This window comes from Ornithorhynchus anatinus, chromosome 14 (assembly GCF_004115215.2).
Source record: "Ornithorhynchus anatinus isolate Pmale09 chromosome 14, mOrnAna1.pri.v4, whole genome shotgun sequence".
NCBI lineage: Eukaryota > Metazoa > Chordata > Mammalia > Monotremata > Ornithorhynchidae > Ornithorhynchus > Ornithorhynchus anatinus.
In genome coordinates, this window is record NC_041741.1 from 29,979,326 (window position 1) to 30,051,414 (window position 72,089).

Here is a 72,089-nt window from a genome sequence, read left to right on the forward strand (position 1 = left end):
AGCTTGAATGTGTTTTTATATGGTAATTAATACAGAGAACTGAAATCACACTTTTTTCTGATGACTTTTCTTAAATACCTGTGATAAATTGCCTTCAAAATGGCAAATGTTAAAATAGAAATTGAATATGTTGAGCAACCTCCATGGAAGTTTAATCAGGCCAATGGCAGCGTAGCACATCTTCTCAAGGGAGTAGCGAGGGTGATATAGCCCGCTCCCTCCGACCCTGCTCCCTTTCAGAGAAACAGCATGAGATAAAGCAGAACTAGCCCACTGGTTGAAGCAAAATAATTTTCCAAACTTCACAATTTCTGTTTCCTAATAGTGGAGTACAGAAAGGAGTGTATTGTGCATTAATCAGATTTAGGTAATTGCTCTGACCCTCCAGATATATTTTGAATATCCTATCAAGATCATTTCTGGAATGTAGTATTGTGGCATTCTGTGGACTTTTTGATTATTATGTTTTGTTACAACCCTCCATCTAATCTCTCCAAGTCCAGGTTGACTCTAGCTAGGAAGAATTATATTGATCCAATTTGCAAAAGTAGGACAAGGATTTTTCAGGGCATTGCACAAACTTCTAAAAATCCAGATTATTTTTTAAAATAAATGGTATGTGTTAAGGGGTGCAAAAAGAGTGGAAGGAAAGTTGGATTAAAATTTAGTTTAATAAAATTTGGTGTATTTTTCTGGTATGGTAAAGGATCACTGGGAAAAAGAAAGAACTTTAATAGAAAATCCAGTAAGGACTTTTGCTATTCCATTTGACTTTCTACCGTGATCCTTCAGGACAATCCCTGACAGCTCAGAATTTTTTTTTAAACATGTCTAAGTACCTTGGGACAAAATATCTGACATGAACATCTGGTCAATTTTTTATGAGCCAGATAAATATTTTCTATAGGTCACAGAAATAATGAGATCACTATTTTACCTGTAGCGACCTAAGTTTCAACACTCCAATGCAATCTGAAATTTGGGGTAATACACTAGTATGCAGGATGGTTACATGTTGAAGAGGTCAGAAAACTGAAGATTTTTCTGTCATTTTCCTATATGCTCTAAAGAAGTAGATCAAGTTGCTATTTCTTTAGGAAGATTGACTATTTGTTAGTGAAACATTCTACCAGCATTTAAAATCAAGTAGAGCAAGATTTGTTGTTAAAAAAGCTAGAGAGTGAAATGGCTTCCCCTTTGAGTCGTTACCTTCAGGGTCCCAAAGACTGATGTGTTGTTCAGGGATTCAGAGCTAAATTTGGTTACAATATGCACCTTCTTTTAAAAAGTTATATCACTGAAAGAAAGAGCAAGCTGAATCTTTATTCTTCATGCATACTGTATCACTACTAGTCATAGAGTGTATTTGACAGGTGGAAATGTGCCACATAAAATGAAGAGGCTATAGGCATTACCAAAGAGAAGTGGTGTATAAAATTGGGCAAGAGTATAAACAAGACACAAGAACATGCTAGTTAGGATGGTTATGAAAGTTCTTGCCTGGACATTTTAAAGAAAAGTATCACTAGCTGTCTCTCTAGGATGGTTGAAAATAGGGAATGATGAACCAGGCTCCCAGTTCTTTTCAGCTATTTGATTCATGGATTTAAAATTTAAAACTGGTGCTAAAAACAGAAAGATTCCATCACTCTGGATAAGTGTGGCTGAAAAGAGATGCACAGCAGACAAATTATTTCACATTTTATGCATGGGAAGTGTCTGCTGATGATGTGTTTGTCAATAGAAGAGCTCATTGCTTTGATGAATCAGTCTCTTGGTATTCAGATGTCTTGAAGCCTCTATTTGAGGAGGATTTTTGCAGTGATCCTTTCTCTATTGCTACAACAGTCAATATTTTTTGAGCATCCATTGGGTGCAGAGCACTATGCTGACTTCTTGGGAGAGTATAATGGAAATAGTAGATCTTATCCAGGCCCTCAAGGAGTCTGCCATCTAACCATGGCAACAGTTACAAAAATAATTGACTGCTATGGCTGCTTGCTGGCCTGCCAGAAGTCATCTTCTCCTATTGGTCTACTGCTATGACATACTGCTTAACACTGAATTTAACAATGTTTGTTTTGCTCTCCTTGCTTGCATATGCACAGTTTCACTTTGCCATATGGCAGCTGTTATATCTTCTCCTTATTTTGAACGCTCCAAAGATCTTAGGAAAATAATCTGCACATAATAGTTGCTCAGTGAGTAGTGCCCTTGACTGATAATGTAGTGTAACTTATTCAGACACCTATGTGCCTTACTCAACATCAACTGACAAGACAGAATCATACACGGGAGGTCCTTGGAAGAGGTCAGTCTTTCCGCACTGAAGGTACGTTCTTGTTAACCTGTACTAGGTGTGAGATGTGTGTAGGGAGAATGACCATCGATAGCTGCTGTTTGTTAACGATGGACAAAAAATGTGACCTAAACAACAAAGAGGGGAAGGGAGATACCTCGAAGGGTTCACTGAAGCTTAATCTCTGACAATGAGCACTCAATATTAAATGGGAGAGGGATATTGACCATCCTGGTATGTTGCTCTTAGGAAGTGGATAACTTTAATTTTGAGAGGATAGTCAGAGCAAAAATGAGAAGCAAGAAGGCCTAGTGGAAAGAGTCAGAAGACCCAGATTCTAATCTATTTTCCACCATTTGTGGGACTTGTGTCCTTGGACAAGTCACTTAACCTCTCAGTTCCTGATTCCTGTAAAATGGGAATTCAATACCTGTTTTTCCTTTTATTTATACTGTGAGTTAGGGACTGCATCTAATGTGATTATCTGGTAGGCACTTGAGCACTTCCAGCACAGAGCTTGGCACATATGATTATAATTGCTATAATTGCTATTATTATTATAATGTCATTGGTTAAGTGCTTAATTAATGAATTCTACCCCAAACCAGCACCAGGTTGTGCCAATAGCAAGCCCATAAGCACCAGAGGGGAGAGGTTTGTTTGTGCCTGGTATAAAGATTAAAAGAAATAAAGATTATGTCTTATTCATCAATCTTTTCAACTGCTCTATACACAGTGGTAAGGTTTGTAGTTAGGTCAATCTTTGAATATTTTTGTTAAGCTAAATTTCCATTCTCTATTGTGAAGTTGTTCTGTAACTCCCAATAAGTATCTTCACTTTTCTGGAGGTTGGCATCAAGCTGTGGCTAAGAAGTCATTTTATGATTCCTCGATTCATTTGTAAATGAGTATTTGGAATGTTTCAGTTCAGTTTATACTCTCAGGGTTGGGTGGAACTGAATGACCTATCTGTCTTTCAGATCTTTGAGCCATAATATGATATAGCAATTTATGCCATTATTTAGGTTTTTGGTGCATCTCTCTGTCTTTGTAAAAGTCAAAATAGGGCAAGAACACTGATGACTTAATGTTTTATCTTTATTTTTTTTGGAAAGTAAGGATAAAACTAGTATTATATTTCCCTTATTTAGATAATGACACGGTGTCATACCGATGCACAATAAAATGTTTGTTTTTATGTCACCTTTCTTTTCACCTTTAAGTTCACAAGTCAACTTGTTTCATGACTTAGTGTCATTCCAAATGCTTTTCTTATCATTGAAGCCATTTTCATTTGGGACTGAAAGTCTTTGAAGCCTCCTCAAGTTCATAAAATATCCTTTATCTTCTATCCCAAGAAACAGTCTCTTAGTGTTTCAAGAACAAAATGCCAGGGGACTTGAATAATCTTCGCATGCAATAAAAAAGTTATCTTTAGACCTTGGTAGGTTCTGGGGCCACCTTGCCAGTGTTCCTTAATAACATTTCAGATCTGTTGAAGTCCTTGTCCTAGCCGTTCCTAAACTGGAAAAGCCGAGGACTTTTCCTGCTCCCACTAGTTCAACTTACTGTGGTCTTTGGTGTTCAGCACATGACCATTAGCTATGTTCAGTCATGCTTTTTAGTTGTATTCATTATACATATTGTAAAAAACTTAATGTGTTAATTTGTAAAAGTATTTAGGTTAAGCTCTTTTGTTTACACATCTTTCATGAAAAAATATGAACCATTAGTTTATGCAGCCTGAAAATACTAAGCTAGACCTAGATCTAAGCTTAGTCCCAGGAAACAGAAAATAAGTATTTATGGTTTTAGCTAAAAATACTCAAATGATAATTTTAAAGGTTATTTTTAGTAGGCTTTACATTTTGGACTTGGGTTGCTTTTTTTGATATGGGAGGTTTAAAAAAAATAGTGAAGTAAATGACATGCTCACATTTCCTGCCCTAGCATTAGAGAGAAAAAAATATTTTTTTAAAGGGGAATGTGATATCCTTACAGAGAATATCACGGAAAACACAGAGCAGGAAATTTCCTGATTCTATTCAGTCTCGATATATAGTTTTTGGTCTAGTGCCTCAGAATCTCTGGTTGGCACTCTACTTAATCATCTAGATATTTCCATTTTCCGCTACTTTGAGTAGGCTCTACATCTCTTTGCTGCTACTGATAGGAGAATATTCAGCAACAGTAAAACAAACCTAATAAATTGAAGCTTGGTTCTATTTATCTCCCTTATGCATGGCCACACGATTCTATCACTGCCATGACTTCCCTCTCATGAGAATTCATCTGACACCCATTCCATTGTATATTTTAATTAACATCAAGACAGAATTCATCCATCTTCAAAGATGTAAGATGCTGTCATAAGGGCAAGACCTTGGTAGTTCTCCAGCAAGTTAGGATGTTAATAGCAGTATATATTAGCTGCTTCCACTTCCTCTTTTCCTTGTTTCTCAATTCTCTGTAATCTGGATTTCACTCTTTACTGAGACTCTACTCTCCTATTTGCCAAAGACCACATTCTGGCAAATTACTGGTCTCTATTCTGTAAACTTCTGTTCCACTTTCAGCACTCTTGACCTGTCCTTCTTCCTAGACACTGAGCTTCATCCATAGTAGTATTTCCCTGTGTATTTTTCAGTACTTTGACTGACTGCCTTTTCTAAGTTATTATGCTGGATTTTCTTCTGTTTCTTACCTTTCAACAAGCAGTGTGCTACAGAGTCAGTTCTGAGTTCTCTTCACTCATTTCTCAGGAAACTCAACTGCTCATATGCTTCCATTTGCCATCCCAATTCCATCTAAAGCTCTTTCTACCTTCTTTACAATTGCATTATCTCCTCCTACTTCCAAGACATCTCCGGGACAACTTTAATTGTAGTCAAAATTGCACACCTCACATTTGCTCTTAAGGGAATGCAACCCCATTCCTCATCACCAACACGGCTCTCTCCATCTTTTTCCCCACCTCCCCATCCCAAAAGCTTTCTGTAACTATATCTTGCTGGTTCTTCTGTAATATTTCATTGAGTCTCACTTTATTATCTACCACTCACATCTTATTACCCTTACTTAGGTTCAAGCCTTCATTATTTCCAAATAGAGCACTCTTGGATTTAAATATCTTTCTTTTCCAATCTATCCTAAATACAGCTGCATGTATCATCTTTTTAAATGTTCAGAGCATATTTCTCCCTCCTTAAAATCCTCAGTCACAACACATCTTTTTTCATGAAACTAAAACCCCGAACTATTCATTCACAAGATCTTTGCCTGCTGTCTCCATTTTACCTACCCATTGTCTTCTCTAATTCTCTCCAGCTCAAGCATTCCACTTATTCCAAGTTAATATTCAGCAGGAACTTGCTCATATTTACAATATTCAAATTTTCAAACTATATCCCTACTTTTGATGCCCTCCTAAAATTCATTTCTTCCATGAAAGATTTTTCCAGTAGCTGCCTTTGTTGTAATCTTTTTTATTTGTTTGGCTCCGTATAGGACAGGAACTGTGTTTCACTTAAGTCTATCCCAGAACTTGCTTGCAAGCAACAGTGCTTGCCACATAATATGCACTTAACAAGGACTATAATTGTTGTTGTGTTTATTCATTTATTGCCTACTTTCATTTCATAATTATTTGTTTTAGCTTGCTTCAACTGAAGCAGCATGGCCTAGTGGAGAGATCACAGGCCTGGTAGACAGAAGACTGAAATTCTAATCCTGACTCTTCTACTTGCCTGCTGTTTGATGCTGGGCTAGTCATTTAACTTCTCTGTCCTCCAGTTCTCTGATCTGTAAAATGGGGATTAAGATGGTGATCCCCACTGTGGATCATGGACTATGTCCAACCTGATTATTTTGCATATACTCCAGCACTTAGTAAAGTGCCTGACACTTAGTAAACACTTGAATACCATTTTTAAAAAGTAGCATGCTATTATTCTTCTACTTATCATATCTTAGGCAAATTGTGTTTTTTCATCTCCTCCATTTCACTTTATTTTAGGGGAGAGACCACAACTCTTCCTTCCATTGCACGTTCCCAAGTACCTATTACACTGTCCTCCACAGAGTAAGCACCCAATAAATTGTGTTGATATGATGATGACCATGAAGTACACTAAAATGCTAAGGTTACTTTATAGTTCTATGGACAGAGAGCTTAGACATAATGCATCTTGTAAAACATTTCTATCACTGAAAGAGTTATGCAATCTATTTTATTCATCTTTGCTTGATGATAGCAGTGTTAGAATATGCTTCCTGTCCTCTGGAAAAGTTTTTCAGTTCAACACTCTGAAAATGCCATCATAAATCCTAGGTACTGGCTTTTAAGAGCTGTTTAATACTGATTCCTAGCTACTGAATGTTCAATCATCAGGGAATATAAAAGAGATCTCGAACAACTTTGCGAATTCAACACTGGTGATCTTTGCCTTCTCTACCATGTAATCTTTCTGTGGAACTAAAGGTCTTCATCAGGTGTACAGAATAGAATGACCCCCATTAATTCTGAAGCTTTTTTTTTAACTCATTGGAAAATTATGATTGTAAAGTACAGGGATCAGGGCTACCTACTCTATCTTACTCTCCCGAGTGCTTAGTAGTGCTCTGCACACAGTAAGAACTCAAAAATACCATTGATTGACAATGATCAGTGAAGGTATCTGATTGATGGAGTGGTATCAAGAAAAGAGCATCCATCATTGGTGCAAGCAAAAATTCTATTACTAGTGACTAGTCAGATATGACATATAATATAGTTGAGAAACTTGTTGAGGTCTCACCAGTATCTTTTATGAGTCATCATTGCTTTTAATTGACTTTGCAGATAGGTAACTCTTCAGCCCAATTCTGAAAATGCCAGGAAAAAAGCTAAAAAAACATCAAAATGAACTTCTGTGGCAATTGAAGGTGGCTCATCAGAAGTGGAACAAAGGGCTATTATTAGGAATGCCTTAAGAAAATTTTAATATAGATGTTGAACTGGGAGACAATGGCCAGAGTAAGAGAATAGAACAAATGAAAATAGGATGATACTAAGCAACTTTGTTGATGACAACACTGTAGCTCATAAATTGAATAACTCAAAAAATGAAAAGGCTTTTAAATAGCTGCTGTGGCTAGTTTACACAGAGCATTAAAGGACCACAGGATATAGTGAATTCCTAAGCACCAGACTTGCACTTAGCAATGTGATGTGATGACAAATTGCTTAAATCAAAGCAACTAGGTTCAGTCAATAAGAAATGGATATGCTTGAGCCAAAATTAAAGCAAAAATGGTCAATAAGTCACAAAGGAAAAAGCAGAATTCTAGTTTACCTTTTTGTGATTTTTTTACAGGACAATTAGGCATTTGGGGATTTTAAGATGGTTGTATTTTATTTGGTTTATTAATGATGATTTGCCACTCAACACATCAACAATGACAATAAGGTGTTGGAATAAAATAAGAGCAATACAGAACAGGAAAGAGGCTGGAACAAATGTAATGTGATAACACTTAGGAAATTGTTGAAAACAGAACATGTACCAAAGCAGTGTTCCAAGGTGCCATATGGAACAACAGTTTTGTTATCCATGGAAAATAATGAAAATTTACAATACCTTAGGGCAAAACAGTTTTACTAATATCTTTGCTTTTTTGTTGTTTTTAAACTTTTACTGAAATGAATCTCAGTGTTAAACTAGTGTTATTTTCATTCTTGAGAACTATAGTTATTAGGGAATTTTAAATGTATATTCTACTTTCAAAACAAATCAGAGCATTTTTAAAAAAATCATTGCATGCCTGACTTTACTTGGAATGATATTTAGATTTTTAAGAGAGAAGGTTAGCTCCAGAATTTTATGCTGTTTGCTCTCTGCTAACCAAGACTTGGAAACCATATTGCAGCAGACACAGTTGAGTTTTTTTTTTTATATTTTAAGGTTACACTGACTGGGTTTACATCCTCCAAAATTTACCATTCTTTTTGAATATAATAGTTTCAGTTTTCTAAAAAAAGTGTACTCTTGCTCTCTAAACTTCTATGCCCATAAAAACGCATAAAAAATTACAAAATCAATTTGCCAATGCCTAGAAGAGTTGACACTAGCATGACTTAATAAAGACAGATCTGTCAAACTAATCCAATCTGCTCTAGTGATAAAGGGTTGGGTCTCCAGAGAACATACTGAATTGACATTTTTGCAATCATCCAATTAATTTGATTGATATGCCTCCAAACTCAATAATTAAGTCCCAAATCCTACCTTAGGGACTAAATTATCTCTAAATCAGTGGTTTATCTAGCCAGAAATAAATGAAATGTAGTTAAACTAAGACAACTTCAGAATAATATTTAGGGAAAAAATGAATTTTATAATAATAAAAAATGAAAATATAATAGACCATATAACATGGTAAATTATCATCATATATTTTTCCATGGTAAAAAAAATCTTAAACTGCAGTAGAATAATTTCTGACCTTGAGATTCTGCGATCTTCTCTGGAAGGATTTTCTTTCTTGTCCAAACTGTTTTCTCTGCCTTGAAAGGGAGGATCCATATTCATTTTATGATATCAACATTTTATGAATCTATTAAATTTTAGAGAATAAAGGTGAGTTTTATATCCAAACTTCTGGAAAAAAATAAACAATGCAAAGACTCAAAAGTTTGCATTGATTTTTTCCTGAGGTCACCAGGAAATATTCTGTACTTTTTTTTAATCTCACATTCTTATTTTATCATTCTTAACCACAACTAGCATAGTAGTGGCAAGTACAGAAATACTAGACACATCATCATTCACAGATAATCTCTTACCCTGCTCTGGGAAAGTTCCAGGCACATATCCCTATTGAGAATAGCTACTGAAACGAGGGGTAAACAAAATCATCTTGGTGCTGAATGTTGGCTCTAAGTGGAGAACTTATTTCTATTCGGGATATAATTCTCATAAAATTTGTACTTGATGGAGTTGAATTATTTTCTGGCCACTATAGAGAACAAAATGAGTCTCCAGAAAATAATAAAAAAAACACAAAACTCCTTGGGGGCAGGGAACCTTCCTTCCAACTCTGTCATATTGTACTTTCATAAATGCTCAGAGTCAGCTCTCAGTAAATTGAAGATGATCAGAGGATGAATCAGAGCAACCTCTCCAGAATTAAAATTGGACTGTCTCAATCATCCAAATAGGACACATGGTTGATGCACTCACTGCTGGAAGTCGGCTAGAACCAGCCAGAACTGGAATATAAGGAGAAGTCGAAGTCCCCAAATGGTTGATGGTTTCAGCCACAGCCCTACTTCTCTCATTTCACTCTATCCAAGGCTCTGGAACATGCATCTGGAGTCTTTTTCAATGGATAACTGGCCAACCACTCCACTACAGCTCCAATGAAATAATACTCTTTATTGAACCCCCTAATCTTCCCTCACCCCAATTCTGAAAGTTCACTCCTCTGCAGGGTGGAGAGGGTAGAGGAAGCTAGCGCTCTAATTAGAAAGTGTTTTTACTTTCAGCACTGGATATGCACCATATTTTTAACACTCCAGGGAACAGTTTACACTCTACACAATCAATCAGTGGATAGAATATATTAACACTCACTGTATATAGAACACTGTACAGAATATGCTTGGGAGAATAATAATAATTATAATGCTGGTATTTGTTAAACGCTTACTATGTGTGAAGCACTGTTCTAAGCTCTGGGGGGAATACAAGGTGATCAGGTTGTTGCACATGGAGCTCACAGTCTTAATCCCCATTTTACAGATGAGATAACTGAAGCATAGAAAAGTGAAGTGATTTGACCAAAGTCACACAGCAGACAAGTGGCAGAGCCAGGATTAGAACCCATCACCTCTGTTCCCAAACCCGGGCTCTTTCCACCGAGTCATGCTGCTTCTCTAGTACAATAGAGCTGGCAGTCATGATCCCTTCTCACAGGGAGCTTATACACTAGAGGGGAACTTCCCAAAAAGTGGTTAAGGAATCATTTTCTCATTTATATAATGTGTGGAGGGACATGATCAAATTCTTCTAGAGATCTCAGTGAGGAAGTGTTAAGCTCATAGAGCTAAAGTCTTTCTTGTTATTGTCAAAAAATCGTGCTGGGTCTTCCTTGTAAGATTTAAACAACTTAGAGACACATTATCACTCAAGCTTAGTTTGGTAAAATTGAACTAAGAAACACAGTGTTCAGGCTTTAGATTTTGTTTTATACTTCAGAGGGATATTTTCTTACAAAATGACATCTTTCTGTAGAGAATAATGTCCTTCAAAGATAATTTGTAAAAATTGAGTATTGGAAATTCCTGAAACAAATGCATCTCTCACAAATAAACCTATCTTGACTATTTGTAAAACCCATTTTTTGTGCATTGTCTCTGCAGAGAGTTCTAATAACAATAGTCAATTACCTCTAACCTGTTCTTTAGGACACAGTAGAAACTATTATTTAATGGCAATTCCATGCTAATCATGTTGACCAATATGCAGTATTGTCCGTGATGCTATAGAGTGTCAAAAGCTAGCACTTTTCTCATTCCTGCTAAACAGCCTGACAGTGACAATACTTGAAGGTAGAAGTTTATTTAGACTAATTTAGCTGGATTTAGTAGCATTTCTAAAGAAATAATACTTCTGTTTGCTTGTTAGATCATAAATTTCTTGAGTGCAGAACCACTAATTCTATTGGACTCATCCAAATTCTCAATACAGTGCTCTGCCTACAGTAGTACAAATAATACTATTGTTTGATTAATTATGGAAACACAGATGATACTTCAAAAGGAGAGGAAAATGGAGGTTAGGAATTTACAGAACATATAGAAAGTGACATGTATTAACTCTCGAAGCAAGTATGCATTGAGAATGAAACTTACAGTGTCATTTTAATGCTTAATGAATTCCAACTAAATGTTAAAGCTGAATTTAAAGTAGGACCCTTGAACTCTTAAAACTTTTTTTCCTTACAAGACCTAGAAAAATTGCATTCATGCCATTTATTCTACGAAAAAGTGTTTTTTTCTAGGAAAATACAATTTATTTGTATTTTTTAGGGTTTTTTTAAAATTAATAAGCATTCAGTGCAGGAAAAATGTTGTCAAAGGTGTAATAAATCTCTTTTAAAGTACCAAAACTCTTGGAAAACTTGTGTTAAATATCAAAGCCATGTAGTCAAACTTAGCATCTCTTGTTTTTACTGACTATGGATTTCAAAATTTGATAAATTTTTATAATTTCTATAGAATTTGAAATATGAAGGAATTAATTCAAAATTTATTGATATTCACCAGAGATTTCCATTGACAAAAGAAAAATATCCCATTCTGGTGAAGCTTATTATCTAAATGACTATATCATTATTATGAAACTAAATGATAAAATAACAAAATTATTTTCAACTTATTTTTGCTATCTTAATAGCAAAGGGATCAGACTTTCACACTGGCTAGAGAGATTGAATAAAAAGTTTGGGAAATGTAGGATGTCATTGCTTCTGCTTTTACAAACATCATGATTTCTTAAGAATCTTTAATACCCAAACAAGCACTTAAAATTCCTGAATGTGAAAACAGTTTAACTCCTAACATAAATCTTCAAAACACCAATGTGCTCTTCCTAACGTTTTCCTAAACTTGTAAGGAGTCAGAAGTAAAGTTAAAGGGCTTCATACCTAAAAAGAGGAAGGAATTGAATTATTTTAAAATGTAGTTTTAAAAACAAAAATTGCCCTTTCAAAGAGAGGTCATCCATATCAAAGGGCAGGAAAGGATCATCAACAGAGTGAATGGTTAGCACTGAGGCAGTGTTCATTTCCACAGAGTTTTGGTGGGTGGAGTGTAGGAAAAGATTGAATCATACAGCAGAGTTAAACAGTTTCATTGTCAGCTGAAATTGGACAGTGATAGGAGAACCAGAGAAACAGTTTTAAAATATGGTGAAGCACAAAGCTCCAATAATCAATCAATCAATTCTGCCACCCCTTTTGCCCCCAAACTGTCTCTGTCTGGAATACCCTTGTCGGCTGTGTGACTGTGGGCAAGTCACTTAACTTCTCTGTGCCTCAGTTCCCTCATCTGTAAAATGGGGATTAAGACTGTGAGCCCCACGTGGGACAACCTGATTCCCCTATGTCTACCCCAGCGCTTAGAACAGTGCTCGGCACATAGTAAGCGCTTAACAAATACCAACATTATTATTGTTATTACCCTAGAGAAGCACGAAGCACGCTACTAGAGAAGTAGCATAGCTCAATGGAAAGAGCCCGGGCCTGGGAGTCAGAGGTCATGGGTTCGAATCCCCATTCTGCCACTTGTCAGCAGTGTGACTGTGGGCAAGTCACTTCACTTCTCTGGGCCTCAGTTACCTCATCTGTAAAATGAGGATGAAGACTGTGAGCCTCATGTGGGACAACTTGATTACCCTGTATCTACCCCAGTGCTTAGAACAGTGCTCTGCACATTAACAAATACCAACACTATTATTATTATTACCCCTCTTCATTATCCAATAGACTATCACTCTCCCCTCCTTCAAAGCCTTATTAAAAGTACAATGTTCCCTCTAGATTGTTAGCTCATGTGGGCAGGGAAGACATCTACCTACTCTGTTGTACTGTATCCTCCCAGGGATCTGAGCACAATAAGCACTCAATAAATACTCCATTGATTGCTCAATCAATGGTATTTATTGAGCACTTACCTTTCCAGATTACTGTACCAAGTGTTTAGGAAAGTACCAGTATAAAAGAGTGGGTAGAATGTGATGATAGCAGACTAGAGAGAGAAAGTGGCAGTAAGCAGACCGGTCTGATTGATCTCCAAGAGGAGGCGGTTTTAGAAGATCGGGAGAAGAAGAGGCACACTTAAAGGTAGTAAAATATGCTATGAAGTGACAAATGAATCTGTGCAGAAAAGGATAATCTTTATGTTCTTTCATTTATTCATATTTTTTTTGGTTGATATTTGTTAAGCACTTACTATGTGCTGAGCACTGTTCTAAGCGCTGGGGTAGATACAGGGAAATCAGGTTGTCCCACGTGAGGCTCACAGTCTTCATCCCCATTTTGCAGATGAGGTAACTGAGGCACCAAGAAGTGAAGTGACTCGCTCAAAGTCACACAGCTGACAGGTGGTGGAGTTGGGATTTGAGGGTCAACTGTGTGCCAAGCACTATATAAAGTGCTTGGGGGAGTAAAAAGGAATGGATCAATGAGTAATAATAATAATAATAATAATAATAATTGTGATATTTGTTAGGCTCATATTATGTGCCAAGCACTATAATAAGCACTAGGGTAGATTTGTGAGCCTCATAGTCTAAGTAGGAAGGAGAATAAGTATTGAATTTCCTTTTTGCAGATAAGGGAAAAGTTTGCAGTCACAGAGAAGTTAAGTGACTTGTCCAAAGTCACACAGCAGGCACGTGGTAGAGCAAGGGCTAAAACACAGGTCCTCTAACTCCCAGGGGCCCGTGCTCTTTCCCCTAAGCATGCTGCTTCTCTAAATCTAAAAATAAATATTCAAAAAATACTACTTTATAGTAGTACTTATTGAGCACTTATTTGGTGTACATAGTACTGCAATAAACACTTCAGAGGCTTCAGTAAAGTTAGAAAACATGGGGAAATTGTACAGTGGAAATGCCAAGGACTGGGAGTCAAGCTATATGCTTTAGAATCCCAGCTCCATCTCTTGTCTGCTTTGTGACAAGTTGACAAATCTCTTATCTTCTCTGGGATGCAGTTTTCTCATCTACAAAAAAAAAGGGGGGGGAGGGGAGATAAGATATCTGTGCTCTCTCCTCCTTAAACTTTAAGCCCCAGGTGGGAAAGGGACTGTGTGCAACCCAATTTGCTTGTATCCACTCCAGTTCTGAGTACAGGGCCTGGCCCATGGTGAGTGCTTCACAAATTCTGTAATTATTATTATTATTATTTCTATCTGATTGTGTTTATCTTCCCCAACAGGTGGTACATAATAAATGCTTAACAAACAACACAGTTGTCATTATGAAGTACCACAATTTAGTGTTGGTCAAGCAGAAGAATTTCAAACCAGTCTTTACAAATCGATAGGATTTCACTGCTGATTTCATTTTCTTTGACAATACTTCACACTTTAACCGGCTGAGTTTGATCATTCTCTATGACATCCCTGTGGAGATTTTCCGTGCACAGTGCACGCCTCAATCACACTTCTGATGGTGAGTAGTGATTGTCTGCTGGGTGACGTTAGGTAAGTCACTTAACTTACTTGTGCCTCAGTTTCCTTATCTCTAAAATAGGGATTCAAAACTTTGTTTTCCCTCCTCTTTAGACAGTGGGGCCTGAGTGGGTCAGGGACTGTGTTTGACCTAATTACTCTGTAATAATAATAATGATGATGATGATGATGATATTGGTTTTTGTTAAGCATTTACTATGTGCCAGGCACTGTACTAAGTGTTGGGGTGGATACAAGCAAATTGGGTTGGACCCAATCCCTATTCCACATGAGGCTTACAGTCTCAAATGAGGCACAGTCCCTTTCCCACCTGGGGCTTAGAGTTTAAGGACAAGAGAGCACAGATATCTTATCCCTTTTTTTATTTGTCCAAGGGTACTCAGCAAATAGCGGAGGCAGGATTAGAACTCAGGTCCTTCTGACTCTCAGGCCTGGGCTCTATCCATTAGGCCATGCTGCTGCTCTTAACATGTAGTAAGTTCTTGACCCGTGGTAAGCCTTTTACAAGGTCATTATCATTATAATTATCAATAATCTTATTATTATTATGACCCCTTCTTGACTGTCAGTCCGTTGTGGGTAGGGATCGGTTCTATTGCTGAATTGTACTTTCCAAGTGCTTAATACAGTGCTCTGCACACAGTAAGTGCTCAATAAATACGACTGAATGAATGAAGCCAGGGAGGGGATGAGGAGAGAGTAGCTGGTGTGTGTGAGCTTGTCTAGGAATGCCTTTAGATTCCCTAACTCAACATTTCTTTAGACTACGATACATGCTACATGATGCATCCAAGGATACATATTCCTTCGATCTCTGGACCTAGAAATCTCAAGAGCAGAGGCTATCGGGAATACCCCAGGCTTGGCACGGTACAAGTTGGCATTGTCTCGCATGCATGCTCCTGGAATCCAATCCAATTCTTCGACTAAGTAATGCTGGGAAATTCTAAAGAAGAATTTTCTGACCCTCAATAGAGGTTTTCCAAAAAGGAGCGAAACACTCCGGTGTGCTTGTGGGACATCTAGGGTCCTCTTAAGGTTGACTGGCTTGGGAATGCCAAGCCACAACGGGGAGTCTGGCTGGGCTCTTGGGTGGCCAACAATATAATGGAGGAGCATTTGTGCTGGTACTGCTGGTATAGCAATCCTCCAGAGAGAAGAGGGAATTAATTAGATTGCTTTTCCCAGAGGATTTGAGAGTATGTGCAGGATGCACAACACTGCACAGAGCTGGTCTACTTTAAAGTCCCCCTAGAGGCTTATAGACCTCAGACTATAAAAGATACGCAAATGCTTTTACCTTCACGAACACGTCAGTCAGTCAGCCAAATGTATTCAATGGAGCTTACTGTGTGCAAAGCACTGTACTAAGCACTTAGGAGAGTATAATATAACAACAAACAGGCACATTTCCCGCCCACAACAAGCTTACAAACTAGCAGGGGAGACAGATTGACTCCTTTAAATAGTAGGTGGGTGAAAACCGACAGTATAAAATACATAGCTTTTAAAATTATCCAGATGAAGAGAAGACAAATTTAGTTAATTGGGCAAAATAAAGTTGCTTTCTTTAGCTTATAAGACATGCATTCTATTTCATGTATAATAACACCTCTTCTGTGCGCAGAAAAGCATACCACAAAGTACAGTTCAGAAACAGCTCTCAAAGATGTCAAGCACTTCCTTCGTCTCAGTTCCACTACTATGGAAACTGCAAGAGAGGTTTGCTTTACATAACAATATGAGGAAATAATCAATTATTGTTATTCACTGAGCACTTTTAGGGCACAGATGGAGTATAACAGAGTTGATAGACATGCTCTCTCTCCCCTCCAGGAGCTTACAGTCTAGTGAAACAACAAACAAAAGGCAGTTATTTAATACGTTTCCATTCACTGGTTTAAATAGAACATTACTGAAGAATTAGGCAACCTTCCTGTGATAGAGCACATCTGACTGGTACAGTGGTCATGATTTTGGATGAGAGCATTTTTGGTTGTAAAGGACAATATTTAGTGAAGAGCCAAAATCACACCACACACTATGAACCTACAGCTTAGGGCGGCATTTGCGTTTGTCTCTTTTCCTCATGATCCTTTTGAAGCTTCTTCTCATTTCTTTCTGTCATAGCTTTATTGATTTCAGGTTGCCACACTTGTCTATCACAGTTGTCTCCCATCTTTCAGCTGGGATGTCATATTGTCTACGTCAATCATTTTGCCCCATTAATTCACAGTTCAGCTGCTGCTTGCATTATGCTACTGTCAGCCATTCTCCTCAAAACTCCCACGCGGCACTGTTGTGTTGAGTTGATCGTAGCTTTGGTGCTAGGAGAGTAACTTTCCTTCAGGATATGGTTGTTAAACTCAAATAGGTATGATGGTTTTGAATGATACGATTATGATGGATTGATGGAATACTATTGAGATGAATTTTATGATAGATTTTGAGAAGTATGCATTATGTTATGCATTTCACAAACCAATTTTATTTTTGTCATCCAAAAGGTATGGTATATCAAAAACTATCTTTCTGAGAAAAATCAAAAATTCTTCCTTGAGGGATAGTTGTGCTAGGCATCAGCCACAGTCCTTGCTAATTGAATACAACAAAATAACCTAAAGGACACAGCCCACCACAAACTATTTAAAGTAGAAGCATAACTCCTTCATGAAATCAGAATTAACTATATATATCTACCATATATTGTTACAGAAATAATTCAGAAGCTCCAATTACAGAATATGCAGGAAAAAAATACACTGTACCTACCCAAAGTATGACTTACTCATAGAGAAGAGAGAGAGATGTTGAACCAGTTTTATTTCCACACATTTTTAGCATATCATTTCCAATTCTGTTTCACCATTAAAATATGTGTTTTCTAATCAAGTCACTTCTGCTTTCTCACTGTTTTAGCATCACTTCAGAAGAGCATAATTTCCAGTATTAAGTTCTGTGCTACTTAATATGATGGAATCTTAAAATTCCAGGTAGCATGACTATCCTGGGTATCATTTTGAAATTGCCACCTCTAAAGTGGTATTTGTGAAGATGGAAGTGTTGAGATAATTGAAAAATAACTAGCCATGGCACTTTCCTGAAGTCATCAATCTAAAAAGGCAATGCCTCAGTGTTTTGGTAGTGCTCTTAGCTTTACTTTTCTATATTATCACCAGTGAGTATATGACAAAATGTACTGATGAGAAATTCAATTTTAATGTTTTCAACATTACAGAAAAATTTAAATTATCTCCCAAAGAACATACAGAACAAAGTTTCACCTAACGGAGCCAACAGAATCAAGTGATTCTCTCATTTTGTGAGAGTTCATTTTGGTATAATTAATTGTCATTGTTATCGATTGAGTTCACTTAGATTTTACATGATTATCAATGTGGTATTTTGCTTTAATTCAAACAAAAACTCTTGTCATATTTCTTAGCTTGTTAATCATCTGAGTTTTGTTTTCAAAATTGGTATGTCAAGACTACTTATCCATTCCGTTAAATGAAAGTCAGAAAGTATGCTTCGTCCTTTAATTACAGTATGTTCATTTTCATATGTTTCCAATGTGAAATATCAAATGCAATATCAATTATAAAAGGCTAAGGTACCTTTAAAATCACTAATTTGATTCTAAGGCAAGATAAGACTGGTGAATAATAAGAGCATTTTCCATTTTGGTGGATTAAAAAACAACACATTCAGTTAGCACCTTACTGAAGAATACTTTTCACAGTATATGCAGTGGAAAGAATACAAATAGATAAAATGTATAGACAGCCAATTACCCCCACGCAGGCTTGTAGGTCAAAACATAGGCATTACATATTGGCCTCTGGTCTCCCCAGTGCTGAAGTTAGTCCCTGGTACTGTAGCAAATTAAGCACTTAAGAAAACTCATTACCCCTTTCAGGCCACTAAAGAACTATTTATACCTACAGCATTTATTTCCAACACACCTAAATGACACCCTAGTGCATTGAAATGGTTAATCCTCTTCCTTAAGTACCTGACTTACTGTACTAGGAAGCGACTAAGGAAAAGTGAAAATCTAGCTCATTGAGGAAATTATTTTAAGGACTTAGTTGCAAAGCATATTGTGCTAAAATAAAAAAAATCAGTGAAGACAACAGGAGTATTCATTAACATTCATATTAATGGAAAGAAAATAACTTTTTTCAACCCAGATTGAGGTCTGAAGTTTAAACTGAACTTTCATAAATGTAGTTAATTAATATCGAATACTTAAATTTGAAAAAAATGTGAAAAAATACTTTAGATCAAAATCAGCTCACACATAGATTTGTGTGAAATTTCATTTATGTCTAATTTTGTGGATAATCTCAATATATTCTATTTTCATTGGTAAAAATCTAGGAATATAATAGAATTCCATTTTTGTTGGTCTACTGAATAGTCAGAGTACAAATGTAATTTGAAATTGAAAAATAAGTCTAAGCAACTAAGCAACTTTTTATTATTATTATTATTATTATGGTATTTGTTGAGAACTTACAATGTGCCAAGCTCCGTTATAAACACTGGAGCAGATACAAGGACCTCAGGTTGCCCCACCTGGGGCTCCCAGTCTTCATCCCCATTTTACAGATGAGGTAACTGAGGCACAGAGAGGTTAAGTGGCTTGCCCATTGGAGAACCAATACTAGTACTTACACACACATTCCCAGGGAGCATTTCAAACTTTTTTAAAAAATAAATATGAAGAGGTAGATGAAACATTCTGCAAGAGGAATTTAAATAGTTGTGAGACATTGCAATGGGTTAGCAAGCCCAATTGCATAACGTTTTCCTGGAGCTCTTTAAATAAGAAAGTAATAAATAGGCCTTTTTTTGAATAGTTCTGATATTACCTAGAGGAAGAGCTTTGGCCTAAATAACACTCAACCACAGGATTATATAATTACACATGACCACATGTGATTTCAGACTTAGAATGAAAACAGAATATATTCAATTACTTTGTGAAAATATTTTGTTCAATTCAATTTTGGCATCATTTGAATTATAAAATGCCAGATTTATTTTTTTTAATGGTATTTGTTAAGTACATACTATGTGTCCGGCTGGGGTAGACACAAGATAATCAGGCTAGAGAGAGTCTATGTCCTACATGGGGCTTACCGTCTTAATACCCATTTTGACAAATGAGGTAACTGAAGCACAGAGAAATTGAGTGACTTTTCCTAGGTCATAGATCAGACAAATGGCAGAGCCAGGATTCGTACCCAGGTTCTCTGATACCCAGGCCCATAGTGTTCCTTAAAATCAGCGTTGATGGCTAATAACACATTAAAAAAATCATATGTTTTGTATGTGTGTGTGTGTATGTGCGCTTTATAACTGACTAGAAAATTATTAGCTTCCTAGATAATAATGATGTTGGTATTTGTTAAGCGCTTACTATGTGCCGAGCACTGTTCTAAGCGCTGGGGTAGACACAGGGGAATCAGGTTGTCCCACGTGGGGCTCACAGTCTTAATCCCCATTTTACAGATGAGGGAACTGAGGCACAGAGAAGTTAAGTGACTTGCCCACAGTCACACAGCCGACCAGTGGCCGAGCTGGGATTCGAACTCATGAGCCCTGACTCCAAAGCCCGTGCTCTTTCCACTGAGCCACGCTGCGTCTCATGCAAAATTACATTGAAAATCAAATCTTATTATAAACCTATTGAATTACAAACTTTACCACATTATTTAGATCTGGCAAATTGGGGTTTCAATAGCCATGAGAGCTGAAATTAAAATTTTGAGCTTACAGTCAGAGCACTTTTCCCTTCTCAAAACATTATTCTGCTAGAAAGCTTTTACTTCTGCTGAGGGTAGAGATATAAGAAAACTATGATTCTCATTTCAATTTGGCAAAGTTCACGAACTTGAAGAAAAGACTGCTTTATTTCTATTGATCTTCTGTAAATGCCTGGGTAAACAGAAATTGGCTAAAGTAGATTGGCTAGTAACTAAATTTGGCAAGACTACAGGCTTGTGAGTCAGAGAACCTGGGTTCTAATCCTGGCTCCACCACTTGTCTGCTGTGTGATCCTGGGCAAGTCACTTCACTTTTCAATGCCTCAGTAACCTCAGCTGTAAAATGGGGATTAAGACTGTGAGCCTCACGTGGGACAACCTGATTACCTTGTATCTACTCCAGTGCTCAGAACAGTGCTTGGCACATTCTAAACCCTTAACAAATGCCATCATTATTATTATTATTATCAAAAGCACTGTTAAATGCATTTAGTTAGCTATTTTGGAAATTCAAGTCTTTTGCAGTTTCATATGTTCCTCATATTAGAAGTGCATGTTAATTATTAGTACCATATTCATAATTCGACTCTAATTTTGTTCCAGTCATGCAGGAATCATTTATGCAAAGAGATATAGTAATAGTATAGTATAGTATAGTAATCAATTCTGAAGCTTCTAATTCTATTAAGAAGGAAAGCATTGGTAATACATTTGGGAAGTAAAACCAAAAGGCAAGAGCACAACATAAAAAATATTAGTTTTAGGTAAATACGTCAAAAATGGGACCATGATTTAGAGTGTGCATGTCACCATTGTATATATGGGCATGAAAGACTTGAGATGAATAAACCTAAAGTTTTAAAAAACACACAACGTAATCTTTCAACATATTCAGTAATAAGATCCACAACATCAAGGGAATTTGTAGAAAGAGCAGGTGTGTTAAAAAAAAAAGATAAAATAAGATGACCACTGGTTGGAAAACAGGAGGAGAAGGAATCAGAAGATTGAAATGAAGTAATGCTGTAAAGAGAAAAAAGGAAAGCATCCTAATCATGCTGTTTATATATTTGAAGGTTATTATACTGTAGATGGTGAAGAACAGATCTATAGAGTTAATAAAGGGAAAATGGGATTTATCTTAAATTACCAATAAGCAAAATTGTTTGATATTGGATTAAGAAATTTTATATGAGTTATTGAACCAATTTGTGGTGCTTCCCTAGAGGGTATGGAGAAAAGATATAACACTTTAACATCGCCTTTCAATTATTCTAAGATCATTCATTTTGGAATTAACAAGCATTTTCTTTGTCTTTCTCATGTCTGCTACAAAGCAAATTCATAATCACTATGCTCTAGGTAAGTAGGCAAGAGATAAATTTGGTTTCATTTTATCCTCCCTGGTAAAATACTTGGTAGGATATATTTGAAAATGATTAGATAAAATGACTTTTTGGGATTGTCTGTAAATTTCATTCATTAATGAAAACTGATGGCATTTGAACAACTTTATTTTAAAAAGTAATTTAAGCAAAGCTTAGTTAATAATTTGATTCCAATAAATTCTCATTCAGCATTTGAGTTTAATTGTCCTCAATTGTTTTTATTTCCAGGAGAATTCTAAATGATAGCATCTCTACATATTTTGAGTTCAAAATATGCATTTTCTTTGTGTGTTTAAGAATCTTGGACTATGATTCCACTGAAGTCAAATTCAAGAAGAATTTAGGACAAAGGAAGAGATGGTTCATCTATTTACAGAAGTATAAAACATACTGTAAAAGCAAGTAGGGGATCAACTGTAGCAGAATATTTATTTTTAGTAAGGGAAAAAATAAGTGTTTTTTCTTCCATTAAAAATCAATAGAAAAACAAAACTAAAATGTATTTCCACATATAGGATTTTTGCATATACACAGGCTAAAAACCATAACCTACAGTAGGACATGAGAAATGAACTTATCTGAATGGCATTGTTCATTCTAATTATTTTAATTAGAAAATAAAATAATCAAGTATCTCTTGCATTGGGTATATGATTTCCTCTCCTTGGAAATATGAATTTTGGCCTTAAAAACAAGCTCTTCTGGGATTTTTACACAGTAAGATCTCACCAGTTGAAAGCTGGTCCTGAAATAAGAAAAATCTCGCAGGATAAATTTGTAATGAAATAACGGTGCCTTCAATAAGTGGAGATACCTCCATAAGCAAAGATTTCTGCTTGAGGAATTTACTTAATGCCAAAGATTAGCTTGTCTGATGGGGTGGCTTGGCAGGGCATTCTATGGCTTCTGTGAATGTGATTAAATGTTCTAAACCCAATTATCGGGCACTGCTTAATTCCAGCGATGGTCCTATGGATGTGAATTCAGATAAAGATCACAAGTTCTTTCAGCACTTTGGGAAGGGAGATTAGCCACATTTGCAAAATGCATAGGAGAAACCCTCAATATAGACACAACATTTATCAGTAAAACTGAGCCAAAGGCAGTTCTTGGCAATGAGGCCCACTTAGGCAATACACTGACATGACAATTCCTGAAAAACAAATTAAATCCCAAGTGAAGAAAGCCAGCTTGTCTTCCAGTCAGGTAGAGGAAAAACGAATCAAGTACTAGACAAAGGCCAGTAGAGCATCAGAAGCCAGTGGTATTCAACATGCATTCGAAATGTGGGTCTTTTGCACTGATTATAATCATCATAATAATAATGATACTTGTTAAGCTGTTACTATATGCCAAGAAGTGTTCTAAGTGTTGAGGTAGATACAAGTTACTAAGGTTGGCCTGAGTCCCTGTCCCATATAGGGCTCACATTCTTATCCCCATTTTAGAGATGAGGGAACTGAGGCACTGAGAAATTGACTTGCCTAAGGTCAAATAGCACACACATGGTGGAACTAGGATTAGAACCCAGGTCCTTCTGACTCTCAGGCTTGTGCTCTATCCACTAAGCCATGCAGCTTCTACAGATACTGATGTCATTTCTGGTAACTACCCCAGGGCTTTATACAGAACTTGGCACAAGGTAAGGTCTTTAAAGCCATTATTGTTGGTATTACTATTATTACTATTATTGAACATTTTATTCTTACTCCTATAGCCCATATTTAAAATTCGACGGATAGATAAAATTATTAAATGTAACCAGTCCACTCGTTTTCAACTAGGCTAACTGCACTGCTTTTCCGGAAGAGATGTATGCAGGGATGGATTTTAGTAGGATATCTAAGTATAGGAAATGTGGCTATCAGAGAGAGGCTAGGGCTCATGGACTGAGTATGGGTTACATTGAAACACAATTTTAAATGAAGTGGTTTAGTGATAGAGTTTAGGAAACTAGAGCAGAAGAGGACTTGCAGTGATCACAGGTGAGATAGCTCTTTTGAATAAAATCTTTGCAAGCCTTGAGGGGGTATAATCTATCAGAAGTGATAGACACTTCAATTACAAATAGATGGCAATAGAGTATGTAAGACTGGGCTTACCTGCTATCTATTGCCACACAAGGACCCCATTAAAGAATAAAATTGAGTTTGAATATGAGCAAGAGGACTTATTAATATCAATATCTAATATCAATTAAGTTCACACTCAATACAGAAGTTCCCTCGTAGCTCAAGGTTGCGCTATTACAATGATGAATAAGAATGATCAATTGCAACTTAGGTTTCATTTGCCTTCTTTAGAGTCACAGGGTATGTGCCTACAGACAATAGGACCCTAGTTTTTACTCAGTCCCAACAATTACCATAAAATACTCCCATAGAGGATCGTTTCTCATATAGAGCATAATTTGCTTGACAATCCTTGGAGGGAAGCAGAGATAACGTGCTCTATTTTTGCTACAGTGCAGAGAATCCCTTCATTGTGCACTCCCCCACATGTATAACTGCTTGTTTAAATGGGGAAAGAATTGGAATTACAGTTGCTTATTAAAAAAAAAATCACAATTTAGCAATAAGTGTATCCCATTTTGATGATTAAACTTCAAAGCTGACCAAAAAAATCATATATTTTGCTTCCCATGAGTCTTGGCAAAAGCACATAATGAGAGTTGGACTTAGGTTCTCCACAAATGGAATACCCAGTTAATGAAAAGCAAATATCTTGGAAAAATTGTATAAAATAAATTATTTTAAATGACAAAAGATTTAACAAACTTTTTTCATTGCTGACTATAAAATAACATAGAAAAGAAATTCTGGAACAATAGCTTAAAAAAGATAACTTGGCATGAAGCCCTGTTATTTTTATGACCTTTTCCACACATCTGCTTTCCTTCTTTTCAAATGGGATTTAAAAAAGAAGTTCTTTCTGCCAGAGAAAGATGCATCTATTTACACTGTAAGTTCAACCAAGTAATTTTTTTCCCCCAAAATGTAATGAAAATAGATTTATTTACATAAGAAGTTAACATTTTTAATGCTACGGCTCAACTGTATTTCAGACCTCACACCTATGAATGGCTCTGGTTAGGTTTCTAAGTTACTGCAGAATTTCATATCAACTCGATAGTTGGCTCAATAGTTGAATTATTCCAACAGGTGAACCAGCTGATAATTGGATCATGTTTTTAATGAAGAAATCACAGCTGACCAAGCACTTAGTACAGTGTTCTGCACCCAGTAAGTGTTCAGTGCTTCCACTGATTGATTGTGAAGATAACAGATCTTTTGTTCAGGAAGAGATGTGAAATAGTGGAATAGTACATATTTCTCAAATATCACTCTATGAAAATTAATGAACATATGGGTATTCTTATTTCAATTTTCAAGTCATGTTAAACCACAGTATTTTCTTTACCATTTCAGTCAAATCTGATAATAAAATCACATTATTATAGCTGTCAAAAATGAAAGCAGCCTCCACTATGATATAAAAGTGAACTTTCATTTTGTTTTAAGTAATGCACAGAAATTCCAAGTCAAACTATTTCAACAGTTCATTGGCCAAAGCATAAACCATTTTTTGCAACTTTTTAAAGTATTACCATACTTTTACATTTCAAACATCATTTTGCCTCTAAAGGTCAAAGATAACCACAAAGGATAATTTGAGATCCTAGGGGGATGGATGGAAACCTGTATTTGCTATAAAATTCAAAATATACCAATCATCTAGTGTTCATATATTGCCTGGTTGAACTAGTAAAAAATAAATTGCTTTTGGTTGTTTTACAATTCCCCAGATTTCCATGTCAAGCAAAATTAAGTCATCCCGTAGGGAAAAACACCTGTTGAGGAACCAACTGATGGTTTAATTAATTTCCTCTCAGGAAGGAGGACTGACTTTAGTTGTTTCAAACTATTGATTTGGTGGCTGAGAAGTCCAAATACTAATACTTCGAATGATCAGCCATTCCTTCTGTGTTTTGGTAACAAGTATTCTCATGCAATTAATATCAAATACAACTTTGTGCTCCACTTCTGAAACTTCAAAGTTTCCATCTCTGAATTCCCCTAGTCTTAAGTAAGTTGTACACTGCTTTCCTTTCCTGGTCCCAACGACCTGCTCTCCAACATCCAGGGCGCCCTTGTGCAAGATATCATTTTGGCGATCTTCTGTTCCAGTGCTCACTTTGATTTTTGTGATCTTGATGGGCTTTTCAAACACAATCATGAAAAAATCTCCTGTTGAAGGTGCTTTACCCCAAAAATATTCATCAATGCTGCTGTAAGCCTTGCTTGCCTCATAATTTTCAAATACATTCATGCTGGTGTATAAACTTGCCGGTGGGTTATCGGGGATATCAAAAGAATCTTCTTCAAAGTCATCATCCTTTAGCTTGTTCTCTGCTCCTTTATAAGATGAGTAATATCCCATGTGTTGAAATAGAGATGGCCTAAAGCGTATGACATCTTTTTGGGCTAATAAACCACGGAAATGAATCAGCAGCCAATCGCAAGGCATTTCCTGGTAAAACATCAGCAAAAAATGTGCCAAGCGTGGGAGATCATGGGAATGGTATAATTTTCCAATGTAGCCAAGCTTGGAAAATTCCAGGGTTACCCAGTAAGATCCTTCTCGTGAGGCAATCACTTTCTTAATAGCAGTCAAGAAATTTTTCGAGCATCGGACATCATCTTCCAGCATGACGTAATAATCGGAAATGTTGGCACAAAAATTGAGCAGGAAAGCATAATCTACATTTTGCTTAGAACGGAACCGGACCCTGTCTTCTGGATCGTTGTAATTTCTTTTAAGGCCATCCAGGATTGGGTAATATTCCTCAGGAGCGTGGATCACCATTAAACGGCCAGCAATGATATGATGGGCGAATTTCTGGGAAATATCCTGCACCATGCCTTCACACCAGAAAGAGTCAAAATCTGCCAAATGCACAACTACCGAAATTTCCTTCAGTTCTTCGTAACTGGACTGCTCAAATATTGACTTGATCGTCTCCAACAAATAATTTCCTTTCTTTCTTTTCACTGAAGAGAGTCCAATTGTAAGAAATCCTAGGCAAAAGAAGATGAATTAAATTTGATCCAGGCTTTAAAAGTGCATAGCTCCTAGTAAGCCTTATGAATGATGAAGTATAAAAACATTTCATGATTAAATTATTAAGCCATATGTAAGAAAGCTATTATGTTTTATGTGTAATTTATGATGAAATTACTCTGTAAGTAATTTTCCATGGAAGATTAATTGCATCTGAAGCACCTGACGTATGAGAATTGTTGCTTTGAACAATTGCTTGTGAAATGGGAAAAGGTGCAGGGAGTTTAATGTTCCCACATGTGCCCATTTTATAAAACAGGCACATGTGCAGAGAATATTTAATCCCTAAAATCATTGAAAAATAAAAGCACACAATATTTTGGATAGCTGACAAATTATCTTTATTTGGCCCAAATGAAAGCTCAACTTTTTGCTCACCTTACTATTAAGTGATGCTGAAATAGCTCGCATTTTTTAGAGCGATTGCATTTTCATTTGCTCTAAATATTATTTTCGTACGAGTAGATTTGCATTCTAACAACGTTTTTTCCCTTGGGGCAGTCATTGAAAAATATTGTTATCTATTATTGAGCAGGTCTATTATTGCCAAAAAGTTTGGCATCTGATTCTGGGATCTATGCAATGTATTCTGAAAAATCTGTCTTTACCATTTTTCCAGCACATCAATAATTTTCATTAATATTAGTACGCTTGAAATTTGAAACTGAAATTTTTAATGAAATTAATAGGTCAGAGGACTGAAAACTAGAAATCCAATTGACATGAAACTTCCTGAAAATAGTTATTTACTAAAGGAGTAAAACTTTAGTAGGGACAAATTGATGATCCTTTACTTGATATGTTAGAGTACACTGATGCTTGTTCCCAATTATGGCTGGCTATTTGAGCCTCTCCCCCTCCCCCAGAATGGGGTCAAGACCACATGGAAGGAGGTTCCTGGGTTGGGCATTCCCATCCCAGGCCCTGACTAACCCAGATGAAAAGTTCCCCTGCTCAAGATTGAGCAGGACCAGTTCTCTGTAATGGACCCAGGACCTGTGACCCACTCACAGACAACTGCCCAGGGCACATGTGGAGAGAACCTGTCCCATTTGGAAGCTGCCATCTGAGACAGGAATTGTCTCAGGAATCAGGAATTGCCAACCGAGTGTGAGTGAGCTGACGTGTACCAATCCAGATGGCAACACGATGCCCTTCTGCGGTTTGTGCTGGCTTGAGTGGGGCAGCCTGCTCAGGTTCGGGGTAGTTGCAATGCCCACTCTCTTGCTGGCCTAGCCCCGCACGACTGCCCGGTGTGATGGGGATGCCCACCCCCCGATACCTACTGGAGCTTGAGGGATGGGGGGGAGGGCACCAGGATCTACATTCATAGGCATAAGATGCCCAACCCCTGTTCGCGACAGTAATAATGTTGGTATTTGTTAAGCGCTTATTATGTGCAGAGCACTGTTCTAAGCTCTTGGGGAGATACAGGGTAATCGGGTTGTCCCACATGAGGCTCACAGTCTTCAACTCCATTTTACAGATGAGGGAACTGAGGCCCAGAGAAGTGAAGTGACTTGCCCACAGTCACACAGCTGACAAGTGGCAGAGCCAGCATTCGAACCCTTGACCTCTGACTCCCAAGCCCGGGCTCTTTCCACTGAGCCACACTGCTTCTCTAACTAACTGCTAGCTAGCACTGGAGAGTTAAATCCTCAGAACACCTGTGTTTCAATGAATAAGCCTTCATTAAGGGATTTCCTGGCTTGTGTCTCCACCACTCTCGCTCTTAATCCATTCATTAATCATATTTATTGAATGCTTGTTGTGTGCAGAGCACTCTACTAAGCATTTGGAAAGTACAATTCAGCAACCAATAATAATGATAATAATGATGGTATTTGTTAAGCGCTTACCGTGTGCCAAGCACTATTCTAAGCGCTGGGGTATATATATGGTAATCAGGTTATCCCACATGGGGTGCAAAGTCTTAATCCCCAATTTACAGATGAGGTGACTGAAGCACAGAGAAGTGAAGTGACCTGCTCAAAGTCGCACTGCTGACAAGTACTGGAGTCAGGATTAGAACCCACAAGCTCTGACTCCCAAGCCCGTGCTCTTTCCACCAAGTCATGCTGCGTCAGACAATTCATTCATTCAGTCATATTTATTGAGCACTTACTGTGTGCAGAGCGCTCTACTCAGTGCTTGGGAAGTACAGTTTGGCAACAGATAAAGACAATCCTTCCCAGCAAGGGGCTCACAGTCTAAAATGTTCTCGGTCCTTCAGATCTTGAGCTAACCCACTAGTCCTGGCTCCACTCCATCAGAACTGTGACACCTATGATAATTTAATGTCAATCAACCAATCAATATTATTTAACTGCTTACAGTGTGAAAGACACTGTACTGAGCTCTTGGGAGAGCACAATACAATCACTGGTATTCATTGAGGGCTTGCTGTGTACAGTGCACTGTTCTAAGCACTTGAAGAGTACAATATAACAGTTGATATGATCCCTGCCCACAATGAGCTTACAGTCTAGAGGGGGAGATAGAACTTCATATAACTAAATTAAATTCAATATAACAAGTAGGCACTGAAGATAATAGAACTGAAGGTAATCAGGTTGGATTCATTCTCTGTCCCATACAGGGCGCATAGTCTTAACCCCCATTTTACACATGAGGTAACTGTGGCACAGAGAAGTGAAGTGACTTGCCCAAAGTCACGGCAGACCTGTGGCAGAGCCGAGATCGAACCCACAACTTCCGACTCCCAAGCCCATGCTCTTTACACTAGACCATGCTGCTTCAGTTTGAATAGAAGCAGTATTTGAAAATATCAGTGCGTGGCTTAGGGGAAAGAGCCTGGGCTTGGGTGTCAGAGGTCATGGGTTCTAATCCCGATTCTGCCATGTATTGCTGTGTGACCTTGGGCAAGTCACTTGACTTATCTGTGCCTCAGTTACCTCATCTGTAAAAATGGGCATTAAAACATGTGAGCCTCACGTGGGACAATCCGATTACCCTGTATCTACCCCAATGTTTAGAACAGTGCCCTGCACATAGTAAGCGCTTGACATATACTATAATTACTATTATTATTACTAAAAGCATATCTCCTCCAAGAAGACTTTTCTTCTCCTCCCACTTCCTTCTGCATCACGCTTCCACTTGGAATTTGCATCCTTTTTTTGACACCTCACTTAGCCTCACAGCACTTATGCAAAATCCATAATTTATTTATGTATGCTAAAGTCTGTCTCCCCCCTCTTTATGGTAAGCTTCTTGTGGGCAGGGAATGTTTCTCTCAATTCTGTTATATTGTACTTTCCCAAGCACGTAGTACAGTACTCTGCATATGGTGACCACTCAATAATTGTGATTGATTGATTAGGGTAAAACTAAAGATACATGACGCACTTCATTGTAGAAAATAGAAATTCCAGTTACTCACTCTTTCTTGGTAAAGGTGTGCCAGCCAAATAACGATAGGACACATTTATTGATCCCGAGAAATTGGACAAATCTTTAAAAGTATGAACATAGCGTTCTGAGTTCAATTGATGGGTGGCTGTTTCTCTGAGGAGTTGTTTGTCTCCTTCCTGTTGGGATAAAAATAAGTGAGAGAAGATGGTAAGGTTAAACAGAGATCAATATTGTCCTCTCTTGAAAAAAGCAGGAATAAGTTACGACATAATATATGAAAAAGTAGGAGAGTTGAAAATCTGTTTCCAGACATCCTTATGAAGGTTTAATATTTGGGCATAATGCAAGGTGTGCTTGATTGTTTTTTTTTTTAATTTTACCTAGTCTTCTTCATACACATACTCTCTCTTCTCTTAATCCTTAATAGATTGCAAGAAGGGCCAGAGTCAAGGGTCACCTAAATCATCTCTAAATTTATAGTTCACCTCAATATCCATGACATATTTGGCTCATTTAGCGATTGAAGCACATACAATATGGTGATGTTTTGGTAAATTCTATGCCTTTTTTATCAACTTTAAAAGAGAAACATTTTCAATGTTTGTAAAAGTAATTTAAAATGTATTTTGCAATGGCAGTCTGCAGACTTAATATTTAGGAAATGTTGTCAAAAGGATATTTGAAATGTAAATGTAGGTATTTTCACTATAGATAGTGGTGGGGATATTTGTTGGATTGCTGTCTTGTTGATTTGCCTAACAAACAGCCAAACCATATAATTAAGAAAAAAAAAATGTTCAGTTTGGGGTCCAAATTTTCCAGTTGAGCCACCTGTCAAATCAAATGGCTAATTACTAGATGACTGTTCACTGTATCTATCTCCCTAGATAATTTTTCTTGATTTTCCTAAACTCCATGTTATACATATGTGTATCTTTCTGTAAAAATAGAGTGCCTTTTGGATTTTTTTCAATTGCTGTGTTTCTTAGAGCAAAAAAGTGTTCTATATATTCAAACTGTGCTCAAAATTGAAAATCCGATGTAGCCTTCTCTACACTTCATATAAGGCTAGAATCATTCCTCTAAAATCTCAATACATTATGTCACCTGACTGATATTCTTAAATGATTTTATGTTTATATATCAGTTTCCATAAATGAAAAAAGAGATGGCTAGTCATCCAATCAATTAGATTTATGGAGCACCTACTGCTTCTTAGCCACTGGACTAAGTGACTGGGAGGACACAGCAGTTGCTAGATACACATTCCTTTCCTTGAAGCTTACAGTCTCATGGGAGACAAACAAAAAATATTGCGAGGTTGTGAAAGGTGGAAGAAAAGAAAAACCAGGAACACCAGGAACACATAGCTGAAGAAATAATTGAATGTACAGATGAATACATGAATAATATGTGAATAAATAAAATGCACATTAAATATCAGTGCTGAGGATTCAACTAAAGGAAATAAGTGCAGAGAATGGGTGTCGGGCTCACTGCAACTGAGGTGTTGTAAATTAATTGAGGAAAGTTCCTGGGGTGAGTAGGATTTTAGGAGAGTCTTGAAAATGATAAGAGCTGTGGTCTGGTGGATTCGTGGAGGAGATAGCTAAATATTTTACAACACTCTATCAAGTATGAATAAAAATTTTTAATGAAAGACAATTTTAAAATGAAAGAACCTAAAGAATGCCATTACTGGACCACACAAATGGTTACTCCAGGTCAATATCCTGTCTTCATTACTGGCCATAAAGGACACTTAGAATAACATAGGATAGCTTTTGGGATTAAAATGCACATTATTTAGGTGAGACTTGTAAATTTTTATAATTAAATATTTTGAAATGAAACACAAAAGGAGTTTTGCAATTTTACTTTCCCAGTAGAAACATATAGAGTGCTGAAATAAAATATTCTTCAAAATGTACTCCAGTAAGATGTTTGGTATATTTTTTCCAGAATAAATAAATCATCCAAGGCCTGGATACTTTCCAAGCAGCATTTCCTGCACTGTTTAGGTCTCCCTGGACAATTCTGTCCAATGACTTCAATGATATACTTGGCCATTAATATTGAAGCAAAGCTTAATCTCATGCTAGATAAGAGGGGGAGTCAGTAACCTTGCTGGAGTCTAGCGATCTTTTTCAGACATTCACCCAGTTGAGTAGATGAGCTTGCTAGGGTCACTTCTAGGTCATTTTTTTCGATATTATTTTTAAGTCGCTTTTATATGAAGTATAAAGTTTCGAGAGAGACTAAAGGGCTGATGTCATGAAGCCTGCCGCCTCATATTTTACACAGTATGCTATAAGGTTGTTTATAATGACAATAATAGGCATGTTATTGACAGAATTATTGAACCCAATCTTTCCCTCTGAAGGAAAGAAAACCTTCTTTGAATCCAAGACAATTTGAAGGCAACTGGATGTTACATCAGGTCATATCCACATGGGCATCATGAGGTAGCATACCACCATTCAAAACCACATTGTTGGGAACTGGGGAGGAAAGTTACTGGTGATTTTACACTTATGGGACCACCGCTGCTCATTTCCTTTAAACTATCATCATTAATTATCCCAGGACCTCCTGGTTTGGAATTCTTTCTTAACATATCATGTAGTAATCACTGATAATGGCTACTGGTGCAACTACTCTGTAAGTCGTATATACTAGGTCCAGGTCTCCCATTTATTAAGAAGATTTGATATTACACTTGCTATAAAGACCTATGGGATGATCTGAATCTTAATGCCATATGCTGGCACTGCATTCTACTTATCAAGCTCAATCCATTTATTGATATTTATTGAGGGCTTCCTAAAGTATAGTCTAGCTTTTGCCAGATTTCTATCTTCTTTTCTGTGTTGCATCATTACAGAATATAGTGCCTAGGCAGCAGAACTGAAAAATAAAATTTTCTGCCATGTCTCCAATAGAGAGTCTGAGTTACCAGTAGTGTTTGCCAAGTCCAAGCTGGTATAAAAGCTTAGGTTAGCTGTTGGTTTCTAGCACTTTGCTGCTTTTGCAAAATTGTTAATAATTCTGCCTGATTCCCTTCTTTTATATGCGGTTCTACAACAGCCATCAGTTGATAGGTTTTCCTTTATGTCCTACTGGCAGTGGATAATGCTCTTCCAGATCCTAAATAAAGGTCCTAGGTAAATAGGCTTACCCAGAATACTGTCTTGTCACCAGTGAGGTGTCAGTGGTGTTTGATTACAACCTAGGTGTCTGAGTAGTCCTATTTAGGAACATAATACTTATCTTGAATGGGGAGTAGACCAGAAAAAAAGCATCCTAAACATTTCCTGACTTAAAAAGCGGAAAACTCATTTACCAGACTACTGTACCTGCTGAGTATAATCTTCTGATTCTATAACAGATGGAAATGCTCTTTCTGACCATGTTCATGGGGATGGAGACTCTCACTAAGAGCGGTATCATATAAAACCGAGCCCTACTGGAGTACAGTTAATCAATTTTTGGTGAAGATATGTATGATTTCAAAGCATCCAATCCGATATTTTGTTTGGTGTTTGGCCAGGAAATTGCAGACAAGTTAAAGGGAAAATTAAATTTCCCAACAGGCGAAGGGGCTGATGGCTAAATTTTCCATGAACATTTGTAGTTACCTGGGAGAATTTCACTTCTAGTACCAGGACTGTCAGTTCCCTGTGGTCAGGGAAAATGTCTACTATCTCTGTTATTCTCTTTCAAGCTCCTAGTGCAACACTCTGCATGGTAAGTGCTTAGTAAATGTGATTTATTAACGGATTGATTGGCGCCAAGCCTCTATTAGGTGCTGCCTATCTCTTCAGCCTCTGTTCTCTGGTGGATTACTTCTGCAGTCCCTGCCCTGGACAAAGAAGGTTCTTTATCACTTAATCAGTAGTACTCAGGGAAAGTAGGCTAGATAAATTTGGACTTGTCCTTTATTTCTGGGTTGTATGATTTCAATCTTAGTTTCTTTTTTGCATCCCATCTTCATGTGAGTCCTTTTTGAATAGCATTACTTGTGGGCAATAACCACATTTGGAAATTCTCTGAGGTGGTCAATAAGAGATTTGCAGTTTTTCAAAAGACTTATTCATAATTTTCCTCTGAGCCTTAGTGAAATCCCTTAAATCCTTTGCTTTATTTTTTTTTTCTGAATGACTTTGGTCTGGAAGAAATTTTTGTACTGAACAAGGGACAATCCTGTCAAGGTCAGTGCTCGGTCACTCTTGTCCATTCTGATTTCTCGCTCTCTCCCTCTCTCTCTCTGCCTCAATATATCGAAATTACTCAATACATCCCTAGATGACTCTACATTGATATGTATAAACAGAGTCATCTTGAGATATTGGTAATCTTTTAAGACCAGCCAAATATTTTTTAGCTGTTTCTATAATCCATTTCTACCAATACATGGTATTAAATGCTTTTGAAACATCTGTGAATGCTCTGTAGTCGTTTTGACATTGTACCTAGAATTTCTCCAGCATTTGATATACAATAAAGCTCATTCCTGCTTTGTTCTGCTGTGGTCCTGAAAGCATATCATGCTTCTGATAGCTTCTGATATGCACTACCGAAGAGAAAGTATCCAGGAGAACTCTTGGTAGAATAATCAACAATGGAGAGATGCTAGATTCCCCGGTATTTTCCTTAAGGAGTTATTTCATACATCTTCTTCAAGGACCTGGGTTCTAATCCTGGCTTCAGCACGTGCCTGTTTTGTATCCTGGGGCAAATCACCTAATTGTACCTCAGTTTCCATCTGTAAAATGGGGATTAAATACCTGTTCTCCCTCCCCTAAGATTCTAGTTTCTTGTGGAAGAGTACTGCATTTGATTACCTAATACCTAATCCTAATACTTGGCATGTAGAAAATGCTTTAATAGCCACTTGATTATCATTATTAAAAATGTTAAATAATAGTAGCATCTTTGAAATTCTGTAGCCAGTCCTCAGTATTTCACTTGCTGAGGAGAAAAAAAGCAACGACCAACGATAAAGGAGACTGAGCAGAATGAAACTTCCTTATTTTTCATTCTTGGTAGGTATTCCATCAGATCTGGGAGCTTTGCCAATCTTCGTGACTAATAGTGGAAGTAACTTCATTAAATATTGGAATTAAGCCCTAAATTCACACGTTGGGAAGTTTACCATCATCAGAGGACGTCAGCTGAGTAGTAGAAGGTGAAGTACATTTACCATCTCTATTCTTTCTCCTCTGAATACTGTAGATGGCTCTGGTCTGTGCAGGTGAGTTGAAGTCTTTGATTTCACTTTTGAGGACTTATATGTTCATTCCTTCACCCTTGTTTCCCTACGTCTTGTAACATTCCTGCTTCTGCTTTATATTCTCCATTGTACACTTTGATTAATCAGCCCTTTTATCACAGTTGTGTGTGTGTTTGTATGTATGAGTATGGTTTTGATGATGCATTGCTTACTTTTTTGCAAGTAATTTTTAGGTCTCAGAGTTATACTCATTAAGCCAGTTCTGCTATTCTCTGGTGGCAGCACCCACAGTCTTAAAGTTTTCAGATTTTAAAATATGAGAAAGACTTCCCTTTAAGGGAACTCATCTATAATTATCTATAGTCATATAATCATAGAGCACATGCATCTATAATCTATAAATTACAGTCCTGAATGTTTACATTAATTTGTGCCTTTCATTCATATTGGGTACATTACAGGGTAAATAAAAAGCAGTTTAAAAGAAATCAGGACTTAATGAGTGACCCTTGTAGCTTAGTGATCTTTATAGGCTTACCTTTGTCTTGGTCTTAATAAAGACAGATTTGTATATTGAATTTTCGTTTAAGTTGTACAGATTTGCCTTGAAGATGGTCATTTGGGAATATGCATGGCATATATCAATCAATCAGCGGTATTTATTGAGTGTTCATTATGGGAAGAACACTGTATACTAAGCACTTGAGAGAGTACAGTTCAACAGAATTAGCATAAACATTCCCTTCCCTTCATGGGCTTACAGTCTAGAAGACTATACTATGTATAGCATGTATATATTTCCTTGGAGATTCAAAATTGGCATGAGTGAGAGTAATTGATATTGAGGCCACCGGCAACACCAGTATCAACAGTCAACTGGCCTCTCTTGAAGTAACATTGATACCATCCAAGCTACCACTGGTTTAGGAAGGTGCCCGTAGGATTGCGGAAAGGCCTCAAATTTCCACAATCTGACAGGTAAGTCATGTTCTAAGCATCAGAAGGACTTTGTGCATCTGGAGGGTGGATTAAGAGGGTAAACCTTGGCCAAAACCTGCTACATCTTGCCCATTCTCTCATCACCCACAATAAATTCTGGAAGATCATGGCTAAAATGGAATTTTCGGTCTCAAAATTATAGACTGAACAATCAAATTATCCAAGTGTAAATATGCTATCGTCAGTACTTAGAACAGTGCTTGGCACATAGTAAGTGCTTAGCAAATACCACGATCATTATTATTATTGAGATAAAATAATTAAGTTCATGGAAAACACTTTTCTAAGGGTAAATGAGTAACACTGTTGTATTGGTTTAATGGGTCTGGAACTAGATTACAAGACCACTTCAAACTTGATTTAAGATGATTCATCTTCAAATGTCTCTTATGTAAACCAATCTCATAATAACTTCAAAGTCAACTAATTTTTAAAAAAGGATATGTAGGAGCATATACATAAATAATGGTCATTTTCTTTTGGTTTGTTGAGGGTGATAAATAAGAAATCAAATCCCTCTTGAAAACTTCTTACCAGATACAACTGCTCATTCAAAAAGTATATTCATAAGTATGATCCCGTCTATTGCATGAATTATTTGTCTTGTAGTGTAAATGTCTTTTGTACCATTGAATATGGCTTTAGAAGAATTAGAAATCTATCATAAGATTGTTAAAGCTTTTCAAGAACAGGGACTCTGACTATATATGCAATATTTGGAAATGAATCATTGTTAAGGTCCTCCTCTTGTTAGTTAGTCTTCTTTGATTGTAGCAAGGTAAAAATGGGTGGAGCAGATGGGCATTGTCCTATGCTCTTATGTTGAACGAATTCAAAATTGAACAGACTAGAAAAAGAGAGGAAACACAGATGTCCCATAACTAGTGTCTCTGGTTTATCATAGCACAAATAAACTAATTGTCATCCAAATGTTCCTGCTGATCTCAGCTGCCACAGTTATTCCTTGGGAACAGGGGAACTTCTGTTATACACAAGAATATAATCCTAGAGAATATTCCATCCTTAGGTCGTCGAGACAGATAACTTGAAACCGGTTATAAAAAGTTAAACAGTGTTTAAAATATTGAGATAAGGAAGGAAAGCTCATTGTCTAAAATATTAAAATAAGATTATATGATTTACAGAACTTAATGTTTACAATTTGATTTTATTGATCATTTTTAATAAACCTAATGTATTTTGGAACTTAAACTCTATTTCAGAAAAAGCATATAGTTGGAATGGTGCACTTGCCAACTTTTTGTAAATTACCAATTGAAAGTGGCCTGATACCCAGTCACAGTCCTGTTTCAATGGTGATGAATGGTTTAAGAACAAAACCTGAAGCTGAAATTCAAGAGACATGAGGAGTTGAGGAGAATTCAGATGTCAGAGGATTAGAAAGGTGGATCTGCAGAAGAGGCTGTGGGATCTATGGGATCTAGGGCTGTAAGTAAGAGTTGGGTTTTTTTAGACTTCTTAAAGCACTTACTAGGTGCCAGGCACTGTACTAAGCACTGGCGAAGATAGAAACTAACCAGATTGGACATAGTCCTTGTTCCATATGAGGCTTATAGGTTCTTAGAGGTTAGAAGCTGGGGAGAATACCAGTCTTTACAGCCACAGCTGGTATTGGTAATGACTTCGTTAACTTCATCTTCAAAAATAAAAGACTGTATTATCCTGTATGTATATGTGTATACATGGTATGGTGGCTTTGTGGAACATCAGCTTTAAATGCAGATATTCATATGTTTGACTACCTAGTCATAGTGTAGTCTTTTGGGACCTTATATTCAATTTTAAAAATTGTATTGTTCCCTTGACTGAATCAGATGAGAGGCCACAGACTTATAAATGGCCTTGTAATTTTTTAAGGGCATTTGTTAAGCACTTACTACGTGCCAAGCATGTACAAAGTACTGGGATAGATGCAAGCTAATAAGGTTGGACATAGTCTATGTTCCACATCGGGCTTGCAGTCTTTATCCCATTTTGCAGATGAGGTAACTGAGGCACAGAGAAGTTAAGCCAGTTGTCCAAGGCTACACAGCAGACAAGGAGAGGAGCTGGGATGAGAATCCTGATCCTCTGACTCCCAAGTCCATAACCATTGCAATAGTACATTCCTTATTCAATACATTCCTAAGCTTGGTTTTGAGTCAAGTGCCATTTACCCGAAAGGCTTTCTAATTCGATTTCAAGAAGTATTTTAATTTACCTAGGTAACTTACCAGGACATATCCATCTTCAATGTACAAGTTCATGAAGAGCAGGCAAACAACAAGAACTCCTAAAAATGACACGGCTGATCTCTTCCGCAGGCATCTCATTGTATCCAGAATATCAAAATAAATCTCATTTGAGGAAATAAATGTACTGCCTCCTAAGAGAGAAAAACAGGCTAAATTACTTGTCATTAATTTTAATTGAAAATTTAAATATTAGTAGCTAACCAAGCAATCAAGCAATTAAAATCACTAATTGCTAATTTTTCTTTCATTTTTTTCTGGATCCCAGATCATCTGGAGGAACACAACTTTAGAATTTATCTTAATGCTAATTACAAATAATGAACATATTTTAAGGTTTTTTTGTGCAAGCACTTGCTCAGTAAAGCTTTTTTTTTCCCTTTCAGTGAAAGCACAGAAAGATGAGTTGAATATGCCAAAATCTATAGTTCTAAAGCATTTCATATTCTAAGTGAGAACCGATAACTTTCCTGACAAATAAACTACTGTGAGTGTTTTATGGAATTAATTTGACAGGAATGAAATAATAGAAAATTCTTTTTCTGGGTTAATTAGCTGCTTTCTTGCCCAGAAGCATAAAGACAGTCTAAATGACCTCATAAAATTTCTTGCAGGCCTAAAAACCTGGTACGAGCTAAAAGATTTAGTTACAAACAACACAATCAATTCAAAAATGACAATCTGTACCAATTACTGTGATTTTTATAATCCCAAAACTAGTGATTAATAACCACACAAACTATTCATTGTGATCATTGGCCACTAGCTGACAAACTCTTTGAGGGCAGGACCATGCTTATGTACTCTATTGTACTCCCTCAAATGCTTAGTATAGTGCTCTGCACAGTCAGTGCTCAGTAAATACCACCGATTGACTGATTTCATTCTAGCAATGGCTCTCCTAGCTAGTGACCGTTAGAATGTAAAGGCACGAAGTCTCAATCAATAGATTAAATCAATAGTCTTTATTGAGAACTTCCTGTATGCAGATAATTGCACTAAGCATTTGGGAGAGTACACTATAGTGTTAAAGTACACTATAACAGAGGTGATAGACACTGGAAAAATAAATTATGGATTTATAATACCCCTTAGGGCTGTGGTGGTGATGGAGGAGTGAATAAAGGGTGTTAAAAGTAAAAGGGTAACACAGAAGGGAGTGGGAGAAGAGGGAATTAGGACTTAGGGAAGGCCTCTGTTTTGTTAATGAATAAATTAATGAATATCTATTGAGTTCCCCAAGACTGAACTGAGAAAGGTGATGACACTCAGCACTCTCTGCATGTTACTTGTCACAGCAGCAGACACAGCAGCAGCAGTCAGAAGTCATGGGTTCTAATCCTAGCTCTGTGACTTGTCTGCTGTGTGACCTTGGCAAGTCACTTCACTTCTTTGTGCCTCAGTTACCTCGTCTGTAAAGCGGGGATTAAGACTGTGAGCCTCATGTGGGACAATCTGATTACCCTGTATCTATCTCAGGGCTTAGAACAGTGCTTGGCATATAGTAAGTGCTTAACAAATACTATTATTATTATTATTTGGGGGCTCCACCAGCTCCTTTTTGAGCTATAGGAGTTTCCATTGTCACTTGCCCCTTAAGAGCTCCTGGACTCCTGCATTCGCCCCAGTGTCTAAAAGCTCTTGGAGTTTTCCCTTCCTGGGGTGGGGCAATCTTAAAATGTCTACCACTTAAATCCCAAAATTTGTTCCCCAATCTCACTCAGCATGATCAAATTTTAGCATCACCAATTCCTAGGGAACTGCTGATGCTGGATTTGAGAAGCAGCATGGCCTAGTGGATAGACCACGGGCTTGGGCATCAGAACGACCTGAGAGCTAATCCCGGCTCCACACACTTGTATGCTGTATAACCTTGGGAAGTTACTAAAACTCTAGACTGTAAGCTCATTTTAGGCAAGGACTGTATCTGTTATACTGTTAAATTGTAATAATAATAATAATAATAATGTTGGTATTTGTTAAGTGCTTTCTATGTGCAGAGCACTGCTCTAACTGCTGGGGTAGATACAGGGTAATCAGGTTGTCCCACGTGAGGCTCACAGTCTTAATCTCCATTTTACAGATGAGGGAACTGAGGCACAGAGATGTTAAGTGACTTGCCTACAGTCACACAGCTGTCAAGTGACAGAGCTGGGATTTGAACCCATGACCTCTGACTCCCAAGCCCATGAGCTTCCACTGAGCCATACTGCTTCTCTTGCTTTGCACACAGTAAGCAATCAATAAATGTGACTGATTGCCTGACAACTTCTCTGTGCCTCAGTTACCTCATCTGTAAATGGAGACTAAGACTGCGAGTCCCGTGTGGGACATGGACTATGTCCAACTTGATTAGTTGGACATGAGTCATGAGTTCGTGGGACATCCTGATTCCCCTGTGTCTACCCCAGCACTTAGAACAGTGCTCGGCACATAGTAAGCACTTAACAAATACCAACATTATTATTATTATTATTAGATTTTATCTACCCCAGTGCTTAGTAAAGTGCCTGAGACATAGCAAGCACTTAACAAATATTTAAAAAAATCAAGGCTTGGCCAGTTTCCTCTCTAACTTAATATTCAATACTCTGTCCCCTTGGTAAACCTGGTTCCTTTTTCTGCTATAAACCAAAACCAAGTTTAATAGTTGTCTGGTCAGGGTATAAGGAAATGGTGCTAAACATGATCCATGCACTTTTCACATCCCACCTAACTACTGCATCAGTCTCCTTGCTGATCTCCCTATCACCTGTCTCTCCACACTCCAGTCCATACTCCAATCTGCTCCCTAGATCATGTTTCCCCATTCCTCAAAAACCTGCAGTGGTTGCCTATGCACCTCTGCAACAAACAGACACTCCTTATCATTGGAATTAAATCACTCATTCTTCTTGTCCCCTTTTATCTTACCTCACTGATTTCCTTCAACCACCCAGTAGGCTCATTTCCCTTTTCTACTGCCAATTTACTCATTGTACCACAATCTATATCGCTGCCAACCCTTTGCCCACATCCTCCTTCTGGCCTGGAACCCCTTCCCCCTTCATTTGCTGCACACCATGACTCTGCTCACCTCAAAGTCTTATTAAAATCACATCTCCTCCAAGCTGCCTAACCCTACATTAAAGGTTCATTTCCCCTACACCCTTCCCCTTCTACTTTATCCTTGCATTTGAATTTGTTCACTTGATAGTCACCCTACCCTCAGCCCCTCAGTACGTATGTATATATCTATTTTAATATTCATTCATTCATCCAATAGTATTTATTGAGTGCTTATTATTTGCAGGTCACTATCCTAACTGCTTGGAATATAATATCTATTGGCCCCTCTAGACTGTAAGATCATTGTGGGCGGGGAACATGTCTACCAACTCTTCCGTATTGTACTCTCCCAAGGACTTAATACAGTGCTCTGCACACAGTAAACACTCAGTGTCATTGATTGATTTATAACAATAGAAAAAAAGTGATTTACAACTGCCTTTCCTTAGATTAGACAGAAAATAAGATCATAAGATACTATTCTTCAACTCTCACATCTCTTTCTCCCTATCCTGTACTTCCCTTCCCTTGAATTAGGTCAGTTTGAGGTCGCCTGCAGCTCGCAACATCCTTGATTAGGTTCAGAATTGTAGGAGAGGATCTCAGTCGCTTAGCAAAGGAACTGAACATGGAACCAGGCTAGTTCCACTGAAGGACTAAAGAGCCTATATTTCTCATTCACCTTTGAACATCTTCATCACCTCCTTTCCCTGCTGGCTAGCTCACACCACGTTTTTCCAGCTTTCTCAGATCGCCAAGTAGGAAATATTTGATACCTTCAAAGATTCATATTCCCCATATTCTCTTGGACCCGGGTGCCGTTCTGACTCTGTAAACAAGATTTGCTTTTGGAAAAAATGTTTTACCAGGATTTTTTCATTTAAGTCCAAATATCATTCTTCCAAAATCCACTTTAGCTAGGATGTACATTTTCTGTCCCCACAGTCTCTGTGAGAATAAAAAAAACCCTCTGATCTTTGGCTTTCTTCCCTCACTCGTCTTTAAAAAAAATTTGTGGTGGATCAAACTTAGAGTTGCCTGCCACTCCCCTCTTTGGGCATTGCTCCGTTATCTCACTGACATGGCCTAGGCAGCAGGAATCTCCAGAGGCTGGGGTGAATTATTTATTTATATCTATCCTCAGCACTGTTGCATATATGCTATTCAATTATTCATTGTGAACACTCTACTCGGAAATATTTTCGTGATTCTCCCAATGGCCAATATACAGGCTTCCCAAGGACCTAGTATAATGCAGTGCAGCAAATGGGTACTCAAATACTTCTACTGCCAAAACTCCTATTTGTTACAAATATTCTTACTACGCTTACTACAACTGCTCTGGTCTTACTGATTCTACTAGTCACCTCCATGATCTCTTTGGTCCCACAATTTCCTCAGGTCCCCTCTCCCCAAATCCATCTTTTCATCTTCTTCTCTCATCGATTCATTTTCTCTCTTTTTCATTCACTCTCCATGTCTCTTTCAAGAGAATCTTTTGTCTTGATTTTTCTTTCCCCTCTAACCACCTATTTCCTATTCTGTGTGTTTGTATAACTCTGCACTCGAACATTTTGGTTTGCAAACCTTTTCAGTCCCTCTATGCAGAAAAGCTCATATTCTTATCCTATTATGAGAACCTTGAAAACTATTCAACTAACCTTAAGAGATTTCTACTCCTCAAGCACTTTATATACCCCCCACATCAGCCCCACAGCACTGATGTACATAACCCTCTAGTCTATAATAATAATAATAATGTTGGTATTTGTTAAGCGCTTACTATGTGCAGAGCACTGTTCTAAGCGCTGGGGTAGACACAGGGGAATCAGGTTGTCCCACGTGGGGCTCACAGTCTTAATCCCCATTTTACAGATGAGGTAACTGAGGCACAGAGAAGTGAAGTGACTTGCCCACAGTCACACAGCTGACAAGTGGCAGAGCTGGGAGTCTATTATTTCCCCTATCTGTAATTTATTTTCACGTCTGTCTCCCTGACTTGAGTGTGAGCTCCTTGTGGGCAGGAAATCAATTGTATTGATTAAGGGCATACTAAGTCCTTGGAGGAGTACAAGAGAACAGTATAGCAGTCACATTATCAACTTTACTGTATTTTCTCTCCCAGATGCCAAGTACAATGCTTGATGCACAGTTGTTACTCAAAAAATTCGACTGATTAATAGACCTCATGAGTTTTAATGGATCACCCTTTTTCTTTCAGTGAATTTGTGGAAGCTGGGGTTGCGGAGGAGGGCAGAAAGGAGAGGGTTAAGGGTTCGGATGCATCTGTGTATGAGGAGAAATGAGTTAATTTACAATGAGCCTAATCAAGGAAAATCAATAGTAAACAACAGGCTAAGGAACTGTTGTTTTACCTTTTCTAGTAAATTCTAAAGAAGGCATATTGCATTTTCACCAAGACCATAAATACAGCAAACAATCAAATTCCCAGAAGGCAAATGCAATACTTTCACATTATTTGGGGACCAAATGTCCTCAACATAACTTTAATTTTGCATAGTTAACTTCAATTATTGATAGATATTTGCTATTTTATAGCCCGCTATTTTGAAGATCCAAAGTACATGAAACAATTTATAAGTCCTGAGGGATGTGTGAAAAGCACATTATATTTTTTGAACTTTGAGTAGTTACTGGTTAATATTTAACCTAAGGACTGATATATTAAACTGGTTGATTTATGTCCGATGGGAGGATTACAAATAAGATAATTTATAACCATGATCAAAGCTGAAAACATTCATTCTTCTAATTGCATTGTTCATAATGAATGAATTCAAAGAAAAAAAACTGGGATAATTTCATAGATCTGTAATCAAATGAAATGAAATTGAGGTTCTTCTGAATTTTTTTTAAGAAAAACCTGAAAATTAAGGAAATAAGGCAAAAGACATCATGTGTCTATTTAAGATAATCTGTGACTTAGAACCTACCTTCATATAGAAACCAAGCCTCAAGATTTCACTTAGGAGAAAATGTACTATTGAGAGGAATGCTTACTTAACCCAAATTTTTTTACTACTTACTACTTTATCCTTAATTGGGACTACACCAAGTGGATCTTTTTTGACAAATTAGCCATTAAAGTAATGTAAATGCATCAGTGCACCATTCCTAAATAGCAAGAAAACTGGGAAGATTCAGACACAGCAGGAAACAAATTTAAGCACTGTAGAACTTTTTTTTCCTGTTTTGGCTAATACATAATTTACTAACCAGTTAGCAACTTCATCATTTGTTGCAGTCTGATCTTTAAAAGTTTTTTTTAAATTAATAATTTGAATGATTGTATGCAACTGGTTAACACCTACCAGTCAGTCTCAATGCATACTTGGGTTTTAAAGACGAGTTGCATATTGTTCTGCCTAAAAACATTCAAAGGATTCCTTATATGCCAAGCTGAGAAGAATGACATTTTTCTCCTCTTAATAATTTAATATTTATATCTTCCTTGGGATAAATGATTAAAGACCAAGATATTTTAATGACTCAGTTGCAGCAGTATTTAGCTGGGTAACAAGTCAATCAGTCAATCGTATTTATTGAGTGCTTGTACAGAGCACTGTACTAAGCGCTTGGGATAGTACATTATAACAAATAAGCGAGTTGATAGATTCATTTCCTGCCTACAATGAGCTTAGAGATGCATGTAAATAAAGGAAGCCCTCAGATATAGAGACAGTTTCACATTCATTCAGTTTAATAGCTTAACATTATATTGTTTAAGAGGAAGTGCTTAGACCATGTTTGTAATCATGATAATGATGTGATCTTTCATGGAAATTGATGACAAGATTACCCAACAGGGATCATACCTCTTAACTTGCCTGAAGTCTTTAGGAATAGTGAAATAGAATCAGAATCCGATCACATCTATGTGCTTGAGCTATTGATTATGTTTCATTCAGTAGTATTCATTCACTAGTATTTTCTTCTATTCCTTGGACAGAATTCAATTCATATTTATTGAGCACCTACTGGGTGCAGAACACTGTACTAAGAGCTTGGGAGAGTGTAATGCAACATTAAACAGACACCTTTCCCTGCCTACAATGACCTTATAGAGGGGGAGAAAGACAATTAACATGAATAAATAAATAACGCAGATATGTACATAAGTGCTATGGGGCTGGAAGGGGGGGATGAATAAAGGGAGTTATTTAGAACCCACATACTAAACACCTTCATGAAGAGGGACTGTGTCCATCCTGATTACCTTGTATCTATCCTAGAGCTTACTTCAGTACCTGGCACATAGTAAGCACTTAACAAATACCACAATTATCATTATTATTTGCTACACAACTTTCTTTAGACAGCTGTTCAGTTGTAGGAGAAACAGCGTGGCTCAATGACAAGAGCCCGGGTTTGGGAGTCTGAGGCCATGGGTTCTAATCCCGGCTCTGCCACTTAGTTGTGTGACTTTGGGCAAGTCACTTAACTTCTCTGTGCCTCAGTTACCTCATCTGTAAAATGGGGATTAAGACTGTGAGCCCCACGTGGGACAACCTAATTACCTTGTATCTGCCCAGCGCTTAGAACAGTGCTTGGCACATAGTAAGTGCTTAACAAATACAAAATTACTATTATCACCTATCCCACCTTGCCCCCTTGTAGACAGAAGAGACTGTATGTCTCCGAAGGGACAGGAATCTTGGCTAATTCTCCCCTTGCCCATTCTCTCCCAGCATTTAGTATTGGACTCTGCACCCATTAAGTACTTAACAAACGCTATTAGTACTAAAAGACGGATGGAAATTAGGTCAAGGTTACAGTCAATATTTTGTTTCTTTCCAGCAGGTTACAGCTTCCCAGCCTGGCCCCAGGGGCCCAGAACTCTGCCAAAACTCAGAGACTCTCAGGCAGGATCAAGGCAGAGTAGAGGCTCAGGGGTTGTTGAAGATGTCTCATACCTCCTCTCTAAAAAAAGGGACAATCTGATTTGCTTTCATCTACCCCAGCAGTTAGTACAGTGCATGGCACATAGTAAGCGCTTAACAAATACCATAATTCTTATGCCAGGTAATTCCCATAGCTCACTGGGGCCAGGCTGGGGTGCAGAGCAGCTGTCATCCTCTTCTCACCATCCTATGGCTCTCTTGAACCTTCCTCAGCTAGAACCGAATCTTCTGCAGCTCAGGAGCACTGACACAGCAGAGAGTCAGTAGCTTTTTTCCTCTCGCTTCCTTCTATACTTTTACCCTTCTCATTCTGTCGTATACCTCCCATTCCCTCTTCCCTGTTACCTTCTTCTCTTTTCTTTTTTTCTCTCCCTCCTTTTTCCCTGACAAGGACTCTGTTTTATTTGTTCTGGCTTCCCCAAAGCCTTCATTGAGTCCTGTCCAGACGCTCTCACAGAAAGCTGCAGTAGTGCTTAACACAGGTAGCATGGTTAATATGTTTAGAATACTATAAACTAAGATTTCAACAACCTGCCCAAAATAATATTTTCCAAACTATCAATCAATCCATCAACCGATGGCATTTATTGAGCGCTTACTGTAGGTGGAGCACTAGATTAATCACTTAGGAGATTATAATAGAAAAGAGTTTGTAGCTTCTGCCCACAAGGGTCTCACAGTCTAGAAGGGTGCTGTTCTTCCATTCTGGTACATAGGATAATAATACTATTTATATAGGATCAACAATAATTCATTTTTTTCTATTTAAGACAATGAGAAATCACACTGATTTTTTAAATTTTCATTTATCTGTTTATTATTTTACGGTCCTCTAGACTGCAAACTCATTATGAAACAGGAAATGAATCTGCTACTTCTGAGTCACCATGACTTGCTCCCTTTGTTCTTTCACTCCTCCCAGCCCTACAGCATGTATATACAAGTAGAAATTTATTCATTTATAACAATTTTCTGCCCTCCCCCCATCCCCAGACTGTAAACTTATTGAGGGCAGAGCTTGTGTCGGCTTATTGTTGTATTTTATTCTCCATAGTGCTTAATACAGTGATCTGCACACAGTAAGTGCTTAATAAATGAACAATTCTGTTGTATTATACTCTCCCAAGCACTTAGAATGGTGCTGTGGGCATACAGTAAGCACTTAATAAATACCAGTGGAATAGTTTCTAAGTTTTTACAATTATTACTAATATTATGTCTCTGAAATGTTGCCTTCAAAAGCGATCACTGAGTCTTTCAGAATTGAGCAGTTCCTTGGCACTGCACATTCATGTATCAGTGTACTGTAAATGAGATGTAGGGGCATCCAGAAACTCAGCTATTTTGGATAGCAGATCTGTGAACGTTATCAGATCAGATTTCAGGTCACTTCAGCTGCCACCTACTACCAGCATACATATCATTGCCAGTAAACAGTTTTGCCCCATAACATGCTTCAGCTCACTCATATTAAGAGCAAAACACACAAAATCCTTTTGTTACTTGCATGTGTTGTGTTTCTTTTTCATGGCCATTTTTGATTTGTTCGAAACCTCTATCTCAGACAAGGGCAGGTTAAAAAGAAGGTTTTTGACAACCTGGACTTTCATGAAAGCAGGTTAAGTTAGTTTAGGAAAATTATACCCTAACTTTCAATAATTCTTTGTAATACTAAATATTCTGTTTGAAAATATACCTTATATAAGGTACTACCTTACTTTTGCCAACGTGCATATTCAGGGTATTGTCTCTCATGTTCTGACAGTGGAATTGTTCAAGTCCACAAATGCACCTTTATGGTAGGTTATTTTTGAAATAATTGTCCATAGTTGCATTGTCAGAATTCAAGTACCGGACTCAAAATTTAGGTTAAATATAGATGTGAAGCTTAGCCAGCTTTATTTAATAGCACATCTTCTCAGTTTCTGATTTCTTGACAATTACAATTTCTGCCAGGTGAAAGAGTTGCCCTCTGTTCATTTAATATAAATGAAATAACTACCAAGTTAAATGAACAGATTCTAAAGTAAATATTCCATTTAACTGTACCGCTGAGGACTTTGATTCCTTCTAATCTGTCAGGTTGCTGTTCATAATATACATCCCCCAGCCTCAAGTTCTCCGGAATATCTCCTGATAGCCTATCTGAGGATTTCACTCCTTGCAAGCCACGGTCCTAATAATTCAAGAATATCCTGCTTCTCCAATATTTATAAGTGGAACCAGAAGCCAATCCTAAAGCCTATTTGAGTAGATATGGATTGTAAAGAAATGTATCTTTTCTCTGCAATTTTCATTCTGGTTAAATTCAAAATCATTACATGATACTGGCAAAGAATGTAGGGTACAACTTGAATTTGGAATGATCAGGGATGAAAATGAGGCTCTTAGCCAGCACCCCATTGTGACAACTCCAGCTCCCCATCCACAAGTAATCCTGATAAGAAGTGGCATCCGTTGTGAATAGATATGGGGTTATTGTATTGCCTGAGTCTCCACAGACCCTGCCCATAGAGTGGCTCTCTCTCTCTCTCTTTTAAAGGATTTGTAAAGTGTTACTATGTGCCAGGCACCGTTCTCAATGCTGGGATAGATACAAGGTAATCAGGTGGGACACAGTCCATGTTCCACATGAGGCCCCCAGGCTTAATCCCCATTTTATAGATGAGGAAACTGAGGAACAGAGAGTTAAGTGACTTGACAAAGGTCACACAGCAGACAAATGGTGGAGCCAGAATTAGAACCTGAATCCTTTTGACTCCTGCCCAAAGTCTAGACACTAGGCCATGCTGCTTCTCTTTTTGACAGAAGACTAAAAGAATGAGAGACCCAGGAGCACAAGAGCCCAGTACATGTGTGAATGAGAGAGCCCAACAGGAAACAAGAACCTCCTCCCATCTGTCCCACACTCAACTCACATTTCATACTCCCAACAGTTCACATGTGTGCTGCCCAGAGGGTGGACTGACAAAGGTGTTCTCTGGAGTAATTGAAAACAAGATGGGTTGGGGAAACACTTCAGGAGAAGCAACATGCCGACTGGAAAGAGCACGAACCTAGGAGTCAGGAGACCTGGGTTCCAGGTGCAGCTCTGCCACTTTGCCTCCAGTGTGACCTTGAGGAAGCCACTTAACTTCTCTGGGCCTCAGTTTTCTCATCTGTAAAATCCTCATTTTATTTGTTCTTCCTTCCCATTAGGCTGTGAGGCTCTTTTAGGGACAGGGACGGTGTCCAGTCTGCTCACACTGCATCTACTTCAGCCCTTGACACATAGTAAGCACTTAACAAATACGGAAATTATCATCATCATCATTGACTTTAAAGGCACAATGAGGGGAAAACTCAGATGATGTGACATATTTTTAGATAACCGGAAGGATAAATCAGCCTATTTACCGCAATCAGAAATGGCGTGATTACATTAAAGCAGGTCTTTGTCACCAAGAAGACAAAACCAAAATGACACCAAGATCAGTGGCTAACTAATCCAATTGTTTGGTAAAGGACAGTCTTCATGGGTACACACTGTATAACGGATTGCTGGATGCAAGCTTTATTCTCCTAACTTTTAATATTGATGGCATTTGTTAAGTGCTTACTATCTGCAAAGCACAGTTCTAAGCGCTGGGGGAGATACAAGGAGATCAGGTTGTACCACGTGGGGCTCACAGTTTTAATCCCCATTTTACAGATGAGGTAACTGAGGCCCAGAGAAGTTAAGTGACCTGCCCAAAGTCACACAGCTGACACGTGGCGGAGTCGGAATTAGAACCCATAACCTAAGACTCCCAAGCCCGGGATCTTTCCACTGAGCCACGCTGCTTCTCTAAACCCATTCTTAACACTGTTTATACTGACAAACATCCTCCTTTTTAAGCCCTTACGCATGTAAAAATCCACTTTTCCCTCTTTCCAATTTTCATGTGTCTTCTTCGAGAGTAGGAATCATGTCTTCTAATTGTTATCTCCAACCCAAGCACTTAGTACATTACTTGGTATACAATAGGTCATCAATAAATGCTATTGATGGATTGATTTGTACTTAACGGTCATTCCCTAGCACACTCTCAAGACCATCATCTTCAATGCAAGGATCACTAAATACAACATTTTAAATGGATAGGGTCTTTCATGAAGATGTAGTTAGCATTTCTGCTATCCCACAAATGAACACCCCGAAATGACACTATTCTTTGAGACAAGACTCTGGCATAAGCTATCTTTTAAATTAAGATTTATTTACCAAATATGTGGCAATAACTTCAAGAGATTATTGTATTATTATACTGCAAGATTATTTGCCTTAGTACTTATATTGGGAAAATAAAACATAGCAGTGGTCAATAAACTTAATCACATCACTAAATGTAGTGGTTTTATCTAAGGCTTTGAAACATCCTGTTCACTATTTTGATAGATGAGAAATGACATTAAGAATCTCTGCAATGAACTCTTTGCCTTGTGGCATGTTATAACACTGCAGTGTGTCTGACTTGCTTTGCTTGCATTTCTTAATGCTTGTCCAATTTGTTTTTCTGCTTTTCTTGTTGGGAAGGCTGGACATGATGCCCTAAGGGCTAACTTTTTTGCAACTAAAAAAGAAGCGTAGTCATAGCTGAAGCTTCGTAGTGGCATGAAAATGGTAAAAGACAATTTTACATGGTCATAATTATTAGATTTTGCTCAAGTACCTCTGATATTTGTGTGGACATTCCCCATACTTGTCCTACACAAGGGAAAGCTCATTTTGTACTTTTATAACTTTAGCTGGTAGTGAACTGGAAAATTATAATGGATAGACTATTCCATGGGGCTCACATAGTCTCTCAACAAGATTTACTTTCTGTCTTGCTGAAAGCTTGAAAGTACATATAAAATGCTTAATGCTGACAGGCTGGAGGTTTGCTGTCACCGGTAGTAAAAAAGTAAAAATTGAGTTGGGGGATGGAAAGAAAGACTGTCTTTTTTTTTTTTTTCCAAATGGACTAAAATAACTGTGTCTTGAATGAGTTCTTCACCCATATAGCACACATATATGCATATTTGATGTTCTCTTCCATCTCTTTCTTTGTCCTCCTTTCTTCTCTTTCTGTCTTTATTAAGGTGATCTCTCATTTATTTATTACAGTGGTATTGTATTTTCCCTCACATTTCTTGTGCTCACTTTTTTTTTGTGGCAGGAGAAGCTGGGTCCTTTTTTTAAGGTGTTTGTCAGTCATGGTAGTTCTTCCTAGTTTTTGTAAGTTGTTAAGTTTCTGAAATTTCTAATCAAGCCTTTAAACTGCTTGACCACCAACCAACTGGGAAATAATACAGCATTTGACCCGAGCGGGTTAGACAACTTTCTGGTATGTTTATTTCTGTGATGTTTTCTTTGGAAGAAGCAGCACCTGGCCTAAGAGAAAAAGCACAGGACTGGAAGTCAGAGGGTCTGGGTTCTAATCCTGGTTACGCCACTTGTCTGTTTTGTGATTAACTTCTCTGTGCTTCAATTACCTCATCTATAAAATGGGATCAAGATGGTGAGCTCTATATGGAACAGGGACTGTGACCAACCCTGTTATCTTATATTTATCCCAGGACTTAGTACAGTTCCTGGCTCACAGAAAGCACTTCAATAGCATAAAAAAAGTTTTCTCTGTGACTCAGTTATCTTACCTGTAAAATGGATATTAATTCTGCAAACCCTATGTGGAACAGGAACTGTGTCTATCCCGATTATCTTGTATCTACCCCAGAGCTTAGAACAGTACCTGGATTGTAATAAGTGCTTAACAAATCCCATAAAAAACAGTAACTCCACGTTCATTTGTGACTTCAGCCAAACACGATCTTGTGAAAATCTGCTAGATCACAGGTCTCCCCATCTTTTGAGTCCTCCTAAGATTCCACCTCCTCCAAGAATAAATCCCTTAAATCATTTCCATTTATGGATATTATATATATTATGTATAATTTATTCATGTATTTCACCCTGACACATTTGTGCTACTGTTGTATCCTCGTTCTTCATATTGTACCCTGTATTTTTTAAATGAATTATGTCTGCCTATCTCTCCCATGATGTTGTATGACTCTTGAAGATAACGTGCATGCTCTCTGCTTTGGGTGTACTTTCCCAAATACTCATCTTGTGAGACCCCTCAGAGATAGGGACCATGTCTAATTTCAACCTGTGTATTCTTCCCTGTTGCTTAGCATAATGCTCTGCACATGGTTAAGTCCTTAAGAAATGCCATTACTACTATACTACCACCTAATACTGTGCTCTGTACATAGTAGATGCCAAACTAATATCATTGATTGGCTGGTAGAGGACAGAGAGGAACTTTGGGGGGAATTGGGCTCTTTCCAGATTTCAGGGGAGCTAAAGAAGATATTCTTTCCGTTTGGAGCAGTGCAGGTTGACTCCTGGGTCTCTGATCTTAGGCTAGGTTCAAGAGCATTCCACCCCTGGGATTGTATGGGATCCCAGGAGTTCTTTAGCTCCCCTGAAATCTGGAAAGAGCCCAATTCCAACCCATACAATCCCCAGGGTGGAGTCCTCTTGAACCTAGCCTAAGATCTGAGACCCAGGAGTCAACCTGCACTGCTATAACCAGAAAGAATAACAGAAAATAGAGGAGCCAGGGGAGACTGGGTTCCCATTTCTGACTCCTTCATTTGGAGGATCTTTTTGGTTGGGAGCACCTTGCTCGTCCTACCAACCAAGCGTTCTAAAGCAAGTTGGCTCACAATTAATCTTTTCCTCCCAAACCTCCCAAGGTGAACGGAAATCAATCAATCATATTTACTGAATACTTACTGCGTGCAGAGTACTGTATTCATCACCTGAGAGAGTACAATATAACAATATAACAGACACATTCCCTGCCCGCAAAACAGGGAATGACTCTGTGGCATAAGTCCCACCAGATTTCTTGGAATAGAGCCCCATAGTCACTGGGAACATCATTTTGATTCCCAAACAACACCAGTCAATTGGAACAAGTCAGTTTCATAGTGTTGGACAAATGTCAAATGTTTTAGAGGTCAGCTAATTTTATCATATGGTTCTTTGAAAATGCCAGATTGATGAAGAGCACATCCTTAAGATAACAACGAATATCCTAGATAATGTATCAACCAATCTTTGATGTACATCAGTATTAAAATTCTCTCCACCATTTGGTTATCACAATGCCCGAAACTTACTTTAAGTCTTTAATAAATTATTTTGAATTTTGGGCCCGTGGGGTGAGTCAATTTGAGTTAATGATTTCTGAGTCCTTGCACATAAGTTTCCCTATCTCCCAACAAGAATGGATTTTTCTGAAATTTCCTGGTTTCGATCGTATCAAAATAGCTTGCCATATGGATTTAAAGAGAGTGGTAATAGTTGTATTTTTAATCATATACTTATAAATTTAGATGCAGTCCCGACTAACCTCCCTTTCATTTCATTTTATTTTATTTTTGCCTGGAACTAATTCCTTTATTGATCAGGAAACTAAAGCCTGAAAACTCCATGAGAAGCTTTAATGAAAAACTCATTTTAGAAAGGGATTAATAATATCGCCAGTGAAAACCAATTTTCTCACATTTAATCTCCTTATCTAATTTGCATTATTTCCCACAGGTACCTGGGCCTTTCCTAATACAAGAGCCTCTTCAGATAATCAATTACAGTGGAAGAACCATGTGAAACTAGTTGTTTCTCCATGTCAAACTTCTAGCTTTCTAAATAGATTTTTTTCCTCTACAAAAACACTTACATAAATAATAGCTGTAGATACAAATTTAAAGCTGTTATTTAGAATGAACGAGGAGTCCCGAAAGCATATTCCTCCTATATACACAGGCCATTATTCTCACAGTTTATTTTCTTCATAAACTGTATGGATTATTAATTATAAATTGTATATTCAAGGAGGCTTAAAGTTTCAATAAAATCTTAAAATAAAACTCCAAGAATGCAGTTAGTTGAGTCCATTCTGCATAATAAATTTATGCAGAGACTTTTGAAATAGTTCAGATGTCCCACTGTTCTGGATCAGAGACCATGCGTATTATGTACTGTAATAGATAATACTAATGGGAATATAATGTGTTCAAAATGTCCTGGACTTGTCTTGGTATTGGATGCCTGCTTGAGAATATTAATACCAACCTGATTACCTTGTATCTACCCCGATACTTAGTACAGGGGCCAGCTCATCATAATTCCATAAAAAAAAAGAGAGAGCAATTTCTGCACAAGTGGACTTTACGATTTTCTTACAATATTCTAAATTCCTCAGTTCATCATTATGAAACTCTCCAGAAACAATCCAACTTTGCAAGTTTCAAATACAACCACAATGCATATACTGCAAAAGGGCAGATTACAGCAAGCTATGGAAAAAAAGAAAATGAGGGCAATCAATTAATCAAAACCTGAATGTAAAAACTGTAAAAAACTTAGGGAATAAAGACACATTGAAGGAAATTTGTGACAACTTCGAAGCAATTCTATTAGTGCAAGAAAGTACATCTGTTTCCACCATGAAACTACTGATTGGATGTCTCTACAGGATAATCTCTACCAGACAGCTGTGAAGAATGGTGGGTTGCCAGAAGAAAACATCTGGACTGATTTGATGAAAAAGACCCAGAGACCACAGAGCTAATTTCTGAGAAGCAAACAATTTGTCAACAGTACCTTGCTATAACTTGCATCCCTGACAAAAGGGACACTTACTGAAGCCTGCATTGCGGAATAGTGAATGATCGGCGAAACCAGACAATCGGTGGGATACCAAACTGAAGTAATTAAATAATATATAGATTAATCCTGGACAAAGACTTCTAAAAATCCCGAAGAGTGCATAAGGACCCAGCAGCCCTACTGAAAGGGAGACTGCATCCTTTTCACCAAAGACAAAAAGTAATCTTAGAGATAGAAATACCACTTCAATCATGTATATTACATACGTTCCACCAGTGAGGTTTATGTTTTATGAAAGAAAGTTCACTTGCTCTTGTGCGAGGACATGCATCCACTCCAAAACTTAACTCCAAAACATCAAGTCGGGTCATGAGATATGGCAGTCCACGGATTTGACCTATGCTGTTAGCTCAACCTTCAAAACTTTGCTAAAATCTGCCCTGTTATCTGCATCCATGTTGCTACCACATTAATCCAAGCATTTATCCTGCCTGGATTACTGTATCAGGCTCCTTGCTGACCTTCCTGCCTCCTGTCTCTCCCCACTTCAGTCCCTACGTCATTCTGCTGCCCAGATTATTTTTCCACAGAACTGTTTAGTCCATGTCTCCTTACTCCTGAAAAACCTCCAGCGGTTGCTCCTTCACCTCTGCATCAGATACTCCTTACCATTTAAAGCACTTAAAGGCTTTAAAGGCATTTAAAGGCTTGAAAGGTGAATGAGTATTCACCTTGCCCCCTCGTACCTCACCTCGCTTTTCTCTTACTACAATCCAGCCCACACACTTCACTCTTCTAATCCTAACATACTCAGTGTACCTCGATCTCATCCATTTCACTGTCAACCTCTCACCCATATCCTACCTCTGGCCTTGAACGTCTTCCCTATTCATATACAACAGATGATCACTCTCTCCCACCCTCAAAATCTTATTGAAGGCACATCTCCTCCAAGAGGCCTTTCCTGACTAAGTCTTCATTTCCTCTTCTCCCACTCCCTTTTGCATTGCACTTACACTTGGATTTGCTTCCTTTACTCACCGGCTCCCTCAGTCCCAATGCACCTAAGTATATACCCGTAATTTATTTATATTAATGTCTGTGTCCACCTCTAGAGTGTAAACTCATTGTGGGAAGGGAAAGCATCTGCCAACTCTGTTACATTGTTATACTCTCCCAAGTGCTTAGTAGAGTTTTGTGCACCCTTTAAGCACTCAATAAATACAACCGATTGGTAAGGATTCATAGAGAAGCAAATTCCTCTTGGTAGAGAATATGCCTGCTTTTAGTCCTGCTCTTTTGCAGTTTTGAACTTCAAAAAGTGTTGAAACTCTGCCAAGATTGTAAGGGTAGAAAAAATACCTCTTTTCCCTTTCTCTCCAAACTTCTGCATTTGCAACCAGACTAACCCCACATCCTCACTTCCCACAGTTTCTGATGCTAATTTTCCAGAGTTTTTGCTTGTACTATGGAAAGAATATGGGGATTGTAGTCAGGAGACCTGGAAAACTAATAATAATAATAATTATGGTATTTAAGTGTTTACTATATGCCAAGTATTGTTCTAAGCACTGAGATAGATACAAGGTAATCAGGTTGTCCCACATGAGGCTCACAGTCTTAATCCCCATTTTACAGATGAGGTAACGGAGGTACAGAGTAGTTGAGTGACTTGTCCAAAGTCACACAGTTGACAAGTGGCAGAGCTAGGATTAGAACCCATAACCTTGGACTTCTGCTGCTGCGACAAGCAACATGCAGAGAGTGCCGAGTGTCCTCACCTTTCTCAGTTCAGTCTTGGGGAACTCAAGAGATATTCATTCATTCATGCATTCATTCATTCATTCACATTTATTGAGTGTTTACTGTGTGCACAGCACTGTAGCAAGTGCTTGGAAAGTACAATTTAGCAATAAAGAGAGACAATCTCTGCCCACATCATGCTTACGGTGTACAGTGTGAGAGAAAGACATACAAACAAGCAAACAGGCATCAATATAAATCAATAGAATTATATATATATAAGTGCAGTGGGGTGGGGGGGGGCGGGGAGGGCAAAGGGAGTGAAACTGATGAATGATGAATTAGGGAAAGGGAAAACTGATGAATTAGGGAAAGGGAGCTGAGGAAAATGGGGGCTTAGTCTGGGAGGGCCTCTTGGAGGAGGTGAGCCTTCAGTAGGATTTTGAAGGGGGGAGGAGTGATTGGCAGATTTGAGGAGGGACAGTGTTCCAGGCCAGAGGTAGGATGTGGGCCAGGGGTCGATGGCGGGACAGGCGAGATCGAGGCACAGTGAAAAGGTTAGCAGCAGAGGAGCAGAGTGTACCGGCAGGGATGTAGAAGGAGAGAAGGGAGTTAAGGTAAGTAGGGGCAAGGTGATGGAGAGCTCTGAAGCCACTGGTGGGGAATTTTTTATCTGATATGGAGGTTGATTAAACTTATATTATCCTTGACTCCTCCCTTTCTTAAAATCTTCATATTCAGCTTTTCAGCAAACAATTTTGATTATTAACTCATTGCATTTCCAGGATCTGACCTTTTCAAACACCTCAATATAGCTACAACACTGGGTCATCTTCATTATTCTAGCAGTTTCCTTTCTAATCTCCCTGCCTCCATTCTGTCCCTCTCCGGTTGATGCTTCACACTGCTACTTGGATCATTTTTTCTGGAATGTCATTCTGTAAATCTCACGGTGCTCCTCCAAAATCTTCAATGGTTGCCCTTTCTTCCCTGAGTCAAGTAAAAATTCCTGACCCTCACCTTTAAGGCAGTGACTCAAACTCTCTTCTACTTATCCACTCTCTTCTCCTACTACATGCCAGCTCAAACTCTTTATTTTTTATAAGCAAAACTACTGACTGTGCTTCATCATCAATATCATCATGTCTCTTGCTATCAAACCCTCATTCACAAACCCCATCTGCCTGGAAGTCCCTCAGCCTTTATTTTTCACAGAATCCAGCTCTCCCTATGTTTTGAGCCTTTCTGAAGTCACTTCTCTGATTAATCTCTAGTCTCTACACTCGATGTCTCCATATGGAGTCCACCTGCACCTCTTAAGCAGTCAAGAAGTACTCCCAACACCCCAGCAATTCTGTATATATCTTATATACTCTATCCATTTGTAATTTGTCCATGATCCTTGATAGATTGCAACAATAATAATGATAATAATTATAAAGGTACTTGTTCAGTGTTTACTATGTGCCAAGGACTGTTCTAAATGCTGGGGTGAATACCTCAGGTTGGATGCCATCCCTCTTCCACATGGTGCTCACAGCCTAAGTAAAAGGCGTCGAGAGCAGGGCTCAACTATTCTTGTTTTTTTGAACTCTTACAAGCTTATTCTACAGCTGAATCCAACAGGCTCTCAATAAATACTGCTTCATTAATTCATCTGTATTGGGACATTACTGTAGAAGTCTTCGCAGCCACGTCTGCATATGTAGATAATAATAGCTTGATTTTGTTGTGAAGCTCTTTCACAATCATTTTATCATTTATGTTTTCACCCAGAATCTCTGGTAGGTAGGGAAGGACAACATTTTAATCCCCATTTTTACATATGGGAAAAATGAAGTATAAAAACATTTAAGTAATGCAGTAGGCAGATAGCAGAACTGTGGGCTAGGACTCCAGGTCCTCCAGGGCTCTTTTTACTGAACTACACTGACTCCATAGCTCACAATCAGTGGAGACATTTTCAATCCCTTATGACAGTGCCCTGCACAAACTAAGTTTTCAATAAATATCACTGATTGACTGAAGTCCAAAGGGCAGTTAAAATGTGATAAGGCATAATAATTATTAACTTGAAACAGCTTTACTTCTTAATAAGAGAAACTGAACCCATTCAAAACTCTTTTCCAGTAAGATTATTGATGGAACACAAAACTATTTACACTTCATATGAAACTTTACAGGACAGCCAGATTGCAATTAGATACCAACCCAGGGGTCTCCTTTACCTCATTGATGCATGTATATAATGCTCATTAAAGCTAATGAGATCTGAGCAAGTGTAATGATTAGAGAATAGAGAGTGTTTAGGGAATGACTTTAGTCACACTGAGAGAGTGTTGGGAAGTCTTTTGGAGAGCCTATTATTGAAAACCATGCAGTGAGATAGTGGCAGAAAGACCTGTACCTGTTTCCTACATCTAGAATAACATCACTAGATGATAAGCTCTAGAATGTAAGTTCCTTGTGATCAGTGGTCATGTCTACCAACTTAATAATAATAATGATAATAATGGTATTTGTTAAGTGCTTACTGTGTGCCAAGCACTGTTCTAAGAACTGGGGTAGATACAAGGTAATCAGGTTGTCCCAGATGGGGTTTACCATCTTAATCCCCATTTTACAGATGAGGTAACTGAGGTACAGAGAAGTTAAGTGGCTTGGCCAAGGTCATACAGCAGACAAGTGGCGGAGCCGGGATTAGAACCCAAATCCTCTGGCTCCCAAATCCAGGCTCTTGCCACTATACCATGCTGCTTCTCATATTGTGCTCTCCCAAGTCCTTAGTACTGTGCTCTGCACACAGTAAGCTTTCAATAGAAACCATTCATTGACCAAAGACTACAATAACCCATGCATAGCGTATGGGAAGGAGAGGAACACATTCCCCCTCCCCCCTCCCCCACCACCTTGGTTTTAATTTGGAGAGTTATCTATGAGTGATTGCTGAGCAAAACAAAATTCAAAAAATATTTAATTCGGTAAGGTATGATTACAGTGTTTCGGGTCTTTCACGCAGGAAATGAAATGCACAATTCTAACTAATAATACCAATGTTTAGAACATTAGAGAAGAAGTCTAATTCATCAAAATTGTTATTTCATTTCAGATCGGTTATGGGATAGAATGCAATCTGGAAAGATAAAGTTAAGTCTTTATTACTATCATTCAAGGACTTTTAATTAGAACTGCAGAAGGCTACAAATTAGACTTGGCTCAGACAATGGCAGTTAATTCAAATATCTAACTAAATTACAGTACAGTATGAGGAACATGCCTATATATTCAATTTTTGTTTAGTTTTGACAGTTACGTCTATGTGCTATTTTAAAGTTTAAAAGATACTAATCTTTTTCAGGGAGGAAAGCCCCTAGGAGAGACAACTTCAGAGTTTGGAATCTCATAAATCACTCTCCCTAAACCCTTTCTGGAACACTGCCTCTACATAGAGCAAATTTACACAAATCTTCATTTTTCTCCTTCACCACAACCATGGTAAGAATCAGGTGTATAAGACTTAGTGGAACTACGGTAGATTATAAGAGCCTTATATTCTAGGATCGATTAATCCTTCAGTTTTATTTAATCTTCTACTGTGTCCAGGGGACTGAATTAGGTGCTTTGGAAACTACAATGGAGTTTGAACTCAAATCCTGCCATCAAGAAGCTTAAAGTCAAGCAGAGGAGAAAGACACAAAATAAATTACAGGCAGGAGGAAAAAGAGAATGGAAAACTGACTACATACATGGGTAGGTAATTGCTTAAACAGACGAATACGTAAGCCAAGCAGAAATGTGACAGAGTGTATTTGGGCAGAAAGGCAGAGAGAAGCAGGCAGCAGCAGTGGTGGAAGAGAAAGAGAGGTGTATAGAGACCTCTTTTTCCTTTAGCCATTTTTTTCCTCTGAATCCCCCATCAATCAATCAGCCAGTGGTATTTATTGATCACTGGCTTTTGCAGAGCAAGCATTGGGCATTTGGGAGAGTACAATATCGCAGAGTTGGTCGAAACGATCCCCGCCCTCAGTGAGTTTGCAATCCATCTAATGGGGCTCCATATTCCAACTTGCCCCCACCACTGCTCCTATTGTCTCCTCTCTGGCACAGAAGATACTGGTTCGAATGTTCACTACCTAGTCCACCTCCCTTCCTTCCCAAGGCTGAAAAGCTGGGGAGCCAGAATAGGATGGATGGGTATAGCTGATGACAAAGAAGGAAAATGGTGGTGGGGTCCTTTCTTCTCCCATGCCCCCTCTTTTAGAGAGGCTTCAGAAAACTTCCAGGAATAATATTTCTGGGCTAGGATGGATAGGGAGACAGAATTTCTTCCCAGCTAAGTTTGTAAAGTGATGGTTTATTCTGCTAGGAATTCAACATAAGTCTTTTTTGCTTATGTGCTGAGGAAAGAGAGAGCTATGGCAAAGAGCAGGACTGTGGGAAATCAGTTTGCGATATAATGACCATATTTTCCCAAAATTCAAAAAAGGGTAGAACACTGCAAAATAGCACTGGGACGGACCAATCTAAGCAAGATGTACGCATAGATAAGGAGGCAAAGCCAGGAGGACTCTAGATCATAGAATCTGCTCACTCTGCTAGACTCCTCCCAGAGGAAAAAATGTTTGCCTGAGAAGTCAATCATGCACCTAATGACATAAGATGGAGGGGAGGATTTATGCAAGGGGAAGGGGTGTCTATCCCCACAGCTATGAGGGAAAATCAGCCCGAGGTTTTTACACTTTTTACACTAAAAGGCATTAGCTTAAGGTGCTGTCAGAAAGCCTGAGCAGGGTGAACCGTGAGGAAAGCACAAGGACTGCAGGACCCTCAGAAAAGATGGTAGAGAAGTATCAATCACTCAACCGATGACATTTATCGGGTGCTTACTATGTGAAGTGCTTGAGAGAGTACAATACAACTGAATTGGAAGACACATACTCTGCCATAATGAGCTTATTCAAGGGAGAAGTTACTCCTGCAAGGATATTAAGAGTAAATACCAGATGGGGCAAGATATTTCTGGACCTGGTTTAAGATTGTGTTACCTCTGCTCAGAGCCTGGAGCTATAGATTTTGTGGGCTTCTCCATGCAAGACTTTCTTAATTAAAACAAAGCGATCACAATTGTTTGAGACATGACTAATTTTGTGTTAATTTCAATTAGCAGAAAGTTGTTCTGTCATTATATTGCAATCTTATAACACAAAGTGCATGTACATAAATCCATAATTACATGCATGGACACGTGCATTTTCATATAATTATGAATTACTTCTATGGAACCTATTTGAGCCTGCAACCTTGGACTGTAGCCTTCACCTTAAAGCTGCTGCATTAACCTAGCCCAGGTTTTAGGTTTAAAATGCAAAAAGTAGTCCCTACGTGATATGTGTTCCCAGAATCTGCAGTATCAGTAAGATCACTATCATAGTGGGATGTGGGTGCTTTCCATTTCCTGAAACCTCAGTCAGTGCTATTTGTTGAGTTCTCTTTATTTAATGCAGCACACGATACTAAGCACTTGGGAGACAATAGAATAATAATAATAAAAATAGTAATAATGATTGGGGTATTTTTTAAGCACTTACTTTGTGCCAGACTTTACTAAGCTCTGGGGTAGATACGAGCCAATAGGGTTGGAGGCTTACTGTCTTAATCCCCATTTTACAGATGAGGTAACTGAAGCACAGAGCATTCAAGTGACTTCCTCAAGGTCACAAAGCAATCGGCAGAGTCGGCATTAGAACCCAGGTCCTCTGACTCCCAGGGCCATGCTCTATCTACTAGGCCACGCTCCTTCCCAGTAGAAATGGTCCCTGCCCTCAAGGGGTCTAGCAGCCAGTCCTAATGTGCAGAGCTGACTAGCTGAATCTGGATGCCTTCGATGTCTCTCAAGAATTATGAGACTAAGAGCCATGGTTGATGGCAGCAAACCACAGGATGCTTCTATTAGAACCTTGGCATACTAACTCAGAAAAGTAATTTCACAATCACATCGAAAGGGAACAATAAAGCTTTAAATTTACTGGGTTCTTTAGGTAGAGGGATATGATGCTGTGAGTCCTTAAACCTAACCCTAGGCATGCAAAAGGGAAATGCCCTTGAAAAGTCGGTGAAAATGAACATGCCACTGATGGATTCAAGCCAAGGCATGAAGGATCCTAAAGATGACAAGGTTACAAAGTATTCATAACTGATGAAATGTATCTGTTTTCGTAGAGGGAAAATTACATTTGAGTAAAACGAATTTTATAATATCATCAACAAGGCCTCTGCATTGAGTCAAGCCAGTGTAGAAGTACCAGCTGCAGACCATTAGCAAATAGAGCTTTCGCAAATGGCAATGCCAGGTTTTCCAACACCAGCTGTTTTACTTATTTATGTTTCATTTAGATGGATAGACTACGTGCCTATTATATTTCCTTTCAGTTTTTTCACTGAGATTTTTATGTTTTACGGCTGCAAGCATCTGGACTGTGAGCCAGTCCAATAAAACAGAGATTTCATATATCGCAGACTTAGCCAAACATTATGCGAAATAACAAGAATCACAATAAGAATTATTTTATAGGAGTTGCGGTCATAAAGTAATACCCCATGGTTTGGAAGTTCAAATGGACAGTAGAGTAATACAGAAATGGAAACCAGACTTCCAGGTCTTTGGTTTTCTTTTTAACTTCCAGCTAAGAAACTGAGTAAAACTGAGGAATAGATGCAGTTTCTTAACAGGATATTATTATGACATCCTTTCTCCCATCCCATTGGTGGCTCTTATTACACAGGTTTATTCTCCATTTAGAAACCTAGAAATTGATCAGACTTCTAGACCATAAGCTAGTTGTGGGCCAGGGAACGTGTCTACCAACTCTGTTGTACTCTCCCAAACAATTAGTTCAGTGCTCTGCACACAGTAAGCACTCAATTAGTACCATTGATATGATGATGATGGGAGCTCTGAGATTAGGCTATTCAGAGATGTGAAATAAGGGTAATTTATTAGCTCTCAAAATGATCAGTAGAGTCTTGTTTTGTTTCATGCTGTCGAGTCACCCCCGACCCATAACGACTCCATGGACACACCTCTCTCAAAGCGCCACACTTCCATCTGCAATCATTCTGGTAAAGTATCCACAGAATTTTCTTGGTTGAAAATATGGAAGTGGTTTATTATTGCCTTCTTCCACACAGTCTACTTGAGTCTCAGCCCACAACTCTTTCCCATGCTGCTGCTGCCCAGCATAGGTAGAGTCCAAACTCCAACTGATCAATGAGACCAAGAGAAAGACAAAGTGAGAAAACAGGGAGAAAGAGAGATGGGGAGAGAGAGAGAGAGAGCAAGAGCTAGGGAGAAGAGGGACACTTGTCTTGAGGCTATTGATAGTTCTGGGTTTGTCGATTACTGTCCTGTGCATGGACAGTAGCTTTCCTTCAGGAGATGAGGTGTATGGGTTAGTTATCAATGTCTGTGATACCTGGGTTAAGGATGCTGGTCTGTAGGGTGACCACTGATTAAATTTGCAGATTCCACCAGATATCTTAATGCATGTAATGTCATACAGCCTATGTCCAGAGTACAATATGATATGATATGATCATATGGATTGTTTTGTGGAAGTCTGCCCAAACACAGACTGGGGGACCCATTTCTCCCATGGGACACATCAATCAATCAATCAGTGGCATTTATTGAGCATATATGCAGCACACTGTACTAAGCATTTGGGAGAGTGCAATGCAGTAAAATTGGAAGAAATCATCCCTATCCTCAAGGAGCTTACAATCCAGAATCATTCCATCTCCCTCCCTGGATCCTGTGAACGGAGGCTCTTATTCAGAACCACAGAGCTCAGGAGCAAGAAGTGGGGCAAAGGGATGTTGGCTGTTTTCATTAAAAATATTGGACATAAAGTCACCCATAGTTTTTTCTAGGTTGCATATTGACGTATGCCTTCCTGCTAAACTATGCATCACCTCTCACATTAGCATATTTTAGAATGAATTCTACTGCAAACCTGAATAAAATATTTTAGACAGTTGAGAAACCTGAAACATGAATAAAAATGAACTTTTACCTTCCTTGAAAAATCTACATCCATTTATTCTGGTGTAATGCATTATAGTGTCCTTATAACGTTCTTGATGGGGATCATACAAAAGAAATAGGTGAGACTGATGAAGCCCCACTGACAAGAGAAATCTATGATCAGGGATATTTCTAATTCCCAAAGCTTTCATTATTAATATTTTATGAATCCTGCTGATCTGGAATAAAATGTTAAATTTTATTTAAGCAAGCAATGATCAGTGATGGATTTCAGCTATTTAAGAAGGGAAGTGAATTGTACACCACTGTGGGAATGTCATCAAGCAAAGCCTTCACACCCCTGATTATTTGAGATTGTCTGTTCTCTAGGGGAAGGGAAGGATTAGTGGATAACTGTAAATGCTTCTCATTCGTTAATCACTCAATCTATCAATGGTACTTATTGAGTGATTAGTGTTTTCAGAATAGTGTACTAAGTTTTTAAGAGATCACAGGACAATAGTTGGTAGATGTGATCCCTGCCCACAATGAGCTTAAGTCTAGAGAACTTTTCATTACCTGCTCATTCTTTCACATAGGACAGGCTATGTGTTCTAGCTCCACTTGTATTTTACAGTACATCATGAGCCACAATGATTAAACAATTGATTAAAAAATTCCCTAGCAGTGAGGGTCTCAGAAGTGAATAGGATCACACCATGATTAACAAAAACAAATCACAGTCTTTGACTTTTACCCATACAGAGTCTGCAACAATGAGATGCAGCTTGAGTCTTAAATCATACATGATATATCTGACCAAAGAGAGACCAAGAGTCGTACAATTGATCAGTTGCACTTACTGAGCACTTACTGTGCGGAGACTGTACTAAGTGCTTGGGAGATGATATCACAACAATATAACAGACACATTCCCTGCCCACAGTGAACATATAGAGAGGGAGACAGACATTATATATACATAAGTGCTGTGGGACTGGTGTGTGTGGTGAATAAAGGGAGCAAGTCAGAGTGACACAGAAGGGAATGAGAGAAGAGGAAATGAGGGCCTCTTAAAGGAGATGTGCCTTCAATAAAGCTTTGAGGGTGGGGAGAATCACTGTCTGTCAGATATGAGAGGGAGGGTGTTCCAGACCAGAGGAAGGATGTGGGAGAGAGGTTGCGGGTGAGATAGATGAGATTAAAGTACAGTGAGTAGGCTGGTATTAGAGGAACAAAGTGTATGGGCTGAGTATGAGAGTGTATGAAGTGTATGAGAGAAGTGAGGTGAGGTAGGAGGGAGCAAGGTGATTAAGTGATTTAAAGCTGATGGTAGGTAGTTTCTATTTGATGCAGAGATAGATGGGCCTCCACTGGAGGTTCTTGAGGCGTGAGAAAACATGGACTGAACATGTTCATACAAAAAATAATCCAGGCAGCAGAATGAAGTATGGAATGAAGTGGGGAGAGACAGGAGGCGGAGAAATCAGCGAGGAGGCTGATGCAGTAATGCAATGAAACAGTGCAAATGTATTTTCAAGCAACTGAACATGTTTCAGTATGATTTGTCATTCGAGATCAATATAAGTATTTTCTGAAGGAAATATGGAGTTGGTAACACTATTACTGAGGCTGGCTCAAACAGTTAAGTCATCCGAAGAAGGGGGATGCTTTTATCTAGGAATAAAGTGCACTGAAGAAAGAATATTTAAGGACTCATCTTCACTGTTTCCATAGCTTTCAAATGTCCCTATCTGTTTTCTGGGAGTAACACAAGCCCACTTCTTGTTTCCTAGCCCAGCAGACCCTTATTCAAATGTGTACCAGGACATCAGCAGGTGGGACGCAGTATGATTTACTGGATGGACCATAGGCCTGGGAGTCAGAAAGACCTGAGCTCTAATCCCCGTTCTGCCACATGTTTGCTGTGTGACCTGGGGCAAGTTACTAAACTTCTCTCTGCCTCAGTTATCTCACCTGTAAAATGGAGATAAGAGTGTGAGCCCCATTTGGCAAAGGCACTACGTCCAACCTGAATAGCTTATATCTGCCCTAGAGCTGAGAACAGTGCTTGGCACAGAGTAAGTGCTTAACAAATACCATACTTATCACTAGGACAAAAGTCATGATGAATTTCAGAGTCTGCACCACTACTCCCTTTCATATTAATGTCTGTCTCCCCCTTTAGACTGTAAGCTCGTTATGGGCAGGGAACGTATCTGCTAATTCTGTTGTATTGTACTCTTCTGAGTGTTTAGAATACTTCTCTGCACATTGTAAGCGCTCAACAAATACCACTGATTGATTGATTTGGTGGCCGAGGAGCTCATGGGGTAATGTTGTAGATGCTACAGCAGACAGAAGTCTCTGCAGTCTCGATCAAGGTATTGCCAGCACGGACCCAGGGGGATCCTTAGCTATGCCGGCCTGATGGAGGTGAATTTTAAAGCAAAAGTTGTGGATAAGATGGAAGTGTAGCTGGTGCTTCTGGAAGCTGGAGTCTTGCAGTAGCCCTGTGGGCAGGAAAATCTTACCCTGACTTGCTCCCTTTATTCATCCCCCGTCCCAGCCCCACATCACTTATGTACATATCTATAATTTATATAATGATATATGTCTGTCCCTCTAGACTGTAAACTTGTTGTGGGCAGAGAATGTTTCTGCTTATAGTTGTATTGTGCTCTTCCAAATGGTTAGTACAGTGCTCTGCATACAGTAAGTGATCAATAAATACAATTGAATGAATGAGTTAATGAAAGTGGGGAGAAGGCAATCTTTTTCCCTAGGCCCAAGTACAGGGGGCCTCTGCATAAATCTGCCCCTGGCTAAACACATTTCCAAAGAATGTTGCAATGATTTTCAAAACATACCACAAAAACTTCAAAGCACAACCTTGAAAATAGCAAAATTCAAGTTGTTTCCAGCATTCCAAGAATTCATCTTTATTTTTAGGTCACAAAACAAGCCACTTCCCAGAGCTCTTCTGAAGCTGCCTGAGGAAATGTTGTTGCTCACAATATGGTATTTGCAATTTATATTTAATTTTAACCACAGTTTCTAAGGCACAAAGAATAGACCCTCTCCCCCTGATACTTTCATGTTTTAACTCGAAGCTATTCTTTCTCTTCATATCTTATTTTGTCCTTTAACATAGTTAGGACATTTCCCAAGAGAGGGAAAAGCAAGTCTTGGGAAAACTGGAATTTAATTAGCTCTAACTTCTTTTGATGCTTGTATTTTGCTCCAGAGTTTATAAACCAGTACAAAATATTTATCAGAACAGAAAATGATTGCATGCACCAGAGATATGTGTCACTTAGGTAAAAGATGGAGGTAGCTAGAGAGTAAAAAGCCGTGGGCTCCAAGGAAGAAAATGGGAAGGACTGAGGTGGTTTCTCCCTCTGGCGGTTTCGACTCTTTTTTTTCTCCTGGAAGCTGCAAGGTTTGAATTAAGACCAGTATTTTAGCAGGACACTAAATCAATTTGGATTTTATGCAAAGGAATTGGAATCTCTAAGTGATATGAATCATTCAGTGAAAATGTCTAAATTTATTTCACGATCAAGAGAGAAGGGGAGATGCATAGAAATTCCCATTGCATCATTCATTATGCTAAAATGATTTTCATTTCTTAAAATGAATAAGTTATTTTTCAAGTTGAGGTTCTGCTTAAATAAAACAAAAAACCCCAAACACTGTTTAGCAAGTATTACCAGCCATAGAGTAGAGACAGGAAAACTGGCCAGAGAAGGTTAAGGATAATATATGAGACAGAAAGCAAGAAAATAAAGCAGACATCCTTTCTTTATGCATATTCTTAAATTTTTTTCACATTTTTCTAGTGCCCAGAAATAATATAGAGAATCTTCATATGCATAACAGATTGCCACAAACATTTTCCAGGTTTAGACATGTTGAATAGACATAGGTTCATTCAAGCATTTTAACATTTATTAAAATGATGCTCTTCCCTATACTGTCAGTACATGTTTTGTGAAGTAAATTTCTCACTCATCTGAAGTGAATCAAAACTCTATGAATAAGTGATATTCTGATGTACTGGAACACTTAATTCACCACATATGGGTTAGCAGATTAATTCCAGAGGGAATTTTGCTCACCATAGATTCAGCCAAAGAAAAGTTTACTTACTATAGAATGAATCCAAATGTTAGTAGGAGAAGGTGCAAAATTAGCATCATTGGTTTAAAGTTAAGCATTTCATTCCTTGACCTAATATTGATATACATACTTTTAAATCAGCATAATAAGCTTTTTTACCCCATGGAATTCATTTTCCAATATTTTGAAGCCTAGGGCAATAAGTTTCACCTGAGCTCAAGAAGAAAAGAGAAGTTTATTACCAAAAGAGCATAAAAGATAAGAGTATTAAATAAGCTTCTCTTTGTTAAAGGGAATATAGAAAATGAGTTGAAAATTCACCATCTTAATTCTTCCTTTTCATTTGGAATTTAACATTCATAGGAGTGAGCCTTGGCTGGGGAGAATTGAGAGGAGCATGTTTCCTAAATGTAGCTAGCTGCATTTTATTATTTTTATAATGGTACTGTTTAAGCACTTACTGGGTGCCAGGCAGTGTACTAAGCAGTGGGATAAAGATAATCAGGTTGGACCCAGTTCTGTTTTAGGAGGGCTTCTGTTTTAGGAGGTAAGAAGACCTGTGATTTGCCAGATTTTCACAAGATCATGTTCAGTTTAAGTCATGGATTAGTGTGTACTTACTTTTTCATGGTATTTTTGAAACATTATGTGCCAAACATAGACTGAGCACTAGGATAGTTGCAAGATAATCAGGTTGGACACAGTTCCTTTCCCACATGGGGCTCCTTGTCTTGATGCCGATTTCACAGATGAGATAATTGAAGCACAGAGAAGTTAAATCATTTCTCAAGGTCACACAGCTGACAAGTGCTGGGATTAGAACCTAAGGACCATGATCTTTCCCCGAGGCTATGTGGTTCCCTTAGCACTGCTTCTAATTTTCTGCTTGAATCTAACCACTTAATAAAAAAAGATATAGTTCATGTAGTATAGTAATAATGGTTTTTACTAGGTGCCTAGCACTCTGCTAAATGCTGGAGTAAACATCAGACAGAATGGATAGAAGCCCCAACTGACACAGAGCTCTGAGTGAGGAAGAACATTTTCTTACCTTCAGTTTACAAATGAGGATACCGATGGCCAAGACCATCCAAGGAGACAAGTGGCACTAAAACCCTCCTCTTTCGACTCTCAGACCCGTGCTCTTTCCATTAGGCATTCTTGTCTCCCTGTCAGCAGTAATATTTAACATATATGGATAACTTTACAGCTTCAGGATGCCTCTTGGAATCTTGAATCTTACATTCCACCCTCTAGACTGTAAACTTGTTTGTGCAGGGAATATGCCTACCAACTTTATTACATTGTTATATTGTACTCACCCAAGTGTCTAGTATGGTGCTCGGCACACTCTGAACAAAGTAAATGCTCAGTAAATATGATGGATGTGTATTTCACAATTTTACGTGACTATTCTCCTTCAAGCAATACTATTGACTGAAGACTGTTTCTGTGCAGAGCACATTACAAAATTCTTGAGATCATACAATAGAGTTGTTATACATGATTCCCGACCCAAAGGAGCCTATAATCTAGCAGGGGGACAAACTAAAATGAATTACAGGTAGGAAAAGCAAGAAATTAAAGATTTTCCATGGTCTAATGGAGGTGGGGAGTGATGCGGGGGGAAGGAGAGGAGTACCCAGTGTTCAGGTAATGAGGAATCACTCAATCAATCAATCGTTTATTGAACATTTACTGGGTGCATAGGAAGTGCTGAAGAAGCAATAGGGGTGAAATAGGGTGGTGAGTTGGGATATTAATCAGAGAGGAGATGTGATTTCAGAAGGGCTTCAAAGATGGGGAAGTAGGATGGAGTGGAAGTAGGAAAGAGTTCCAAGGATGATTGGTTGATTGAATGATGAGGGGGGGGCATTAGTGGTAAACAACATGAGAATGAGAATGGTCCATTTAAGTAGTGTAGGATTGTTGGAAGCAACCTGGGTCTATGAGTCAGAAAACATGGAGACCTGAATTATAAACCCAGCTCTGACACTGGTATGTTTAATCTCTGGGACTCAGTTTCTTCACCTGAAAATGGGATAATAATAAATACCATCTCAAAGATATGCTGTGAGAATAATTGAGATGGAAGATCGGAAGCCACTTTGGAACCAGAAGTATTCTACAAATTTTAGCTATTTTACATTTAAAGACAAGGTAGTCATTTAATTGCCATAAACCTTGTTCTGACTTTCACAGGAACAACACAATTTTGGTAACATATAAGCATCGTATCTATATTGTTTTCTAAAGTAGGTGACCAATTTAATTGGAATGCTTGCAAAGAATTCTTTTAATGTTGTTGTTTGGTTTCCCGATCAGTAAAAATGGAATTGTATGATGAACCAATTCTCAATTCGAAAGATTTTGAGGTAGAAAACTGAACACAATTCTAAATAACTCATTTGCTTTGGTGAAACTGTATCAAACACTGCTTCTTTTATATACTTTTTCATGTATTATAAATAATGTTCAGAAAAAATGGATTGCATTTTGATCTCAAATACCCTGGGAAACTGGAAAATAAGATTTAATGATCTAATATTTTTAATGAGAAAACATGGTAATTACTTTTAATATGTACATTTTTTCAGGAACTGTTGCTTTTACTTTTCTTTTGAGGCCCAAAATTCTATCCTGACTTTATAGAGCTTGGCATCATTACAAAGTGCTCTTGTTTGAAATGGCCCATATAAATCAATTTGCTATATTACAAGTAAAAGTATGGACAAAATGTTATCACCACCATATTTCATATATATTTTGATCCAATTTCTCTGAGGGATTTACAGCCATTAATTAAGGCATGAAAACACACCACAAAGTTACTTTCACCAGAATGCCCTGGAAACTGGGCCTGAAA

At 38.1% G+C, this 72,089-nt stretch overlaps 1 protein-coding gene across 1 annotated transcript; it reads right to left on the bottom strand.

The window, feature by feature from the left end:
• Positions 1 to 24,694: 24,694 nt before the first annotated feature.
• Positions 24,695 to 38,807, bottom strand: MGAT4C (MGAT4 family member C). The gene is made up of 3 exons (XM_029079237.2): positions 38,662 to 38,807; positions 30,224 to 30,371; positions 24,695 to 26,777 (listed from the first exon to the last, which is right to left on the bottom strand). Exons 1-3 carry the CDS (start codon positions 38,758 to 38,760, stop codon positions 25,621 to 25,623), a joined length of 1,404 nt encoding a protein of 467 aa, XP_028935070.1. The 5' UTR covers positions 38,761 to 38,807; the 3' UTR covers positions 24,695 to 25,620.
• Positions 38,808 to 72,089: the final 33,282 nt, after the last annotated feature.

What these genes read in the sequence shown, in the direction of transcription:
- MGAT4C (XM_029079237.2), bottom strand. Translation starts at nt 38,760, where the DNA reads ATGAGATGCCTGCGGAAGAGATCAGCCGTGTCATTTTTAGGAGTTCTT. An exon ending in TTGAAGATGGATATGTCCTG is followed by an intron (nt 30,372 to 38,661) that starts GTAAGTTACCTA and finishes TTATCCCAACAG; the next exon opens with GAAGGAGACAAACAACTCCT. An exon ending in CACACCTTTACCAAGAAAGA is followed by an intron (nt 26,778 to 30,223) that starts GTGAGTAACTGG and finishes TCTTTTGCCTAG; the next exon opens with GATTTCTTACAATTGGACTC.